This window comes from Moschus berezovskii, chromosome 6 (assembly GCF_049115385.1).
Source record: "Moschus berezovskii isolate FMDL1 chromosome 6, NW_MosBer_1.0, whole genome shotgun sequence".
Classification (NCBI taxonomy): Eukaryota; Metazoa; Chordata; class Mammalia; order Artiodactyla; family Moschidae; genus Moschus; species Moschus berezovskii.
Genome location: NC_142465.1, coordinates 48,064,038 through 48,125,037, shown reverse-complemented (window position 1 = coordinate 48,125,037; position 61,000 = coordinate 48,064,038). Strand labels below are relative to the sequence as shown.

General features: G+C 41.6%; 1 long non-coding RNA gene across 2 annotated transcripts; it reads right to left on the bottom strand.

Moving 5' to 3' along the window:
- Window positions 1-20,230: 20,230 nt before the first annotated feature.
- LOC129537039 (uncharacterized) lies at window positions 20,231-50,838 on the bottom strand. 2 transcript variants are annotated; one of them, XR_008681917.2, is made up of 4 exons: window positions 50,787-50,838; window positions 49,277-49,304; window positions 23,253-23,349; window positions 20,231-22,688 (listed from the first exon to the last, which is right to left on the bottom strand). It is a non-coding gene; the product is annotated as an uncharacterized LOC129537039 (long non-coding RNA). The 2 variants fall into 2 exon arrangements; XR_008681916.2 differs by having other exon boundaries at window positions 20,231-23,349.
- Between the last annotated feature and the right edge of the window lie 10,162 nt (window positions 50,839-61,000).

The following is a 61,000-nucleotide window of genomic DNA, read 5'->3' as shown; positions in this document are numbered from 1 at the left end:
TGTTCTGCCTACAAATGTATACATCTCTTAATCACTTGGTCTGACTTGTGACCTCCAGACTTCATTGACAGGAACTCTGGTTTCCCACTGGATAGCTCTGAATTTGTTTCTCTTGGGGGGCATGGAATTTTGGAATCATTCTGGGTAGGGAAACCATTTGTCAACTGATGCCCAGTCAAATAGGTTCAGTTCCCACCCAACCACACACCTATCTAGGCAAAAGTAGCTTGAGACTAGAGAATATTGAATACAGATATTCTAATATTGGACTCAAAATAATCACAATATTAGCTTAGACAATCTAAATAAAAACAAAAGAGCTCCAGAAAAACATCTACTTCTGTTTTAAAGACTACGCCAAAGCCTTTGACTGTGTGGATCACAACAAACTGAAAAATTCTTAAAGAGATGGGAATACCAGACCACTTTACCTGCCTCCTGAGAAATCTGTATGCAGGTCAAGAAGCAACAGTTAGAACTGGACATGGAACAACAGACAGGCTCCAAATCAGGAAAGGAGTATGTCAAGTCTGTATATTGTCACCCTGCTTATTTAACTTCTATGCAGAGTACATCATGTGAAATGTCAGGCTGGATGAAGCACAAGCTAGAATCAAGATTGCTGGGAGAAATATCAATAACCTCAGATATGCTGATGACACCACCCTTATGGCAGAAAGTGGAGAGGAACTAAAGAGTCTCTTGATGAAAGTGAAAGAGGAGAGTGAAAAAGTTGGCTTAAAGCTCATCATTCAGAAAACTAAGATCATGGCATCCAGCCCCATCACTTCATGGGAAATATATGGGGAAATAATGGAAACAGTGAGAGACTTTATTTTGGGGGGGGGCTCCAAAATCACTGCAGATGGTGACTGCAGCCATGAAATTAAAATACACTTGCTCCTTGGAAGAAAAGCTATGAGCAACCTAGAGAGCAGATTACAAAGCAGAGACATTTCTTTTCCAACAAAGGTCCATCTAGTCAAGGTTATGGTTTTTCCAGTAGTCATGTATAGATGTGAGAGTTGGACTATAATGAAAGCTGAGTGCTAAAGAATTTATGCTTTTGAACTGCGGTGTTGGAGAAGACTCTTTGAGAGTCCCTTGGACTGCAAGGAGATCCAACCAGTCCATCCTAAAGGAGATCAGTCCTGAATATTCATTGGAAAGACTGATTCTGAAGCTGAAGCTCCAATACCTTGGCCACCTAATATGAAGAACTGACTCACTAGAAAAGACCCTGATGCTGGGAAAGATTGAAGGCAGGAGGAGAAGGGGACAACAGAGGATGAGATGGTTGGATGGCATCACTGACTCAATGGACCTGAGTTTGAGCAAGCTTCGGGAGTTGGTGATTGACAGGGAAGCCTGGCGTGCGGCAGTCCATGGGGTGACAAAGAGTTGGACAAGACTGAGCAACTGAACTGAATATTGGGGTACAGAAACATATAGGCAATTAATTTATTATTTCCACACCAAACCTTCTCTCCTCAGGATAGTTTAGGCTTCTTTTTGTAAGAGAAAGTCTGGTGCAGTGATTAAGTATGCAGTCCTGGAGACAGTCTGCCCAGCAATTTGTCTGCTGCAGCCATCTCACTACTAGAAGAAGGTCCCCTGAGGGTGGGGGTCAAGATGGCCAAAAGCAAAGTTGAGACAGAGTGAGAAACCAGGTCCCGAAGATACAGTAGGGGAATCAAAATCTGCCGTTCTCAGATATGCCATTTCGGCATCAGGGTTATTTTGAGTTGGAGGAAAAGGAGAGTCAACACATGCAGAAAGAAACCTCTGACTAAAGGCAGATACTGCTGAGAAACAGACTGCCATAAATGTCCTTAGGGGAAGTTTTATGGCCATGAAGAAGATGGAAATTTGGCATCAAGATGGACCTGCACAAACAAACCTTCCTCCATTAGTTTTCCTATATTTACCTTCCAAGAGTTTGCTGCCCTTGGAAGCCTAAAACCTTTTCCATTTTCTTGTCATGTCTCCACAGATGCATTGTTCTTTGTTAAGATGCTATATAAGCCTCAAGTTCTAGTCACCCCTTTGAGTTATCTATCACTGAATTTCACCAACTATAAGCACACTGCACATATTAATAAACTCTGTTTTTCTCTTCTTAATCTTTGTGTGTGTGTGTGTTCACGTGTGTGCACCAGTCTAATTTGTTGGCTCCAGATGGAGACCCTAAGGAAGTAGAGGAAAAAGCTTTCTTTTCCTCCTCTACAATGCTCTTAGAAAGCTTGATCAAGCTAAGCTCAAAGCCAAAACTCTCTCTAGATTTTTCAGACATGCAAGCCAAAACACTTTTGTTTTGCCTAAACTATTTTAGGTGGGTTGTTTCCATTATTCACATTCTATTCTCTATCGATCAAAATTTTCTTCAGTATCCAAGCCCAGTTCAAACTCACTGTCTGTGAAGCCTTCCTTATTCCTTCTAGGCAGAATGGCCTAAGCCTGCCCCTCTCCCTCCTTCTGTTCCTGAGTAGTACTCAATTAGCACTTCTCTTAATGCCCTTGCCAATAATGCCATGGGCCATTAAGTGCCAGGGAACTCTGAAGCTAGATTGTTTATGTTGCAGTCCTGGCTGTAACACCTGCTTCCTGTGTCATATGTTCCTTAATAGGCTCTAAGGGGCTAAAGACAGAGATCTCGGCCTAAGCCATTGTTTTTTATGATGCACCCCATCTTGCTGTCCTATTTCCTTGAAAAGGTCCTGTTTGTAGACCTACCTATGAACCCTTGCATTGCCCTCCACCCGCCCTTTCCATCAAAATACATTTTCCCTTGGTCTTCCCACTATGCTCAGACTCCAGGTCTTTGTTAGGCCCTGAAAACTGGTTAGAATCCTGGACTTCCTGAGCTTTCTCTATCTTGTTGATGTGTGATCAAGGTTATGGCATAAACATACCATCTCAGTGACTGACTCTTTCTCCTTTCTGCTTTCTGAAGATGGCTGATGCTTAAAGATAGATGAAGTTTGCTCCAATGGTCTGTCTTGACTGCAATTGATTGGTTCGCAGAAATACAAAGTAATTTCTATTCCTTAGCTACTAAAAAATGTCAGTTCTAGATCTGTACCAACTTGTCTTTGCTTTCCTGAGAGGCAAACCAAAGGGCTGAAAAAGTTAAAAAAGAAAGGGGTTTCCCTGGTGGCTCAGGTGGTAAAGAATCTGCTTGCAGTGTGGGAGACCTGGGTTTGATCCCTGGGTTGGGAAGCTTCCTGGAGAAGAAAATGGTAGCCCATTCCAGTAGTCTTGCCTGGGAAATCCCACAGAGAAGCAATTCCACTGGCTTGCCTTTGCTTTCCTGAGAGGCAGTCTGAAGGGCTAACTGTTGACAAAAAACCTTTATTCTAATGAACAGACTCTGAAGAGTTTGTGGAAAGAATATTAAATGCAGGTGTTCTACTAAGATGTTGTCCTTAAGCTAACGGGAAAATAAAAAAATATAATTTAGTACAGTCAAAATGCATATAAACAGAGAACAATAAGGACTGAAAGCCAGGTTTTGGTCCCAAAAGCGGGAGACAGATTCTTTACCATCACCAAATAAATATATGATGTTGGACAAATTACGCAATTTCTTAGGGTTCCCTCCTACAAAATGGGACTAATAATAAGCTATTTTATCTTTTCCTTTTATAATTTTTTTGAAAAATTAATTAGTGTTTTGGTTGAGCTGGGTTTTGTTGCTGTGTGAGGACTTTCTCTAGTTGCAGCAAGTGGGAGCTACTCTTCACTGCAATGCACAGGCTCTAGGCACACAGACTTCAGCTGTTTCAACACATGAGCTCAGGAGTTGCAGGGTGTAGACTCTACAGCACGGGCTCAGTAGTTGTGGCCCCTGAGCTTAGTTGCTCTGTGGCTTGTAGAATCTTCCTGGACCAGGGATTGAACCCATGTCCCCTGCATTGGCAGGCAGATTCCCATCCACTGTTCCACCAGGGAAGCCCTATTTTATCCTTGTATTCCTCTGAGCTGTGATGATTACCACATTGGTGAGTGTATAGTTGCTTTGCTAGATGTATAGTATTGTTGTTCTTATTACTACTACCAAGTGATCCAGGGTGTGAAATCTAATTTTAGTGAGATTTTTACACAACAACATTTGGTAATGGTAGAAATCCAACACCCTTGTGAAAAGTAGTTTTGACTTTTTTTGAATTGGCCACATTTATTTTGTGGGTAGAGAAAGTAATGTCTGAGATTCTGAAGTCTGTGCCTACTACTTTTGTGTTTAGAGCTGACAACTATAATTTGATTAGGTAACAGTAATGTCATATATTGAGTGCAGCACTTTCACAGCATCATCTTTCAAGACTTGAAATAGCTCAACTGGAATTCCATCACCACCACTAGCTTTGTTCGTAGTGATGCTTTCTAAGGCCCACTTGACTTCACATTCCAAGATGTCTGGCTCTAGGTCAGTGATCACATTATCGTGATTATCTTGGTCGTGAAGATCTTTTTTGTACAGTTCTTCTGTGTATTCCTGCCACCTCTTCTTAATATCTTCTGCTTCTGTTAGGTCCATACCATTTCTGTCCTTTATCGAGCCCATCTTTGCATGAAAAGTTCCCTTGGAATCTCTAATTTTCTTGAAGAGGTCTCTTGTTTTTCCTATTCTGTTGTTTTCCTCTATTTCTTTGCATTGATCACTGAGGAAGGCTTTCTTATCTCTCCTTGCTATTCTTTGGAACTCTGCATTCAGATGCTTATATCTTTCCTTTTCTCCTTTGCTTTTCGCCTCTCTTCTTTTCACAGCTATTTGTAAGGCCTCCTCAGACAGCCATTTCGCTCTTTTGCATTTCTTTTCCATGGGGATGGTCTTGGTCCCTGTCTCCTGTACAATGTCACGAACCTCCGTCCAGAGTTCATCAGGCACTCTATCAATCAGATCTAGTCCCTTAAATCTATTTCTCACTTCCACTGCATAATCATAAGGGATTTGACTGAGGTCATATCTGAATGGTCTAGTGGTTTTCCCTACTTTCTTCAATTTAAGTCTGAACTTCGCAATAAGGAGTTCATGATCTGAGCCACAGTCAGCTCCTGGTCTTGTTTTCGCTAACTGTATACAGCTTCTCCATCTTTGGTTGCAAAGAATATAATCAATCTGATTTCGGTGTTGACCATCTGGTGATGTCCATGTGTAGAGTCTTCTCTTGTGTTGTTGGAAGAGGGTGTTTGCTATGACCAGTGCATTCTCTTGACAAAACTCTATTAGCCTTTGCCCTGCTTCATTCCGTGCTCCAAGGCCAAATTTGCCAGTTACTCCAGGTGTTTCTTGACTTCCTACTTTTGCATTCCAGTCCCCTATAATGAAAAGGACATCTTTTTTGGGTGTTAGTTCTAAAAGGTCTTGTAGGTCTTCATAGAACCGATTAACTTCGGCTTCTTCAGCATTACTGGTTGGGGCATAGGCCTGGATTACTGTAATATTGAATGGTTTGCCTTGGAAACGAACAGAAATCATCCTGTCATTTTTAAGATTGCATCCAAGTACTGCATTTCGGACTCTTTTGTTTAACTCAGCAGTGGCCACAGGACTGGAAGAGGTCAGTCTTCATTCCAATCCCAAAGAAAGGCAATGCCAAAGAATGCTCAAACTACCGCACAATTGCACTCATCTCACACGCTAGTAAAGTCATGCTCAAAATTCTCCAAGCCAAGCTTCAGCAGTATGTAAACCGTGAACTCCCAGATGTTCAAGCAGGTTTTAGAAAAGGCAGAGGCACCAGAGATCAAATTGCCAACATCCGCTGGATCATGGAGAAAGCAAGAGAGTTTCAGAAAAACATCTATTTCTGCTTCATTGACTATGCCAAAGCCTTTGACTGTGTGGATCACAATAAACTGTGGAACATTCTGAAAGAGATGGGAATCCCAGACCACCTGACCTGCCTCTTGAGAAACCTGTATGCAGGTCAGGAAGCAACAGTTAGAACCGGTCATGGAACAACAGACTGGTTCCAAATAGGAAAAGGAGTGCGTCAAGGTTGTATATTGTCACCTTGCTTATTTAACTTATATGCAGAGTACATCATGAGGAACGCTGGGCTGGAAGAAGCACAAGCTGGAATCAAGATTGCTGGGAGAAGTATCAATAACCTCAGATATGCAGATGACACTACCCTTATGGCAGAAAGTGAAGAGGAACTCAAAAACCTCTTGATGAAAGTGAAAGAGGAGAGTGAAAAGGTTGGCTTGAAGCTCAACATTCAGAAAACAAAGATCATGGCATCTGGTCCCATCACTTCATGGGAAATAGATGGAAAAACAGTGGAAACAGTGTCAGACTTTGTTTTTTTGGGCTCCAAAATCACTGCAGATGCTGATTGCAGCCATGAAATTAAAAGACGCTTGCTCCTTGGAAGGAAAGTTATGACCAACCTTGATAGTATATTAAAAAGCAGAGACATTACTTTGCCGACCAAGGTCCGTCTAGTCAAGGCAATGGTTTTTCCCGTGGTCATGTATGGATGTGAGAGTTGGACTGTGAAGAAAGCTGTTCGCCGAAGAATCGATGCTTTTGAACTGTGGTGTTGGAGAAGACTCTTGAGAGTCCCTTATACTGTAAGGAGATCCAACCAGTCCATTCTAAAGGAGATCAATCCTGGATGTTCATTGGAGGGACTGATGCTAAAGCTGAAACTCCAATACTTTGGCCACCTCATGAGACGAGTTGACTCACTGGAAAAGACTCTGATGCTGGGAAAGGTTGGGGGCGGGAGGAGAAGGGGACGACGGAGAATGAGATGGCTGGATGGCATCACCGACTCTGTGGACATGAGTTTGAGTGTACTCCGGGAGTTGGTGATGGACAGGGAGGCCTGGCGTGCTGTGATTCATGGGGTCGCGGAGAGTCGGACACGACTGAGCGACTGAACTGAACTGAACTGAACTGAATGTCATATAACTAGATGATTGTAATTCTCATGACAAATGAGTGAAATGAAGCAGAAAAGCAAGTGGGAGTATTGAATTCATGGAATCCAAGTTCAGGTGTTGGGTAAAAGGTTCTTATTTATTTCTTTATTCATTTGGTTGCATCGGGTCTTAGCTGCAGTACCTGACCCCTGCATTGCAAGTGGATTCTTAACTACTGGTGCATCAGGGAGGTTCCAGGTTAAAGGTTCTTTAGGTTCCTTGCTCATGCTGGGCTTGTGCTTACCCCATCCCAATGGGCATTGGTTTTCCCTGCTTTAACACTGTATTGTTTATACTAAGACTTCTTACCATGGTGTGAACTTAGATTCTTAGGAGCTATGGAATTTGTCTGAAGAACTCCTTGGCAAGATTAATTTAGCTGATGTCTGCCTGTACAGTTATCATGTTGAGATTGAAAAAACAATCTGGATAAAACTGATGGTACCTTAGAACTAATCAAGGCAGTGACACCAAACCTTACTAATAGTTATTGATTGTATTCCTTACCATCAGAAACTCCCAACCACAACTCCGTAAATGCCTCTGCATAGACAAAGCTCCATATGGGTTGACCACACAGGGTCTTTGGAAGGCTGGACCACTGAGGCATTGTGCACAGGCAAAGATGCCCTATGCACAGGCATGACAGTGAAGCCAACAGCATCTGGACCCTGGTTTGAGCAATAGGGAACTCAGGAGGAAACTGGGATAAACTAGATATTAGAGGACCTTCTCCCAGTTCTGAGTCCTAAGAATTCTCCTGCTTTCTGGACTAATCTCAGAAGCAGTTTCAGGTTTCAATAAAGTCTAAAATGAAACTTCACACCAGACAGTAGAATGAACACTTAGAGGAAAAAATAAAAATGATTTAAAGGAAATGAGAAAATGCAAAGGGAATAATTCTGGCACACTCGAGTCTGTATAGATGAAGGTAAATATCTGCCACTAGGATAAAGGGTACTGCTTTGTATTCTTCCTGTTTAGGGGACTGCTTATTTTATGAAAGATGTGTCACTGAAGTCTATATCTGTTTGACATTTGTTTTGTCCTAAATCCAAGCTGAAGTTTATTATGCTCTGCTGAGCCATTAATTTCTTGCAGAGTAGAAGTGTTTTTAAGACAACTGATGACACCACAAAAAGGGCAGGATCAAAATTTGGAAAACCTTTGGCATATTCTTTGGAGAATAGACAAACATAAACAGAAAGGAATCTAATACGGAGAAAAGCAATTCACTAAAAGAGGAAAAGTAAATGAGGTAGAGAAGATTGACTTTGTACACACATCTTCCACTTAGTCACTGGGTCAGAGAACAAACACAAATCAACAGTTCCAGTCAACTCCCTGAATTCTCATTTTCTGTAAACAACACCACCTCTCATTTTATTTTTTCTTATTGCAGTATAGTTGATGCACAGTATTATATGTTACAAGTGTACAATATAGGGTTCACAATTTTTAAAGGTTATACTCTGCTTATAGTTAAAAAACATGTTATGTTCTCCACTTGTACAATATATCCTTGTAGCTTATTTTATTTTTAACATGCCCTCTCAATTTAAATATATTCCAATCAGAACTTTTGTTTTGCTACAGGAATGCAATAAAGGCCACTTCATTTATTTTCTTCATTTGAAAAATATTTACAGAATACTTCCTAGGTGCCAGTCATCATGTATACAAAGAAAACATTACACAATCTTTACTGTAATAGCAAAGACTATCCCAATGCAGCAGCAAGACCCCCACTTTTTTTTTTCTAGGCATATGGGTAGATGGAAATTAGCTGAGGGAAGGTTAAATAAGTTGCCTAAAGTCATACAGCTCATAAAGTTGCATAGCAGGATTTAAACCTAGGGTAGAACAAATTTCAAACATAGATGATAGACTCAAAAACAGAGCATTCACTGATCGTTGCCTGTATTTAAATTTCATGCCCATCTGAATTTCAGAAAGGACCTTGCTTTAAGGAAAAGTTCATGTGAATTGCCAAATTCCTCTGCAGTTAAGTACCACCTTGTGACTGAGTCCAGACCAGTAGAATGTGGATAGAATTAAGAAAATACTCTATACCCCCAAATTTCTTGACAATCAGAGCTCGAACGGACCACTTGAGGGACATCTAGGTGATGTCTCCCACATGAGAACTGTGGTTTCAACTGACAAGTTTACTGTAGATAGTTATTATTCAGCTGGTAGAGTTTTTAAGAGTCAGTTTGATTGCTTCTAGGAATCAGCATGCCATTTTCTAGTTTTGACCTGTTTCTGATGACTCCCACTGGTTCACATGTGACTGCTTTCACATACCTACTCACACTCAGGCATGTGAAGCCTGGCCCTTTCTGGCCTGGCCTCTGAACACTTTTCACACAGTCTTTCAGGGCTGCCATGCCATATGAGCTGAGCTGAGACTCCAAGTGCCCCGCCCAAGTTTCATTGTCCCATCAGACGTCATCATCCATAAACCAAAAATTCAAAGGTTATATTATTAAGGATTTCAAGATGTGACTACAGAGCATTAACCCCAAGTGTGGAGCTCTTCTGAGAGGGTTTCAGTAACTACAGAGCATCTACTACCTGCTAAGTAGTTATGAACAGAATAAACCAAGTCTTTACCCTGATGGAGTGTATATTCTAAAAAAAAGTCCTTACTGAAGTACAGATAAGCCTGGAAGGGGTCAGACTTTGATGAACAGTTTAATTATAAGAAAGAGGTAGCAGATGGTCAGTTTGTGAGCCTATGAAAGAGATCTGAACTTTGCACAGCCTTGGGTGTGGACACTGCTCTTCCATATTTACTGGCCTGTGACATCACACAATTTACTCAACACTCTCAAGGCAATTCCTTATCTGTAAAATGGGAATGGTAGTAACACCCACTTCTATAGCAAATAACCTAGATGGGCAAGGAGGGAAAGAAGAAGAGTATTCAAGTGGAAGAAGCACTTTTTATCTCTTAACCGACCCAAATTTAGGTTATTTTTACTTATTTAATGCCAACTGAATGAGATTGTGTCTTTTTTCTTCACTGAATTGAGTGAATAACTTGGTGCTGTGTGCAAAAAGGAATCTAACAGTATCAGTTCAGTTTAGTTACTCAGCCGTGACCAACTATTTGTGGACCCATAGACTGCAGTACTCCAGGCTTCCCTGTCCATCACCAACTCCTGGAGCTTACTCAAACTCATGTCCATCGCATCCGTGATGCCATCCAACCATCACATCCTCTATCGTCCCCTTCTCCCATTTTCAATCTTCCCCAGAGTCAGGGTCTTTTCCAATGAGTCAACTCTTTGCATCAGGTGGCCAAAGTGTTGGAGTTTCAGCATCAGTCCTTCCAATGAATATTTAGGACTGATTTCCTTTAGGATGGACTGGTTGGATCTCCTTGCAGTCCAAGAGGCTTTCAAGAGTCTTTTCCAACACCACAGTTCAAAAGCATCAACTCTTCGGTGCTCAGTTTTCTTTATAGTCTAACTCTTACATCCGTACATGACCACTGGAAAAACCATAGCTTTGACTAGACAGACCTTTGTCTCTGCTTTTTAATATGCTGCCTAGGTTGGTCCTAACTTCTCTTTCAAGGACCAAGTGTCTTTTAAAATTTCATGGCTGCAGTCACCATCTGTAGTGATTTTGGAGCCTCCCAAAATAAAATTTCTGTTTCCATTGTTTCCCCAATTATTTGCCATGAAGTGATGGGACCAGATGCCATGACCTTAGTTTTCTGAATGTTGAGCTTTAAGCCAACTTTTTCACTCTCCTCTTTCACTTTCATGAGGAGGCTCTTTAGTTCTTCTTCACTTTCTGCCATAAGGGTGGTATCATCAGCATATCTGAGGTTATTGATATTTTTCCTGGCAATCTTGATTCCAGCTTGTGCTTCCTCCAGCCCAGCATTTCTCATGATGTACTTTGCATATATGTTAAATAAGCAGGGTGACAATATACAGACTTGACGTACTCCTTTCCTGATTTGGAAGCAGTCTGTGGTTCCATGTCCAGTTCTAACTGTTACTTCTTGACCTCCATACACATTTCTCAGGAGGCAGGTCAGGTGGCCTGGTATTCCCATCTCTTTCAGAATTTTCCACAGTTTGTTGTGATCCACACAGTCAAAGGCTTTGTCATAGTCAATAAAGCAGAAGTAGATGTTTTTCTGGAACTCTCTTGCTTTTTCAATTATCCGACGGATGTTGGCAATTTGATCTCTGATTCCTCTAACAGTATAGCTTCTTTTTATTTTTGCTAAAGAAAACTTAAGTTTTAAAGTTTAAATGAAGCACAGTTTATTTCTGAATTCTAGAGGCAAGAAAATGATCTTGTGTCATGGATTTCTCACTAAACTGTGAGTAACGATATCTGGTGTTTATGTTCACTTCCATCACTGGCCTGGTAAGTGCATTCTCTTTAATCTCTGGAGAATTGTAGTGGTAACACTTGCCACATTTCCTCCTGAGGTATTTTGAGGATTAGGCCAAATTTTTAAAATGCTAAGCTGCTAAGTCACTTCAGTAGTGTCCGACTCTGTGTGACCCCATAGACGGAAGCCCACCAGGCTCCCCCGTCCCTGGGATTCTCCAGGCAAGAACACTGGAGTGGGTTGCCATTTCCTTCTCCAATGTGTAAAAGTGAAAAGTGAAAATGAAGTCGCTCAGTCGTGTCTGACCCTTAGCGACCCCACGGACTGCAGCCCACCAGGCTCCTCCATCCATGGGATTTTCTAGGCAAGAGGACTGGAGTGGCTTGCCATTGCCTTCTCCGAATTTTTTTTTTTTTTTAAATACTAGCAGTTTAATGAATGGTACTTACCAGAAGAGGAGAAAAATGATACAGGGGTGCTGTTTCCTGATTTTAAAAAGAATCCAAGAATTGTTTGAAATATAGTTGGATTTCTACACACTTGATTGTGATCTTCCAGATTAGTGTTGAACTACCAGAAAATCAATATGACACACAGTACACATTTATCTAGATAACAATTCACACACACACACATACACACACACACTCACAAACACTTTTTACTATTTGTGGTGCTCCAGTTCAGGAGAAAAGGGAATGTCCTAATTGGAGAAGGATTTGTTGATAATTTTTTCTATAGAATCATTCCCAGCTGGAAATCCATCTCTATTTATGAGGAAACACGATCTCCTTAGTTTGTAAACCTTCCCTGAAAAAATACATTCTGTATCTTCTTTCAGATTTATTTTTAGATTTTATTTTCTCATCTTGTCATACAATTCCTTCAAATCCTGCCTAGCATGTCATTAATATAAACTGCACCTAATCTAAGTCATCTGGGGCTTCCCAGGTGGTACTAGTGATAAAGAACTTGCTTTCCAAGGCAGGAGACAGAAGAGAGACAGGTTCAATCATGTGGTCTGGAAGATACCCTGGAGAAGGAAATGGCAACCCACTCCAGTATTCTTGCCTGGAAAATCCCATGGACAGAGGGGCCTGGTGGGCTATAGTCCATAGAGTCCCAGAGTCTGAAGGCCACTTAGCATGCACACACCTCGTCTAAGTCATCTACATTTTCCCCTCCGTTTCCTTTCCTCCCATTTTGTTTGTGTGTGTGTGTGTTTTAGCAGTTTTCCTTTAGCATGGTTATGCTATGAATCTTTGTTAGAGACTCAGTCGTATCCCTCTTCCTGAGAACATGTTTGAGGTCTCCACAAATCTGTCAGGAATCGCTGCTCATTGGTCTGAGGATTTCTTCCCCTTCCCTGGGTCTGCACATTTCCACACTGCCAGAAGTCCTTTCTGTGCCTGGTGGAAACCCCAAGATATTTAGATTGCCTTGTAAAATAAATCCTTTTTGTCTCCGGTGAGTATGCTTCTTGAAAATCCATGAGCTCGGAGAGATCGTAGGGTTAAAAACGTGAGGAATTTTGGGAGGGGAGAGCAAGAGAAAGGAGCCTGGGAAAAGTCTATATAAAACTTTTGGCTCTTCATCTGGGCCGAGTTACTTAATCACTGTACCTTCTACCAGAGCCTCAAGAGATCCCAAGAGAATTCTTCAACTTTCTCAGAAAACAGATTACTCCATGTGAGCGAAATTTTCCTTGGAAAATAAATGCACAAAGAGAGAGAGAAAAGAATGTTTCAGGCTTCCATTTGTCTATTTCAAATGATTTATTCTCTCTCCAGAATACCTGAACTTCTTCATGCCTTGGGTTTATCTTGTTTAAAACAAAATACAGTGACTACCTGGAATTCACCAACCTAGATTCTGAATCTAGGATTCAGCCCAATTGTGGATTCCCAAAAAAATTAAATAGGTAGTAATTGTCAGGCACCATCATGAAAATTTCCTGTTTCTTCAAGGAAAAGTGAGGAAATGACTTCAGTTCAGTTCAGTTCAGTCGCTCAGTCGTGTCCGACTCTCCGTGACCCCATGAATCACAGCACGCCAGGCCTCCCTGTCCATCACCAACTCCCGGAGTTCACTCAAACTCATGTCCACAGAGTCGGTGATGCCATCCAGCCATCTCATTCTCTATCGTCCCCGTCTCCTCCCGCCCCCAACCTTTCCCAGCATCAGAGTCTTTTCCAGTGAGTCAACTCGTCACATGAGGTGGCCAAAGTATTGCAGTTTCAGCTTTAGCATCTAATTTAAATTACCTCCAATTTTAAACGAGGTTTATGAAATCTACCACTATTTGTCATATAGGTTTAGAGTGCCGCCAAATAAGTTGGACACATTTTATTGTGTCTGTCTCAGACCATTTACAATACTTATGGCCTGTCTTCCGCCTGTCATAAGTATCTGTAAGTTCTGTGTTTGTGTGTGTGTGTGTACAGAGGAATGCTTAGATGCTTCATGCTGTCACCAATAGTTCTCTTCACTCTTGAAGACCTTTCTGGAGCTCCTCATTGCTACCTACTACTTAAGAGAGGAAAGTGGGTGGGTGAGAGGGAGGTGGGAAGATCCATGGGGGGCGGGTGGTGAGAGAGGCTGGTAGGTATTTTGAGACCCATTGCGTGTCAGCACCACGCAGTGTTGGCGAAGCTGAGATTGTGTTTGATCCTGTCTGCTTGTTAGTGTGTTCTGCCACTTATTAGATACGGGAATTTGGGTAAGTTACTTAACCCCTCCAAATGCCAGTTTCCTCATCTATAAAGTGAGGATACTTGTGTGACAATATCTAACACTTTTTGAGTGTTTTCGTGTCAAGCACTGTTCTAAGTGCTTTTGTGTGAACAAAATCCTATGACATAAATACATGAAATAAAAAAAAGAACTTATGTAAAGAGCTCTGCAAATATGTTCAGCAGTAGTTAGCTGTTATCATCATCATAATACCTCTTATTATTAAATATCTTATAAATATAACATATCTCATTTAATTTTCTCAAAGCCCCTGTTAAGTTTTTGCCATCATCTTGTTTTTCACTCATGTGGAAACTATAAGAGGTTAGGTAACTTGCACATGTTTACTTAGCTGCTAAGAGATAGAGTGGCACAATTTAAATTCAGGTTGTTCTCGATTGCAAATTTTTTCTCTTTTCATTGCATTGCAAAAAAATTCGCCAGTTCATTCTATGGAAACGTGTCAGCTGACCCATGGTGGCAGGGTTTCATATTGCCTTTGACCCTGCTCACAGGTCTGAACTTGGTCCCAACAGCTTCATTGAGAAGAGGGATCAGCATTCCAGAACCCACTGTCTGAGGTGCCATGTAAGGGTATCTCCACAGGTTGGTTAGTTGTTCCCCAACTCCCCACCTGGAAGAACTCCTGGCACCACCACTACTGCCACCATCATCTTGCCCTTAGTAACCATGCTCACCTTCCAAGGCTTGGTTCAAACATCACGTTCTTGGGGAAATCTTACCTCAACCTTGACTTTCTATTCTTTTCGTCCTTTATTCAGCAAATATTTAATGAGGCCAACCAGTGTCAGGCACTCTTCTAGAAGCTAATATACAGTATTAAACACTCCCTTCATCGTGGTACTTTCACTCTTGCTTAGGTAAATTTCCCCACGGCATTCTCACTCATAACACTGCAAGCTTGTGGTTATTTGTAGGAACCTGAATTAATGTCATTCTTCCCCACTAATTCCTAAATCCAGAAAAAACCACAGACCCCATGAGATTTTCTACATTATCTTGGAGCTTTGCTTTTAGTAAGCATTCAAAAAATGACTGAACAGCATTGAGGCTCATTAATACACTTTTTATCCAGGGAACCTGAGAAATGATTATCTCAGTACCAACTCCCAGGAGTTCCTCAAGTGCTGTGCTCAGGCATTTAGTCCGGGAGCAAGACGCACAAGGTCCATTTTCTAAAAAGGAAGGGCTCCATAGTGTAACCTACCTCTTGTAAATGGTTCCTGCCCTGGGGATGTGGAGAGAGGAATTTTTACACAGTGTTAATGAGCTGTGGTGCTGGAGAAGACTCTTGAGAGTCCCTTGGACTGCAAGGAGATCCAACCAGTCCATTCTAAAGGAGATCAATCCTGGGTGTCATTGGAAGGACTGATGCTAAAGCTGAAACTGCAATACTTTGGCCACCTCATGCTATGAGTTGACTCACTGGAAAAGACTCTGATGCTGGGAGGGATTGAGGGTGGGAGGACACGGGGACGACAGAGAATGAGATGGCTGGATGGCATCACCGACTCGATGGACATGAGTTAGAGTGAACTCTGGGAGTTGGTGATGGACAGGGAGGCCTGGCGTGCTGTGATTCATGGGGTCGTGGAGAGTCGGACACGACTGAGCGACTGAACTGAACTGAAATGAACTGAATGCAAGTAGAGATTGGTGCAGCCATTCTGGTAAGCAGTCTTATAGAATTTAAGTCACACTAGGTATATACACATCCAGTGTTCCAACACTATAACTCCTGGGTACATATGCCAGGGATATTCTCACATAGGTTCATAAGAGAACGTATACAATAGTGTTAATTGCAATATAGATTGTGAGTGTCTGTCTATCACTGGGAAAGCAGATGGGTGAAATGCTGTGAATGCACATGATTGGGGAAGTTAAAAATGGATTACATGTGTGTACACGGCAATAGATCTACATACAACAATATGGAATACACCAACAAATAGCCTTGCTAATAGTTAGTGATTTAGCAGAAAACGTAGAAAAGAGAATGAGATGTTTAACATAACCACTTATGTAATTTAAAAATTGATGGGGGGTTCTCTGGTCATCCAGTGGTTAAGACCCTCAACTTTCAATGCTGAGGGCATGGGTTTGATACCTGGTCAGGGAACTAAAATCCAGAAAGCCACATACACAGCAAAAAAAAAAAAAAGCATGAACACAAAGCATTACATGTTTTGCAAAAAGACTGACAAATAAAAACATCTACACTAAACACATTAAAATGACTGGCTATGGTGAAAGCATGGTGGTGGTGGTGGGAATAAATGGAAATTAGTTTATGTAATAATTATTTAATAATATAATCTATTATATAAATTGATTTGTAAGTAAAATAAGGGAGAGGCCTTGTGTGGACTTTTGATGTCTCTGAACAGAATGTTCAAAACTTAACAACCAAAAAAAGTGTTTTCCAGAGCATTTGCTCTGTCCGCAGCACCACTTGCCAGACTTATCTGTCTGTTGTGTCCATTCCTGATGTTCACGTAGCTTACAGAGGAGCTTTGGAGTATCTTACATTTGTTTCTTCTTCCACCCTTTCTCAGCTGCCCATGGTAACTGCATGAGTACACTGAGTTCCCAGTGTCTGTCTACTCCTCTTCATCTCACAAGGGGATGTGACAAATCAAGGAATGTCATCGTTGTTGGCTCAGTTGCTTCCTTTCCAAAAAATCACTGTGAGTGATCCATCTCCGTCTTGTTGAGAATGCGGAAGCCTTGTCTATTCAATCATTCAAATGTGGCATCTGGGCAGGGCCTCGTCTCTTCGTCTCTTCGTTATGCAGAAAAGTTGAAAAAACTCCTGCTTTTAGTTTGGAGCTCGCTGCAACATTAAGGCAGCTGTGGTCTTGGTCTATATCTGTATCTATATGTTTCTTTAATCACAGTTCAATTCAGTTCAGTCCAGTCTCTCAGTCATGTTCGACTCTTTGTGACCCCATGGACTGCAGCACACCAGGCTTCCCCAACCATCACCAACGACTGGAGCTTATTCAAACTCATGTCCATCGAGTCGGTGATACCATCCAACCATCTGATCCTCTGTTGACCCCTTCTCCTCCCACCTTCAATCCTTCCCAGCATCAGAATCTCTTCAAATGAGTCAGTTATTTGTATCAGGTGGTTGAAATATTGGAGTTTCAGCTTCAACATCAGTCCTTCCAATGAATATTCAGAACTGATTTCCTTTAGAATGGACTGATTGGATATCCTGGCAGTCCATGGGACTCTCAAGAGTCTTCTCCAACACCACAGTTCAAAAGCATCAATTCCTCAGCACTCAGCTTTCTTTATAGTCCAACTCTCACATCCATACATAGCTACTGGAAACACCATAGCCTTGACTAGACAAATCTTTGTTGGCAAAGTAATGTCTCTGTTTTTTAATATGCTGTCTAGGTGGTCATAACTTTTCTTCCAAGGAGTAAGCGTCTTTTAATTTCATGGCTGCAATCACCATCTCCAGTGATTCTGGAGTCCAAAAAATAGTTTCTCACTGTTTCTATTATTTCCCCATCTATTTGCCATGAAGAGATGGGACCTGATGCCATGATCTTAGTTTTCTGAATGTTGAGCTTCAAGCCAACTTTTTCACTCTCCTCTTTCACTTTCATCAAGAGGCTCTTTAGTTCTTTTTCACATTCTGCCATTAAGGTGGTGTCATCTGCATATCTGAGGTTATTGATATTTCTCCTGGCAATCTTGATTCCACCTTGGGCCTCATCCAGCCCAGCCTTTCCTTTCTCATGATGTACTCTGCATATAAGTTAAATAAGCAGGATGACAATATACAGCCTTGAAGTACTCCTTTCCCGATTTGAAACCAGTCTGTGGTTCCATGTCCAGTTCTAACTGTTGCTTCCTGACCTGCATATAGGTTTCTCAGGAGGCAGGTCAGGTGGTCTGGTATTCCCATCTCTTTCAGAATTTTCCACAGTTTGTTGTGATCCACACAGTCAAAGGCTTTGTCATAGTCAATAAAGCAGAAATATATGTTTTTCTGGAACTCTCTTGCTTTTTCAATGATCCAATGGATGATGGCAGTGGGAGCTCTGGTTCCTCTGCCTTTTCTAAAACCAACTTGAACATCTGGAAGCAAAATGACTGAGGTCACGGTTAATGCATTCTTGAAACCTGGCTTGAAGAATTTGAGCATTGCTTTACTAGCCTGTGAGATGAGTGCAATTGTGCAGTAGTTTGAGCATTCTTTGGCATTGCCTTTCTTTGGGATTGGAATGAAAACTGACATTTTCCAGTCCTGTGGCCACTGCTGAGTTTTCCAAATTTGCTGGCATATTGAGTGCAACACTTTCACAACATCATCTTTCAGGATTTGAAAGAGCTCAACTGGAATTCCATCACCTCCACTAGCTTTGTTTTAGTGATGCTTCCTAAGGCCTGTCTGACTTCACATTCTAGGATGTCTGGCTCTAGGTGAGTGATCACACCATCGTGATTATGTGGGTCGTGAAGATCTTTTCTATATAGTTCTTCTGTGTATTCTTGCCACCTCTTCTTAATATCTCCTGCTTCTGTTAAGTCCATACCATTTCTGTCCTTTATTGAGCCCATCTTTGCATGAAATGTTCCCTTGGTATCTCTAATTTTCTTGAAGAGATCTCTAGTCTTTCCCATTCTATTGTTTTCCTCTATTTCTTTTCATTGATTACTGAGGAGGGCTTTCTTATCTCTCCTTGCTCTTCTTCGGAATTCTGCATTCAAATGGGTATATCTTTCCTTTTCTCCTTTACTTTTTGCTTCTGTTCATTTCACAGATATTTGTAAGGCCTCCTCAGTCATTTTGCTTATTTGAATTTCTTTTTCTTGGGGATGGTCTTGATCCCTGTCTCCTGTACAATGTCACGAACCTCCGTCCATAGCTTTTCAGGCACTCTATCAGATGTAGTCCCTTAAATCTATTTCTCACTTCTACTGTATAATCATAAGGGATTTGATTTAGATCATACCTGAATGGTCTAGTGGTTTTCCTTACTTTCTTCAATTTAAGTCTGAATTTGGCAATAAAGAGTTCATGATCTGAGCCACAGTCAGCTCCCAGTCTTGTTTTTGCTGACAATATAGAGCTTCTCCATCTTTGGCTGCAAAGAATATAATCAATCTGATTTCAGTGTTGACCATCTGGTGATGTCCATGTGTAGAGCATTCTCTTCCATGTGTTGTTGGAAGAGGGTCTTTTCTTGCAAAACTCTGTTAGATTTTGCCCTGCTTTATTCTGTACTCCAAGGCCAAATTTGCCTGTTACTCCAGGTATTTCTTGACTTCCTACTTTTGCATTCCATTCCCTTATAATGAAAAGGACATCTTTTTGGGTGTTAGTTCTAGAAGGTGTTGTAGGTCTTCACAGAACTGTTCAACTTCAGGTTCCTCAGCATTACTGGTCAGGGCATAGATTTGGATTACCATGCTATTGAATGGTTGCCTTGGAAACAAACAGAGATCATTCTGTCATTTTTGAGATTACATCCAAGTATTGCATTTAAGACTCTTTTGTTGATGATGATGGCTACTCAATTTCTTCGAAAGGATTCTTGACCACAATAGTAGATATAATGGTCATCTGAGTTAAATTCACCCATCCCAGTCCATTAGTTCACCGATTCCTAAAATTTTGATGTTCACTCTTGCCATCTCCCAAGTTTGAGCACTTCCAATTTGCCTTGATTCATGGACCTAACATTCCAGGTTCCTATGCAATATTGCTCTTTACAGCATCAGACCTTGCTTCCATCACCAGTCACGTCCACTTCTGGGTATTGTTTTTGCTTTGACTCTGATTCTTCATTCTTTTTGAGTTATTTCTCCAATGATCTTCAGTAGCATATTGGATACCTACCAACCTCAGGAGTTCATCTTTTAGTGTCCTATCTTTAGGTGATGGAATTCCAGTTGAGCTATTTCAAATCCTGAAAGATGAGGCTGTGAAAGTGCTGCACTCAATATGCCAGCAAATTTGGAAAACTCAGCTGTGGCCACAGGACTGGAAAAAGTCAGTTTTCATTCCAATCCCAAAGAAAGGCAATGCCAAAGAATGCTCAAACTACTGCACAATTGCACTCATCTTACATGCTAGTAAAGTAATGCTCAAAATTCTCCAAGCCAGGCTTTCGCAATATGTGAACTGTGAACTTCCAGATGTTCAAGCTGGTTTTAGAAAAGGTAGAGGAACCAGAGATCAAATTGCCAACATCTGCTGGATCATAGTAAAAGCAAGAGAGTTCCAGAAAAACATATATTTCTGCTTTATTGACTATGACAAAACTTTTGACCGTGTGGATCAGAAAAAACTGTGGATGTTCTGAAAGAGATGGGAATACCAGACCACTTGACCTGCCTCCTGAGAAACCTATATGCAGGTCAGGAAGCAACAGTTAGAACTGGACATGGAACCACAGACTGGTTTCAAATCGGGAAAGGAGTACTTCAAGGCTGTATATTGTCATCCTGCTTATTTAACTTATATGCAGAGTACATCATGAGAAAGGAAAGGCTGGGCTGGATGAGGCCCAAGGTGGAATCAAGATTGCCAGGAGAAATATCAATAACCTCAGATATGCAGATGACACCACCTTTATGGCAGAAAGGAAGAAGAACTAAAGAGCCTCTTGATGAAAGTGAAGGAGGAGAGTGAAAAAGTTGGCTTAAAGCTCAACATTCAGAAAACTAAGATCATGGCATCAGGTCCCATCTCTTCATGGCAAATAGATGGGGAAATAATAGAAACAGTGAGAAACTATTTTTTGGGCTCCAAAATCACTGGAGATGGTGATTGCAGCCATGAAATTAAAAGACGCTTACTCCTTGGGAGAAAAGTTATGACCAATCTAGACAGCATATTAAAAAGCAGAGACATTACTTTGCCAACAAAGTTCCATCTAGTCAAGGCTATGGTTTTTCCAGTGGTCATGTATGGATGTGAGAGTTGGACTGTGAAGAAAACTGATCACCAAAGAATTGATGCTTTTGAACTGTAGTATTGAAGAAGAGTCTTGCAAGTCCCTTGGACTGCAAGGAGACCCAACCAGTCCATCCTAAAGGAGACCAGTCATGGGTGTTCATTGGAAGGAATGATACTGAGGCTGAAACTCCAATACTTTGGCCACCTCATGCAAAGAGTTGACTCATTGGAAAAGACCCTGATGCTGGGAGGGATTGGGGGCGGGAGGAGAAGGGGATGACAGAGGATGAGATGGCTGGATGGCATCACCAACTTGATGGACATGAGTTTGGGTGAACTCCGGGAGCTGGTGATAGACAGGGAGGCCTGGCGTGCTGAGATTCATGGGGTCGCAAAGAGTCGGACACGACTGAGTGACAGAACTGAACTGAACTGTTCAGAACAGTTTTGTCAGAATTCTCCACCATGACCCATCCATCTTGGGTAATCCTACACAGAATAGCTCATAGTTTCATTGAGTTAGACACGGCTGTGGTCCATGTGATTAGATTGGTTAGTTTTCTGTGATTGTGGTTTTCAGTCTGTCTGCCCTCTGATGGAGAAAGATAAGAGGCTTATGGAAGCTTCCTGATGGGAGAGACTGCCTGAAGGGGAAACCATTCTTGTTCTGATGGGCGGGGCCATGTTCAGTAAATCTTTAACTCAATTTTCTGTTGATTGGTGGAGCTGTGTTCCCTCCCTGTTATTTACTTGGGGCCAAACTCTGGTAGAGGTAATGAAGATAATGGCGACTCCTTCAAAAGATCCCATTCATATACTGCTACACTCAGTACCCCAGACCCAGCAGCAGGCCACCACCGACCCACCCCTCCGCTGGAGACTCCTGGACACTCACAGGAAAGTCTGGGTCAGTCTCTTGTGGGGTCACTGCTCCTTTCTCCTGGGTCCTGGTGCACACAGAGTTCTGTTTGTGCCCTCCAAGGGTCTAATTCCCAGTCCTGTGTAAGTTCTGGCAGCTCTACGGTGGGGTTAATGGTGACCTCCTCTAAGAGGGCTTATGCCATACTCAAGTATGCTGCACCCAGAGCCCCTGTCCCTGTGGCAGGCCACTGCTGACCCACACCTCCTCAGGAGACACTCAAACACAGTTCTGTCTCAGTCTCTGTGGGGTCCCTGGGTTCTGGTGCGCACAGGATTTGTTTGAGCCCTCAGAGCGTCTCTGGAGGGAATGGGGTTTGATTCTAAATGCAAATCTGCCCCTCCTGCCATCTTTCTTTGGTTTCTCCTTTGCCTTTGGGCAGGACATGGGGTATCTCCTCACAGCCGCTCCAGTGCCTACCATCTTACTGGGGTTCCTCTGACCTTGGACATGGGGTATCTCCTCATAGCCACTCCAGCGTTGCGTAGCTGCCCTCTGAACACAGGCAGGTGTCTAATGCTTCTTGGTCTACTGCTAGCACTGTGGTTCCCCCATCAGTGACTTCGTCATCTTGCCAAGCTCCCAAATCACTCTTTCTAGAACTTTGCGTTCTTCAGGCAACAGAGAAACCATGATGTGGTGTTGGGCCCTTACTATGCTGCTGCTGGCAGCTACACTTCTCACAGTGGGGTTGAAAGAGGCCAGATTCTCCAATGTAAAAGCCACTGCATTGAGGTACTCTGAGGAGAATATATTTTGAGAGCTGTGGGCCAAGAGACTCAGGTTACAGCCTAGAAAAACCAGAATGAGGAAAAATTAGGGGCTGGATAGAATGGAGTATGCTGTTGTACTGAAGTAGTCCAGCTTGGGACAGAGGGAGAGCCTCTTATAAGAGTGTCAGAAGGCCCATATGACTCAAGGCATATGTGCCAAAAAGCCTCAAATTTTGACTTTGGATATTTTGATTTTTGATATCCCCAAAGGAGCATACAGTCAGGCCTAGAGACAGTCTGAAAGGGCTGGGACAAAGAATTTCATCATACCACTTTAAACTTGTAGCCTATTATAGGACTATAGTCTGTGGTACTCTACAAATTAAATTTGTGTGAATATATATACACATATATACTAAAAGGTTCCCTCTTAACTCCTTTGGTAAAGAATCTGCCTGCTATGAAGGAGACCCTGGTTTGATTCCTGGGTCAGGAAGATCTGCTGAAGAAGGGAGAGGCTACCCACTCCAGTGTTCTTGGGTTTCCCTCATGGCCCAGCTGGTAAAGAATCCACCTGCAATGCAGGAGACCTAGGTTCAGTCCCTGGATTTGGAAGAGCCTCTGGAGAAGGGAATAGCTTACCCACTCCAGTATTCTGGCCTGGAGAATTCCATGGACCACGGGGTCTCAAAGAGTCGGACACGTCTGAGCAACTTTCACTTCACTTCATGCTAAGACCCTAGAAGAATGGAAATCGCTTGAATATCTCAACCTCTGAGAAGCCTGTGTTAGAGGACCAACTAGCAGATGTCAGGATCAGAATTAACTTTCGTTTTATCTTTAGTTGTCATGGAAGTATAGTTGATTTACAGTGTTGTGTTAGTCTTAGGTGTATAGCAAAGTGTATAGAATCAGAGGACACTTTTTCCCACGTAGCAACATATAAACATCTATATTTTCATGCCTATAAACATATAGCCAAATCATTCTAGTTAGTGGCTTCATGGTTTTCATTGTATAGATATGCCATAATTATTTAACTAAATTTCTATTGATTACATTTGGGTCATTTCAAATTTATCAGTACCATAATCTCTCCAGCAATTAACATCCTGTTTGTTCATCCTAACACATTTATTCAACTATTGGCTTAGGGTAAATTTCTAGGGGTGGAACTTCTAAGTCAAAGACTTTTGAAAAAAAAGCTTTTCTACATGCTGTCAAGTTTTCCCCTAGGAAGGCTTACCAGTTTACACTGCCATCAAAAGTACATACTTGTGCCTGTTTCCCACAATCCTCAGCAGCACTAGATACCATCTGTCACCTTGACCATTTCCATTCTGACATCTGGTTCTTTTTTTTTGAAGCCTGGATTTCATCACCAGTAGCTTGACCTTTTTCAAGGTTAAGCAGGCCAGGCATTTTACTATCTAAAGAGTTGGCTTCCTAAGGAGACAAAGCAACTTTCTCCATAAACCAGTGAATGTTTATCCTGCTCTTCAGGGTTGAACCAAAGGTTCCCTTTAACTGTGTGCCTGGATTTCTGAGTTTTATTAGCAAAGATAGATTGGGCTTATTTCGAAGCTGAGTAAAATTAATGTCCAAGTGAAGGATCATCTGTGGTTAGAGTTGACCTAAACTGGAAAATCATTGTCAGGACACCACTCAATTGCACTCAGGTCACCATCCCTCTGATTTACCTTAGAACTCCAGTTAAACAGTTGTGTATGTTCTACATAAAAATCTATCTTTTATTCAGTCATACTATTTGTTTTATGCATTTAAAAAATTGTGTTAATAGTGAAACATTTCATTTAGATCTAAAAATATTAACATTTTAAATTAATTTCATCGATTTTTTTACTAAAATAGTGGTAAGATAATTACAGAAATTATGATATTTAATCTACTAGAAATAATTTAACCTTGCAATTTACATTTTTTCCTTTTTCTGAATATTATTTCCATAAATACACACACACAAAGACACATACAACTCCCAAATAATTTTTTTTTCCTGCCAGGAGTCACTGTCCTCTCAAGAATTCGTTTTCTTTGTCTTATTCTTTGAAATGGTGTGAAGCATTGTCTTCCTAGCCCCTTAGACATGAGCTGGTCTTTTTGTCAGTCAAGGATGAGGTCCAACCAGGGACTCTGCTTAATCCTCGTGTGACCCAAAGTCCTCTTTTTAGTCTAATGCTTTAGAAACACATTGCAAATGCTATTCAATCTACTTTCATATTTTATGTAGTTCTTGAAAAAAGTCACTTGCAAGTGACTTTGCCCATCTTTTTAGTCTTCTGAAGTAAGTTTGCTGGATGGCTTCTAGGTCCTGTGAATGGAGACAAAAGAAGGAAAGTGGGAGTAGCTGCAAATGACCGGCTGAAGGAGGGAAGATCTGTGAGCTAGTGGTAAGACCCCGGATTCCAAACAGGGGTGGTATAGGCTAAAATTACAAGTTTCAAATGAGGGAAAAAGTTGAGTCTAAACTTCAGCCAGCTCTGCCATATTCCCACTGTGGGACTTTGGTCATGGTATTTTTCTTCCCTAAGCCTCAATAATAGTATTTATTTTTTGATCATATTAAGGATTAAGTGAGTGAAAGTATATAGATTTCCTAGGACAGCACTTGGTACATACACTAGTCAATAATGAGAGTTGTCAGGACTTCCCTGGTGTTCCAGTGGTTAAGAATTTGTCTACCAATGCAGAGGACATGGGTTCAACCCACAATCAGGCAACTAGATCCCACAGCTAAACCCAGGCACCACAATTAGTCAGCCCACACTCTGGAGCCCATGAGCTACAACTATTGAAGCCCGAACACCTAGAGCCTGTGCTCCGCAACAAGAGAAGCCACCACAATAAACCCACACACCTCAACTAGAGTGTAGCCCCTGCTCAAGAAAGAGAACTAGAGAAAACCTGTGTGCAGCAATGAAGAGCCCCTGAGCTGCAATGAAGACCTGGCACAGCCAAAAAATAAAAAATAAATAAAAGTGGTTATTTCTATTCATTGAGACACGTTGATGTCTTTTCCATCTTCAATACAATTCAGTATCTTACAACATTATACTTCAAGGCAGAATATAGCCCCCAACACTACACTTTGTATAATTGGGCACTCTACAGCCCATGGGCCAGATCCAGTCTGATTTTGGGTAGATGGTGACCTGAGAGTAGATTTTATATTTATAAGTGACTGAAAGAGATTGAAAGAAGAATATTTTGAGACACATGAAAATGATATGAAATTCAAATTTCAGTGTCCATAAACAAAATTCTGTTGGAAGACTGATACACCCAACATTTACATATTGTCCTTGGTTGTTTTTGTGCTATAAAGGCAGAATTGAATAGTAGCAACAGTGACAGGATGACCTGCAAAGCTGAAAATATTAACTATTTGGCTCTTTACAAAGTTTGCCATTCCTGCTTCAAGGAGTTGTTGAGCACGGAGCATGTGAGGAGGCTCAGGATCAAGGAGGATACCGTTCTCTGTCGCCTTTCACAAGCTGCGTCTTGTTTTTGTTAAAGGAACTATTTGGTCAAATCTGTTCCCTGTAATCCAGAAGGATCATCCTTAGCAATGGTGTGCTAGTAAATAGATAACAACCAGCTTCACAGAAGGAAAAGACTGGTGTGTACTGCTGGCTAATCTCTATGGTTTCAATACTCACATATGGCTGATTTCAAGCTATAAACATGTGATTAACCAGTTTGCAAAATTCTTAAGACTCTAGTCTTTTATTCTTGTGAGCCATGCCAGCCAGCATCAGCATGCCTTTGACTTCCAATTAGAGCCTCACTACTGCCATGCAACCTGGAGCTCCAGGACCCATGACTGCTATTGAGCCACCAAGGAGTGGGCACGACTTATCTTTCTGTTAGGGACTTATCCCAGAATATATTATCAGAAATACTGATCACCTCTGAGAAATTTAGCACAGAGGAAAGTTGGCACACATGTGGGGAAAGAAAGTGCTATGAGCAAAATGTTGTTGAATAATATGGTAAGAGATTTGGTCTTTGATAAGAGGATCTCAGGGGTGTCACAGACCCTACAGATTCACCCATCGTACCATTGTCTCCTTGATGCTAGCTCTTTTCTGAGCATGGCTGACTGGGTGAGCCACAAAGGTATCGCAGGAGAGAACTTCCAGCCAGAGAGAACAGCAACTACAAAGATTCTGGGGGTGATTGCCTCTTAACTCACTTCCTCTTCTGTCATTTTTGTGGGCCCTGAATCAACAATCTGCTTTTAACTTTTGGAAAGTATTGGGTTGATTGATTACACTGTGGGTTCCTGGACACTGGAATTCTCTTATTTGTCTTTGCATCCCCGGGGCCCTGCACAATGCTAGTTATGTAGTAAATGTGCAATAAACAGGACACCTAGTACATCACCTGATTAATCTACCTCCCTCTCTGTGTCTTCTCTTGGTGCTCTTCCAGCAATTTGTTTAGGCTTCTGAGGATCTTACAACACGAGCCCAGTAGGTTCATTTCCTCCCCCTTTTGCAGCCCACACTTCCTCCTTTCCAATATTCTTACCTGGTGGTGCTGAATTTTCTTCTTTACACAGCCCCAGGAAAAAAATTGCAAGCTGAGACAGAGAAGCATGGAAAAGATTTTTAAACAAGTGTGCCAGCAGGGTGGACAGAGCTTTAGAAGAGGCTGAGGATCTACTGACTTCATATCAAGTCAGAGGATGAAGGCAGGGAAAGAGATGGATTACAGTTCCCCTGTTTGACCAGTGTGTGAAAATTAAAGAAAATAAGCCTCCGTCAACAGACACTGTCTGAAGAGCTTGCACTTAGTTTGTTTCCTTCTTCAAATCAACTGCCAATTAGTTTCACGCTCACCCATCTCTCTTGCTTCCTCTCTCCTTCCTTAAGTTCCATCAGTTCTGCACTTTTCTGTAGTTCATGACTTTACAGGGGGATAGGTGGTCTTGATGTGGAGTCAGTTCCAGGCTATTCCCCAGTGTGATCGGGGCTGTGGGGGCCAGCAATAGTAACAACTCATTGGGGCCAGGAAATCCATTGACACATAAGGAGCTATTTTCTCATTCCTCGTTTTTCTGATTGTAACCCTACTCCAGAAACACATTTGGACTGAAGCTTAAGTATGACGCATAAAAGCCCACAGAGTGATCTGAACACAGGATAAATTTAGTTCGTACCACTAGTCACGCTAGTAAGCAAGGACATTTTCCACTTTAGGTTCTCATTCCTTCTCAGTTTGAACAGAAAACAAACTTCTGATTAGTCTGTGACTTGTGTACTAGGTTATTTTGCTCAGAAAACTGGAAGGCTTTGTTGGGTGAGAGAGGTAAGACCTTAGTTAGAATAGGCAGACTAAACCAAACAAAAGATCTCGTTTGTTGGGGCCAATTGCCAACTGTTGGCATCCTCGGGGACCCTCAAATAATGATACATGAAAGTCCAGGAAATTCTTTTCTTCTTCTTCACCTTTCCTAATTGTGTGTATGCATGTATGTGTTTTTAATGGTGGTCTAGAGTAAGGGTTAAGGAATGACTGTAGATCTATTCAAGGGTTACCTAAACGTCACCAAAGTTTAATGTGAATACAGTTGTCCCTTGTTACCCACAGAGGATTGGTTCTGGGACCCTCCATGGATACCAGGATCCATGGATTCTCAAGTCCTTTATATACAATGGTGTAGTATTTGCATATAACCTATGCACATCCTGGAAATCATCTCTAAATTACTTATAATATTTAATACAATGTAAACGTTATGTAAATAGCTACCTGCACACAGAAAATTAAGGTTTTGCTTTTTGGATCTTTCTCAAATTAAAAATATTTTTTTGATTCACAGATGATTGAATCCATGGATGTGGGCCCAGAGATACAGAGGGCTGACTACTGTTTCATCAATTCTAAGGCACACATTTTTTTCACATTTTAATATTTCTACATCAGAATGAGCTTCACAATCTATAATACACCGCAGCTTAATGGGTTTGTCTGCTCAGTCACTCAGTCGTGTTCTGACTCTTTGCGGCCCAATGGACTGTAGCCTGCCAGACTCCTCTGCCCATGAAATTTCCTTGGCAAGAATACTGGAGTGGGTGCCATTCCCTTCTCCCGGGAATCTTCCTGACCCAGGGATGGAATCCACATCTCTTATATCTCCTACCACCTTGGTAGGTGGATTCTTTACCACTAGCACCACCTGAAAAATCCTAGTTTAATTGGTAGTAATTTTTCAATTTTCTTAGTCATACATATAATTAACGAATGGTATATTTAACAATCAGGCTTCCTTCGTGGCTCAGATGATAAAGAATCTACCTGCAATACAGGAGACTGGGTTTGACTCAGACACAAGTGAGCAACCAACACTTTGACTTTTCACTTGACAATCAATGGTGTGTTAGATTCAATGACCTGACTTGGATACTCTGTCTGCCCCAGAGCTGTAAGGGCAGAGCACACCTGTCAGTGTCTCCAAAGGTCATAAAGTCGATGTATTGCTCCGTGAAAGCCCACCTGTTTCACCTCCAGTATTACGGTCTAAATGTGCTGTCTGTGTCTCCATGTACTACACTGCTCATAGTTACTGGGTTCTTACTATAGCCAGGCTATATTCTAAGCACTGTACACAGCTATCCTCACAATTCAATGATACCAGTGTTACCGTGTTTCAGTCAGGATTCAGGCAGGAGGCAGAAACAGTACTAGTCATTTAAACAGAGAAAATGATTTAGAAATAATTGCTAACAAGGTATAAAATTGATAACTAGTACCTAAAAGGGTGGGGCCTTCCAGGTTAGCTCATCTGGTAAAGAATCCACCTGCAATGCAGGAGACCCCAGTTTGATTCCTGGGTCGGGAAGTTCCCCTGGAAAAGGGAATGGCAACCCACTCTGGTATTCTTGGGTTTTCCTGGTGGCTCAGACAGTAAAGAATCCACCTACAATGCAGGAGACCTGAGTTTGATCCCTGGGTTGGGAAGATTCGCTGGGGGAGTGCATGGCAACCCACTCCAATACTCTTGTCTGGAGAATCCCCATGGACAGAGGAGCCTGGTGGGCTATAGTTCATGGGGTCAAAAAGAGTCAGACACAACTGAGCGACTAAGCAGAGCATAGCAACTAAAAGGGCAGAAAGAGGACTCTAAATACCAAGGAGGCAGCAGGAAGCAGCTACCACCCTGGGGCTGGGGGAACCAAAAGAAGAGGCTGAACTTATTAAACTTTAGAAATATAGAGGAGGGGAGCTTCAGACCTGAACCTCAGGCCTCTGCTGGGCCAGGGGTCTCTGAAGGGTGCCAGGGAAGCTGACTCTGCAGGTGTTAGGAAAACGGCAAAGTGAGTTTAGTTGCTGCTATAGGAAAGAACTGCCACTGCTGTTATGAAGAAGTTCTGGGGGAAAGGATGCTCAGGAACAGGAAGCAGACGGGAGGAGCAAATCTCTTCTTCCTTCTCAGCCAGTTGGCAAAGCCAGAGTGTGATCTGCAAAGTTGCAGCCCCAAAGACACAAAGTAGAACATGGAAGGGTAGTTTGGAGATAGGAAAAAAAATAGTGAAATACCTGGAACAGAATTTTGTTTGACATATTAAGACACTGAGACACAAAAATATTTAAAAAGTAATGAGTGCATTACCCTAAATTACACAAATCTGAAGATACGAAGCCAAGATCAGAACCTACGTCCACCTGTGCTTAGTGACTACACAGGCTTCTTTCTTATCTGCTGCTTTCCATGCGTTTGTCTCATTTGTTCGTTTATACAGTCAACAACTATTTCTTGGGTGCCTGCTCTATGTCAGACACTGTGTTTGGTTCTGGGGAAAGTAGAAACAGAGAGAGAGACACAGTGCTTGTCCTCAGGGAACTGCTCTATTTCTGTGAATAGTATTTTGGTTTTCTGTGGCTTTCTCTCTCTCTCTGACTTTCTCTTTCTGTAGGCACGTCTGGTCTGCAGGTGTACAGTCCTTTCTTTTTCAATTATTTAATGTCTGCTCTTCACTTTCACTTTTCACTTTCATGCATTGGAGAAGGAAATGGCGGCCCACTCCAGTGTTCTTGCCTGGAGAATCCCAGGGACGGGGGAGCCTGGTAGGCTGCCGTCTGTGGGGTCGCACAGAGTCGGACACGACTGAAGCGACTTAGCAGCAGCAGCAGCAGCTTCTCTTCCTTGCTGTCTAAATCTCTTTATATCTTTTTAACCTGTCCTGGCCCCTTTCTCTTCTGTTACCTTCTTTTTTTCTTCCTCATATTTCCCTTCATGTCAATGGCCAAAATGTAGACCCAAAGGTAGGCTCTGTTTTTGTCTTCTTTTTCTACAAGTCTCACAAGCTTTGTCCTTAAAATTTTTTAAGTGAATGAGTGGAACAGTTTATGGTTCTCTATCTGAAAACACAGACAAATAAATCTAATTCAGTAGGCGTCTGCCGTGCTCTGCAGAGCACAGATCCCTGGCGAAAGAGGGAGTGTGGATGTGCTGAGAAGAGTAAGCCAGATTCCTCAGAGCGGGCCAAGCACTGAGGAACTGGGCAGAACCCAAAGACTTTGTCAGCCTCCAGTTTCCCCCTCCCCGGTGGGGCTCTGAGATCTGAGGAGAAGGCGGTGAGCCAGCTAGAAGGAGTGGCTGGGATGGAGGCAGCACTGCCCCATCCTTGAAAGCTGGAAGCTTGATCTCCAGAGGCAGCGAGTTCTGTACAAGGCCTCTGGCCAAAGGAATTGGGTGGCCAGGACAGCTGTTTCTGAGCTCTGAAAACAAGGACCTCACCGTGTGCAGCGCTGAAATGCAGGCAGCGGCTCCCGAGGAGCCCCTGTGAAACTGTCTGGATGAACTGCTCCCTGGTCATGCCTTGATGCTTCTGGGTCTGTCACCCCAGCGGCTCCCAGGAGTTTGCTTCCTGTGCTGATGGAGACTGACAAAGGCTGCTTGTACTCAGAATGTCACCCTTCAGAAAGGTGGGAGGCTGGGAACCTGGCTGAAGGAAGAGGACCGAGGGCTGGGAAAGCCCTGTTTTCTGACCTGCCTCTGCCATGCAGGCGGCTGCAGTGTTGACAAGACTGGAAGTGTGTGGGAGGAAGGGAAGGGGCTGGCCCATATCTTGTCCCTCCTCCGGGAGATTGCAAAGGTGCCTGAGGGAAGTCATGTTTCATTTCTGACAAAATTTGGTCAAGAGCCACAAAAGTAATTCATTTTTGGTGGGGTCTTTTTGGAAGGGGGAAATACAAAATATTCTAACTCATCTGCTGTAAAATTAAAAGCAGGAGCCCTGTGAGCATTCAGTAAAGACAACAAGTAATTAAAGATGCACGTATAGCCGTTCCCCATCTGTTAAACTCTGGACAGGAGTGACGTGTCCAAAAAAAAAAAAAAAAAATCCACAATTTAAATGTTTCATAACATTTTTAACTTTTAAAAACATTATATATTTTGCTGTCTGTTGAGCCAGAGTATATGGAGTACAATCTAATCATCATTTGGTGAATCAGCATTGTCCTTATAGACATCAATTATAGTAAATGTCTCCAGACTTATACTTTCCCTAATTTTCTGTTTCTCATCTCTCTTGGGGTATTACTTGTTGCTGCTATGAATGTTCTCTTCTAGAAGCAGACTACAAAACCCTTTTTTTCTGGTCCATTTTTTGGTTCTTACTGCAGGCATGAAACTAGATTAGCTTATTAGAACTCTATACAAAACAAGAGTGAGCAAGGTGACCACTGGAGTCATCAGACCCTGACTTTTAGATATAGACGCAGAGACACACATAAATGCACTTGGACATGCTTTAAAAACACACACACACACACAGAAATTTAGATTAATTCACTAACTATTTACAGACCTTTATCTGAATGCCAGGAACTGGGTTAGATAACTGAGGTCAAAGGCAGTAAGTCTGTCTTTCCTTGGGACACACATAGATCATAGGGAAGACAGACACCCATGATGGGCCCTGACAATAACCAAACGTTTTAAGTAAGTGCCAGAGAAATGCTGCTGGACTACCAACAAGCGGCCTTTGCCCAGTCTGACCTCCTGGAGAAGTCCTCCTCAGGGTGAGTCTCAAAAGATTATATTTATAGGACCTGACTGAAACTTCTCTCCCTTACCACAGCCATTTAATTGGCAGTTTTGTAATGGAATTTTCTCTCTTTCACCCCTATACTTGTCGAAGGCTGTAGGTTTTAAATTAAAAGCATACTAATGCAGTTTTAGTATAATGACAGTTGGAATTCAGGCACAAGTATCATATTTGAAGTCTAAGAGTGTAATTGGCACTTAATGAGGTAGAATGTAGTCACAGCCCCACTAGAGAACAGTTCATGATTAAAGAGCCAGGGGCCTCATACCAAAGAAACTCACCAAATCCTTAAAAATGGCATTATCAAATGCTAGTTTGTTTTTCCTCCAGCCTTGTTCCAATTCATTCCTTGATTCTGTGATCCACTCAATATGCAGACAGTAAATTTCATTAAAAAATTAGATAAAAACAAAACTGAAATTAATCTAGTCATATCATATCCTCATTTTTAATTTGCCCAAAGATAACAATAGTATATTGATAAAAGAATTACAAGTAACATAGTAGAGACCCCATGGACTGCAGCCCACCAGGCTCCTCTGTCCATGCGACTTTCTAGGCAAGAGTATCAGAGTGACTTGCCATTGCCTTCTCCGATAGGTATGTTAGAAGTAAGTGATCAGTCTTAGGAATAATGAAAGAAATGTTTCCCCTAAGAACAGAGATGTTTTCCTTCAAAGTTGTAATGACTAAGATCAAATTCAGAAAATTTAATGTTCATTTAATAGTCAGTTCAATTCAGTCGCTCAGTCATGTCTGACTGTTTGCGACCCCATGAACCGCAGCACGCCAGGCCTCCCTGTCCATCACCAACTCCCGGAGTTCACTCAAACTCATGTCCGTTGAGTTGGTGATGCCATCCAGCCATCTCATCCTCTGTTGTCCCCTTCTCCTCCTGCCCTCAATCTTTCCCAGCATCAGGGTCTTTTCCAATGAGTCAGCTCTTCTCATCAGGTGGCCAAAGTACTGGAGTTTTATCTTCAACATTAGACCTTTCAATGAACACCTAGGACTGATCTCCTTTAGGATGATGGATCTTTAGGTTGGATCTCCTTGCAGTCCAAGGGACTCTCAAGAGTCTTCTCCAGCACCACAGTTCAAAACCATTAATTCTTTGGCGCTCAGCTTTCTTTATAGTCTAACTCTCACATCCATACATGACCACTGGAAAAACCATAGCCTTGACTAGACGGACCTTTGTTGACAAAGTAATGTCTCTGCTTTTTAATATGCTGTCTAGGTTGGTCATACGTTTCCTTCCAAGGAGTAAGCGGCTTTTAATTTCATGTCTGCAATCACCATCTGCAGTGATTTTGGAGCCCAGAAAAATAAAGTCAGCCACTGTTTCCACATCTGTTTAATAGTCAAAGCTATGGTTTTTCCTGTAGTTATGTACAGATGTGGGAGTTGGACCATAAAGAAGGCTTAGCACTGAAGAATTGATACTTTCAAATTGTGGTGATGGAGAACACTCTTGAGAGTCCCTTGGACAGCAAAGATATAAAACCAATTAACCTTAGAGTAAATCAACCCTGAATATTCACTGTAAGGACTGATTCTCAAGCTGAAGCTCCAATTCTTCGGCCACCTGACATGAAGAGCCGACTCATTGGAAAAGACCATGATGTTGGGAAAGATTGAGGGCAGGAAGCAAAAGGGGTGGCAGAGAATGAGATGGTTCGATGCCATCACCATCTCAGTGAATGTGAATTTGAGCAAACTCCAGGAGATAGTGAAGGAAAAGGAAGCCTGGCGTGCTACAGTTCATGGGGTTGCAAAAAGTTGGACACAACTTAGTAATTGAACAACAACAACACTATCATCTGAAATGCAATCTGCTTAATTTTGCCAATAGCCCCAGTAATATTTTGTAAAACATTCTCCCCTGCTAGTGTAACACATTGCATTAAGCTGTCATGTCTCTTTAGTGCTCTTTATCTGGAATGTTTCCTTAGTTTTTGTCTTTCATGACATCGATATTTTTGAAGAGTATATTTCAATTGTTCTGAAGGATGTCCCTCAATTTGGTTTGTCTTTTCTAGATGAGATTCAAGTTATAATTTTTGGCAGAAATTAGTTTTGTGTGTTTTCTTGAGGGTGTCATCTCTCTTTGTGTAACACCGTGGGCTCTGGAGGCCCCTAGGATTTTTTCTGAAGTCCTGCCTCTGCCATGTCTTGGCTCTGTCATCTTGGCTAGGGTACTTACTTCATCCCAGCATTCATAACCTCAAAATATAAACCTGAGTTGGCCAAAAAGCTGGGTTGGCCAAATAGTTTGCTTGGGGTAAGATGGTACAGAAAAGCCAGAACAACCTTTTGGCCAACTCAATACTATGTCCCTCGAAAGGCTGTAGTAAAGATTAAGAGATTTAATGAATTAAAGGAACCTAAAACAACTCCTGGGCTTCCCAGGTGGCTTGGTAGTAAAGATATTTTCTATATTGTTATCTTTATTATTCAAAATGCTTCATAATAAAATAGAAAATTAAGGGGGAAAACCCACCATTCTATTTGAATGTAAGACTGTTCTTCTAGTATCAGAGACCTGTCCATATATTTCACTCAGCTTAACTGCTGCTGTGATATGAGAAACACTGTTACTTGTATGTGTTTGGCTTTGCAGTGGGTTTATTTATGCCTGGACCATCTCTTCTCTCCCATTATATATAAACCCTCATGAATCAGGAAAAAGAACTGTTCTACACACAGTGGACTCCTTTAGAGCATTTCTTTTTTTTTTTGTCCCCAGAACTAGCAGCTTCTTGCCCACAGTTGGAGTTCAAAACTTCTTGGGATGAGTGAGCTCAAGCTGACTTTCATTGAGCTCTACGACAGGAGGTTCATGTTGAGGGCTGCCCTCAGGGAGCTCACAGACTAGAGTGGGGATAGTCACAGGCACCTAACTGGGCTGGACAAGAGGATGACCTAGAACAGCAGGTACACAGCCCAGGTGACTAATTCTGACCAGAATGGTGGGGCGGCGGGGGTGGAGCAATCCCATGGTTAAATTCCCCATGTATTGGTTTTCCTCTTTGGGCTTAAGAGATTGCTTGCCCTAGAGACTTGATTAAAATATGCATCTCTTACCTGGAGGGAGTTACTCATCAAGCCATCATCTTCCATCATCACACTGGAAAGCTGACTTTACCAGACTGGCTCCAAGACTCAGCTAGACCGAAACAAGTCATACTGGGAGTGTCAAAACTTGGCTGCTGAGACTGAGGAAAAGTCTGGATGTTCAAACAGAAGCTGAAAGGTAGGGTTACCGAGAAGAGTTTGGGAGGTCCTGACTACTGAAAGGCATGGGGGTGGCCACTAGTAGGCGCCATGAGGGAAAGGAATATGGAATGAGGTAGAAAGCAAGAAAGTGGGACAAGGTCACAGGTTTAGGGTGTAGGACGAGGAGGAAAAGCATTAGCTATTTATCCGCCAGAGCTTATGCAACCTGATCCTGTGATCTTTGTATAAAGGACTCAATAGTTTATAACACTGTGAACACTCAGTGAATGCCCCCACACTGCCTGGAAAACATGCCGGTGATAGTTATGACAAAGTTGCCCCAAGGAAGCCTCTTGGTTTCTGCATTACTCCTGGAGATGGAGACAGCTGTCTCCAAGTTCGCCTTGGAAACTGCCTGTGCCGCCTGTGGCTATTTGGGCTTAGATTGAATGCTCTGATGTGCTGCTGCTTGTTAACAGTTCTCTCTGATGTGGTCTGCTTTGGCTGTCTTGTTCACGTGGTGGGGAAAACCAGCTTTGCTGAGGATGAGCTAGAGGGGAGTTATAATGCTGCTTGTACTTCATAGCACACCAAACCCACTCTGAACCCTTCCTTCTCTTCTTTTCTCTTACTCTTCAAGACTTGGAGAGTTGTGTCACCTTCTCAAGGAAGTTTTTGCTCTACCTCTTTCATTCTTCCTGGGGTGGGTGAGCAGGGGCTCCGCACAAACCTTCTTCATATTGTTATCCTCCCATTTACAACACTGTATAATATTTATCTGTTTGTCTGGTTCACTGATCGTCTTCCTGGTGGCTCAGTGGTCAAGAATCTGCTTGCCAATGCAGGAGATGCGGGTTCGGTCACAGGGTCGGGAAGGTAGCCTGGAGAAGGAAATGGCAACCCACTCCAGTATTCTAAACACACACATCAGTATTCTTGCCTGGAGAATTCCATGGACAGAGGAACCTGAGGGGCTACAGTCCATGGTGTGGCAAAAGAGTCGGACACGAGTCGGTGACTAAACAACAACAGCTCATAGCACAGTGCTCATAGTATTTGTTCAGTGGAATCAAGCTGATAATGAGCTGGAGGCTCCTGTTCTCTATTTGCTGTACTCAGGCCCACTGATTTTATCTTTTCTGTTTGTTTTGCTTTGCTGTGTTGAATACATAAGCAATACTTGAAAGCATTCCTTTTGTAAAAAATTCAAGAGAAAGTATACAGAGTGAAAGACACAAGTCTACACTTATTTCCCCCACTGCCTTCCCCAGAGGTGGCCACTATTATCATTTGCTTTTGTTATCTCTTAGAAGTTTTTTGCTAAGTCAGGTCAGTCGTGTCCGACTCTGTGTGACCCCATAGATGGAAGCCCACCAGGCTCCCCCGTCCCTGGGATTCTCCAGGCAAGAACACTGGAGTGGGTTGCCATTTCCTTCTCCAAGAAGTTTTTTACACAGTTACAAATATACACATACATGAAGAAATATGTCACCCTGTTCGGTGATACTGCATTTTGCTTTTATCACATAATAATGTTTCGGGAATTCCTTGTCAATGTGTGTTAGTCACTCAGTCATGTCTGACTCTTTGCAACCCTACGGGTTTTCTAGTAGTCATGTATGGATGTGAGAGTTCGACCATAAAGAAGGCTGGGTACTGAAGAATAGATGTATTTGAACTGTAGTGTTGGAGAAGACTCTTGAGATTCCCTTGGACTGAAAGGAGATCCAACCAGTCAATCCTAAAGGAAATCAGTCCTGAATATTCATTGGAAGGACTGATGCTGAAGCTGAAGCTCCAGTACTTGGGCCACCTGATTCAAGAGCTGACTCATTAGAAAAGACCCTGATGCCGGGAAAGATTGAAGGAAAGAGGAGAAGGGAACGACAGAGGACAAGATGATTGGATGGCATTACTGTGTCAATGGATATGAGTTTGAGCAAGTTCCAGGTGATGGTGAAGGACAGAGAAGCCTGGTGTGCTGCAGTCCATGGGGTCACAAAGAGTTGGACACAACTGAGCAACTGAACAACATGGACTGTAGCCCACCAGGCTCCTCTGTTCATGGGATTCTCCAAGCAAGAATTCTGGAGTGGGTTGCCATTTCCTCCTCTAGCGGATCTTCCCAACCCAGGGATCGAACCCATGTCTCTTATGTCTCCTGCGTGGGTAGGCAAGTTCTTTACCACTAACACCACCTGGGAAACCATGTCAGTGTGTATAACCTATCAAATTCTTTTTACCTGCTACAAAGCAATCCACAGATTGTGGGCAAGGGACTAGGCTTGGCTTAAATAAGAAAGGAGCATGTGAAAGGATATTGGCCAGTTCACAAAATTTGTGGGAAGGCAGTGGGGTAGAGTCTGAAGCCACGCAACCAGGAATGCCCACTCACACTATATATGTGAAACTGTGGAGGGGGAGGTCCTATAGTGGAGACCCTACTGCCACAATTCCCAGGCAAATGGTGCTCAGGGCTGCACTCTCAGAGCTCCTCCAATGCCATGCTGAAGGACCCAGATACCTCCACCCCACACTTGATGCAAAATTGCTTTCCCCACAACGTTCTCCTCCTCTGTCACCATCACAGTCAACTTTCCATCCTCAAGGGGACAGAGCAATAGAGTGATCTTTAAGAGACAATCAAATTTGGGGTTGCCAAAATGAGCCATGAAAATGTAATGGTATATGTTAACATTCATCATTAAATAGAAAAATAGATCTCATGCACAGTAGCAACAAAAGCTGTGAAATACATAGGAGCAAACCACGAGATTTAATTAGATCTTGGCTCTGATATTCAGGTCCCCTATGGAGGCAGCAGGGATACAGTCATTGACTACAGATTTCATCCTCCTTCGTTATCGTGCCAGGAAAGGTGAAATGTAATTTCACTTTAGCACCTCTCATAGGCACTAAAATTTATTGACAGAATCATAATTAAAGTGACAGGTGTGTTCTTGAATTAATTAAGTGCTCGCTTTTATGAAGGGTAGCTTATTTGACTGTCTATTCATGCTAAGCTACCCTCCACTAACCTCTACCCCATTTAAACATACATACTGAAGGTAAGGAGGAGAGAGAACTCGCCTGTGGCGCTTCTGGTGTGACAGCATGAATAAAATCTGTTTTGAGAAGCATTTTTGATGATTTCCTATTATCCTGTTACATTTACATTGGTCATGTTTTCTGAGTCACAACTCAGATGCATGCTTTAAATAGAAAAACTTGCAGAATTTTCTCTTGGTTTCATGGGTCCTCCCCTCCCATGGTCCTGAGCTCAGTAATATGGTAAGGATTATTTGCAATAAATGTATTTTGCTGTGATATACATAGCTTTGAGTCATGTTCACTTAAAAAAAAAGTCTGCTCCAGATTGGGTGTGGAACTCGGGCAAGTCATTTGGAATCTTCCAGTCTCTTGGAAACCAAGAAAATTACACATACCTGGCAAAAAATGAGAGTGAAGTGAGGTAACATGTATGAGAACATTTTAGGGAAGAATGAACCAGGCTGTCAAAATGCTAATGGTCTCTCCTTGGGTTGAGCTCCTAGGGGTCTGGAGAATGATCTTGTTATTATTGTATTTGGTGGTCTCCCCACTGCCTGGCCCAGTGCCCAGTACAGAGACATAGCTGAATAGTTGCCACCACAGAAGCAGCAGCAGACATTTATTAAACACTTATTTTTGTATGTGACACGAGACTTGATATAGGCACTCTCACTTTAAACCTCAAAAATTCTGTTATATATTATTATAATTTGCATTTTATAGACAGAAAAATGGTGATTTAGTTATTAAGTCAAAATTCTAAACTCCCATAGGATCTCTCCCTTCAGTCTTCTCCAAAGAGCGTTCTTCTTTCTACTGATGCCTAAAGCAATATAATTAGAGATTGCTTTGTTTGACATGAAGTTTGTTGCCTCTTAGGGGCTGCCCTGGTGGCTCAAATGGTAAAGAGTCTGCCTGTAATGCAGGAGACCCTGGTTCGATTCTCAGGCTGGGAAGATTTCCTGGAAAAGGGAATGGCTACCCACTCTAGTATTCTTGTCTGAAGAATCCCATGGACAGAGGACCCTGGTGGGCCACAGTCCATGGGGTCGTCACAAAGAGTCTGACAGGACTGAGCAACTAACACTTTCACTTGGTTGCCTCTAAAAATGCAAACACTTTGGGACGGTGCCTCCTCAAGAGAAGTCAGCTTCTCAGGTCTTCTGGGACCAGGTTTGATAAGCAGGATGGAGATAATGAGAGGAATTGGTGGGGGGTTGATTGGTAAAGAAATGGATTGTCCTCAGAACTCCTTAATCAAATATCCAGGCCCACTAACAGAAACAAGATGGGGGAGTGGGAAGATGGCTAGAAAGCAGACTGAGCGACTTCCCTGGGGGTCCAGTGGCTAAGAGTCCATGGTCTCAATGAAGGGGCCTGGGTTCCATCCCGGGTGAGGGAATTGGATCACCCATGCAGCAACACACAGTTCACATGCCAAGACTAAAGATCCCACCTGTAGTAACTAAGACCCAGTGCAGTCAAATAAAGAAATCAAAATATTTTTTTTAAATTGTAAATGGCTGCTTTTTTAAAAAAGAAAAAAAAAAAAAACCCCACAGACTGAGCTGGGCAGAGGCCAGATATTGAGATGCCATGTGGAACACAGATAAGAAGCTGAAGGCACAAGGCTAGAGAAACACAGACAGCTGCAGTGCTAGCACATAAACATAATGCATGCACACAACTGCACACCTGTCTGGGAGGCACAGGCTCAGCAGAGCAGCCCATCCATCAGTCTCCAGGGACCTCATTTTTTCAATGTGTTAGGGACCTATACCCTTTTTTTCCTCCTCCCAGCAAAGTACTTTCCTCTCCTCCCATTCCTACTGCCCCTCTATCACCCGTCATGAAGTCAGCCTGAAAATAGGTTTGAGGTGCTAGGCCAAGTCCTCCATATTATTATAGTTTTATTTACTCATGCACTCAGCCACCTACAGGCCACTGATCTGCCTAATGAGGGAAGCACAGTTAAAACAAGTTCCTGCATGAATAGCAGTGAAGAGCAGGCTCGCCTTGCTCAACACATTATTCACCAGCCCAGTTAGATAGGAGGAGGCCCTCTCTGGCACAGTGTTCCCATGTAAAAGGCCTCCATTTCCTATCAAGTTTACACATTCAAATCCCAAGACACCACTATCTGGTCTGCAAGAAAGAAACACTTATCACACACTTTAAAATGAGAAGACTATATCCTGGATATGAATAAAATAAGAAAAATTAAATTAGGAGAGCAGGGAGATTGTCCATTTGCTCACTCTTTCTCTATTTGGCTGCGCCGGGTCTTCATTGCTGCATGCAGGCTTTCTCAGGTTGTGGTGAGTGGGGGTTACTCTTCAGTTGTAGTGTGTGAGTTTCTCATTGTGGTAGCTTCTCTTGTTGTGTAGCACAGGCTCTAGAGGACTCGGGCTTCGGTAGCAGTGGCACACAGGCTTAGTTGCTCTACAGCATGTGGGATCTTCCCGGACTGGGTATTGAACCCATGTCCCCTGCATTGTCAGGGAGGTTCTTAAGCACTGGACCACTAGGGAAGACCTGCTTACTATTTCTATCACTGAATATTTAGCATCTCTTCTATTTTGCAAGTTCTGCAATTGTTTTACTATTTTTCTTTTCCTACCTATGCTGTCAGGTCATTTTCACATCCCACCTGGTCCAGCTAGATCCAATTGTTGATTAGAATATACATATTTTACTAACTTTTTAATACTCCCTGAATCTTTCTGAGATGTGAAAGGGGCCTTTGGGCTCTCACTTCAGGGACCATCTGGAATCTCTCTGAGTCTCTCTTCCCACCCTCTCTTCCTTCCTACTGGCCTTCCTCCTCCAGAGTCTAGAGCCTAAGTGTAGGTGAGAAAGTGGTTTAACTTTGATTTTAGTGCTTACTTTGCCAGTTGAATAATTTCACAATGCTCAAAAGCAGTTCTGTCCATATTTAGAAGCTATTACATCACTCTTCTAGGGCTTCCCTTGTGGCTCAGCTGATAAAGAATCCACCTGCAACTCAGGAGACCTGGGTTCAATCCCTGGGTTGGGAAGATCCCCTGGAGAAGGGAACAGCTACCCACTGCAGTATTCTGGCCTGGAGAATTCCACAGACTATACAGTCCATGGGATCGCAAAAATCAGACACGACTGAGCAACTTCCACTTTCACATCACTCTTCTAGAAGAAGTAATCTGAATAAGTTAATTAGCAACAGTTGTTGCTAAACTGAGTGTGGGTACAAATATGCTCTCTCGAAGGCAGTTCAGGTGCCCTAGAGAAGGAAGGATGGTGGGGCTACGGGAAAGAAATGACTGGGAAAGAAAGTCAGAATCCCAGGCTGTCTATGAGAGTTGAGTGTGAGAGAGCCTGACGACCCTGCAAAATTTCATATCTCAGGAAGATTTGAAGAGTATTAAATACTTAGCACCAAAGAATTTATCCTTTCGAACCACGGTGGTGGAGAAGACTATGCACAGTCCCTTGGACAGCAAGGAGATCAAACTCAATCCTAAAGGAAATCAACCCTGAATACTCATTGGAAGGATTGAGGCTGAAGCTGAAGCTCCAATACTTCTGTCACCTGATACAAAGCGCAGACACGTTGGAAAAGACCCTGATGAAAAGACCCGGAAGATTAAGGGCAAGAGGAAAAGGGGGCGGCAGAAGACAAAGTGGTCAGATAGCATCACCAACTCAATGGACATGAATTTGAGCAAACTCCAGGAGATAGAGGAGCACAGGGAAGCCTGGTGTGCTGTGGTCCATGGGGTCGCAAAGAGTCAGACACAACTTAATGAATAAATAACCAAAACAGCAAGCTAAATATCTGTACTCTAATTAGCTGCTGAGAACAGGGCTGGAAACGGTGGGACAGATGGAAATGGCCTGGCAACCCTCTGTGGGAGAAGATAAATAATAAAATAGTCTTTAAAAAAAATAAATATCTATGGACTTTAAAAGTAAGAGATGTTAAAAGTCAGATAACAGCAGTAAGAAAAGAATTGTAATTATAAATTGGACAGTGAATTTAGCCAAAGTATGTGGGGTTTCTCAGAGAGGCTCTTTGTACGAAAAAGTGAAATGCCAAGACAGCACTCAACAAGTGTAGTGTAATGTGATTGTTCACATTTAACAAATGCAAATCTACACAGGATGAATATCTGCACAAAAGAAGGTAAAGAGGAAACAGAGTAATCTCCAGGATACAAATGACATCACTATCCTGCAGAGAACCAGGATAATCTCAACTTGAATTAGAAAAGGCCGTCAACAAATGTCAACAGTGAGATGACACAGACTTTGGTGTTACCTCACAGGATTTGTAAACAGCTATCACAAAAATACTTCAACAAGCAATTGTGAATATACCCGAAACAATTTTTTTAAATCTTTTGGCCTCACCACATAGTATGTGGGGAGTCCTATATCCTAGACCAGGAATAAAACTCACTGCCTCTATTATTAAAATTGTTCAGTCATGTCTGACTCTTTGCAACCCAAAGGACTATAGAGTCCATGGAATTCTCCAGGCCAGAATACTGGAGTGGGTAGCCATTTCCTTCTCCAGGGGATCTTCCCAACCCAGGGGTTGAATCCAGGTCTCCTGCATTTCAGGCAGATTCTTCACCAGCTGAGCCACCAGGGAAGCCCAAGAATACTGGAGTGGGTAATCTATCCCTTCTCCAGTGGATATTCCCAACCCAGGAATTGAACCTGGGTCTCCTGCATTGTAGGTGGATTCTTTACCAGCTGAACTACCAGGGAAGCCCAAGCTATTAAAGAATTCCTATTAAGGCTGGAGCAACCAAAGGGTGGCCACAATCAAATTTATGTATCATTATTGTTCCGAAAGTCCCAGCCAAGGCAAAAAGACCAAAAAAAAAAAAAGGGAGATACAAATTTTCCAGTACAAATACAGAAAAAGAAGAAAAGGAAATTGGCAAAATAGTCCATATTTTATACAAATAAACAACAATATTTACTTGTATAACCAAAAAAACCCAAATTCATTCAATTGAAATTATTACAGAAAAATTTATTATACTTTCAATATATACAAATGATAATGGAATATATATTAAAAGAAAGTAAACTGCAGCCAGTAACAATGAAAATATTGAGGAAAAAACCTGAAGAATACTTAAGAAAGTATTGGAGTTTCAGCTTTAGCATCAGTCCCTCCAATGAACACTCTACTGCTTGGGGCATAGGCTTGGATTACTGTAATATTGAATGGTTTGCCTTGGAAACGAACAGAAATCATTCTGTCATTTATAAGATTGCATCCAAGTACTGCATTTCGGACTCTTTTGTTGACCATGATGGCTACTCCATTTCTTCTAAGGGATTCCTGCCCATTGCTGGGAGGGATTGGGGTCAGGAGGAGAAGGGGACGACAGAGAATGAGATGACTGTATGGCATCACCTACTCGATGGACATGAGTTTGAGTGAACTCCGGGAGTTGGTGGCCTGGGCAGGGTGGCCTGGTGTGCTGTGATTTATGGGGTCGCAAGGAGTCGGACACAACTAAGCGACTGAACTGAACTGAATTGATACTTAAGAAATGGATTTTCTGATGGCTCAGCCAGTAAAGAATTTGCCTGCAATGCAGGAGACACAGGAGACATGGATTCAATCCCTGGGTTGCAAAGATCCTCTGGAGGAGGAAATGAATACCCACTCCAGTATCCTTGCCTGGAAAATTCCATGGACAGAGGAGACTGGCGGGCTACATTCCATGGGGTCTCAGAGTCAGACACTAATGAGCACAAGGCACAATGTAACAAATGTATACTTAAGAAGGGGATCATTGCCCTTTGGTCAAAATTAATTGATATGAAAATTTAATTGTGAAATTGCTAAGCTCAGGAAGATATAGCAATTTGTCCTTTTTGAAACCATTTTAGGTTCCTTCATGGGAAATAGATGGAAAAACAGTGGAAACAGTGTCAGACTTTATTTTTCTGGGCTCCAAAATCACTGCGGATGCTGACTGCAGCCATGAAATTAAAAGACGCTTACTCTTTGGAAGGAAAGTTATGACCAACCTTGATAGTATATTAAAAAGCAGAGACATTACTTTGCCAACAAAGGTCCGTCTAGTGAAGGCTATGGTTTTTCCCGTGGTCATGTATGGATGTGAGAGTTGGACCGTGAAGAAAGCTGATCGCCAAAGAATTGATGCTTTTGAACTGTGGTGCTGGAGAAGACTCTTGAGAGTCCCTTGGACTGCAAGGAGATCCAACCAGTCCATTCTAAAGGAGATCAATCCTGGGTGTTCATTGGAAGGACTGATGCTAAAGCTGAAACTCCAATACTTTGGCCACCTCATGTGACGAGTTGACCCACTGGAAAAGACTCTGATGGGGGCAGGAGGAAAAGAGGACGACTGAGAATGAGATGGCTGGATGGCATCACCGACTCTGTGGACATGAGTTTGAGTGAACTCCGGGAGTTGGTGATGGACAGGGAGGCCTGGTGTGCTATGATTCATGGCGTCGCGGAGAGTCGGACACGACTGAGGGACTGAACTGAACTGAACTGAACTGGTCAAAGAAAATCTACAAGGGTACTGTAGAAGACATTCTCAAATCCCTCAGTTAAGGGGTGGAAAGAAATTGGTTGATGGTAAGTTACAGTAAAACACACCTTTCCACCTTTTGGTTGACATGTAGTTCAGATTCTGGATTTTGTGTCTCCAAATACCAACCTTCTTGGTATGTTTATAAATATTAACAAGTAAAAAGTAAAGAAGAAAAATGGCAGTAAACACATAATATTTAGAAGTGTAGAGGTAAAGCATCAAGTTAAGCAGCTGAAAGAGTTCATTGTGATTTCTTTGAAAATAAAGCAGCTCGGGAAAAAAATACAGTTAATAAGAACAGTATAGAGGTCAAACAAAACCCATTAACAGAAGCATTCCTCTTAAGGTCTATTATTTGTGACTTTGCCATCTTGAGACCTTCACACGAGAACTTCTACCTAGACCTGTTCTACATAAGCGAATAGGAGATGCGGAACTCTGAGCTCACAGGACTCCAGGCCCTATCCCTACATCAACCAGAGCAACAACTTTTTCATCTAGTTTACCTTGTGGACTACCATGTAAGATGATATTTGAAGAGTCTTATACTACCATAACAAATTAATGTTTGAAAATTACTAGCCCAGAAATGTGGTACTGGAGAACAGTTGCAAAGCAAATACACAATCCCATAAACCACCCAGCTTTTATTGCTGCTTTCTGGAGGGTAGCTTCAGGTTAACTGGGGATATCAGTGAGGAGAAAACACAGTCAGCTTCAGCAGATGGGCAGTAATAGTCAGAGAATGTGGGGCTCTGGTGAAACAATATACTGGCCCTCAAAATGATCACCCAACATGTTTGGAACTCTGGCTTCAGCAATACAGGAGTGCAATCATCTCAGGTCCTGGAATGAACATTTGAAAAATGAAGGATGTATACACAAGAAAAGATAAAGTATCCACTGCACCCAGGTGGAAAAACTCATAAAAGGCCAATATACACATGGAAATTAAACCAGGAATGAATTGACAGAGCACATTTCAAACTTTAGTGAGGGGACTGGAAGTTTCCTGAAATAGTCCCAATTTCATGTAGTTTGCTCTTTTTAAATATGATTTGATTTTTATGAAACTTTTTAATATAAATAAACTCACAAGTTTAGGGGAAAATACTTTTATCAGGCTAACAGGTTGGGATTTGGAGAAAATGTGGTTCTTTGATTTGCTTCTTCTAAGGACCATAGTAGCCAGAACCCAAATCAACAGGAAGGCATTTTAATGGCCTCTGTATATTATAAATGTTGATCCTTTTACTACTAATGAGATGGGTAGGCTGACACTAGCAGTTTGAGTTGAAAGTGAAATGAAACAGCAAGCAAAACTGCTAAGAAGGAAGGGTCTATACAAAAGAAGGGTTAATGTGAAGGTGGTAAAAATGTACAAACTTCCAGTTTTATAAGATATATATGTATATGCATATATATAAGTTCTGGGGGTGTAATATACAGCATGGTGACTATAGTTAACAATACTCAGTAGTATATTTGAAAGTTGCTAAGAGAGTAGATCTTAAAAGTTCTCATCACAAGAAAACATTATAATTAGGTAAGGTGAATTATGTTAACCAAACTCATTGTGGTAATCATTTTGTAATAAATATAAATATCAAATCATTATGTTATACACTTGAAACATATGATGTTATACATCAATTATATCTCAATAGAGCTGAATTTTTTCAAAAGATGAAATACATACTCATCATTCACTAAATATACGCTGCTATACAATTTTTGAAAGGATTTTCAAAAATTATTTTAGTTTAAATTATTTTCAGAATAAAATATTGGGAGAAAGATATATGAAATACCTGGGACAAAGAATAAACTCTATAGTCAGTTCTATTGTGGAAATGCAGAAAGTCCAAGCTCTTGCCTCTAAAAATCTCCTCTTTGAGATAAATGTGGTAACCTCAGATTCTTTACATGAACTATGAATCTGTACCAGAACTCTGAAATCTCAAGAAGCATCACAGATTAGGCCAGTTCAAAGATCTTGTTATTGTGAGAACTGATTATTACTTTTTAAGGAAGTACATAGAATCATGTTTCTGTGATAAGTGTAATTTTTTAAAATCTTTGTCCTGAAAGATTATTTGGATTCCTAACGCCTAAAGAACATAATTTTTCAATAGTAAAAACTATAGTGCTATAAACTCTATTAAAATTTTTAAACTCTATTAAACGGTTAAGGAAGAAATAATATGATTATTTCAATAAATAATTTTACCAAATCTTACAAATATTCTAAATCAAAACCTTAATAATAGGATTTTGTATATCTAATCTTCCTTAACATATTTAAGAAATCTCTGTGTCAAACCAACAACTGACATTATGATTAATGGTGAAACTCTATAAGCATTTCTAATTGTGCAAAAGTGATTTACTATAATTACTATTACTTTATTGTATTCTATAACTAAGAACAGTTAGACAGGAGAAATAATGGGAAAGATCAAAATATATCAAGAACCTACTATGTGCCAAGTATTCCATTAAGATGTTTTTATGATTATTCATTTCATCTTCACAGTTTTATAAGATAGATGCTATTCCAACACCAAACTGCTGTTGAAAAAGGAAACTGAGGCTAAGAAAATTTAACTCAGAGATGCAGTAACATATCCAAGAATGGCAAATTGAAATTATAATGAAGTAATCACAGTTCAGGCACACAAAAATGGAGTAGGGTGGCTACTGAGGATCTGGTCTGAGGCGTGTCCCTGCACCACTGAGAACTTGAACTTTCTTTGAACTGTACCAGACCCAAGGACACCACCAGGCATATTCAGAACAACACCTGCCAGCTGCAGCTTTATGGTCTCAAGGTCTCCCCTTGTAACTATGCAACCATTGCAAACCCCAACCAGTCCTTGTTTACCAGGCACCGTCACTGCTTGCCAGCTCCAATTGTAATTCTTGACAAACAACTTATGTAACTGACTGGCCTTGCAGCTTTTTTGCCTTTATAAGTTTCCTCCATTTTGGAGGCTGGAGGAACACAATTCAAGTGCTTATTGAATCTGTGTCTCCCAAGCTGCAGTCCTAACAAACCCCAAAAAAACACTTTTCTATTTTAATCAGGTCTCCATTTATGAAATTTCGATTAACACCAGTAATAGTAGAGCCGGGATTCAAAACCAGGCACTCTGACTCCAGCTCGAAATTATTGCACTCTTAATTTTAACTGACAAACATGTATTGGATGTCTACCATATATCAGACTTACGGGCACTATAGATAAAGCAGCACATAAAAGACAAAAACCCCTGCCCTCGTGGAGCCTATAATACAGAAATAAAACCAGTAAAGGTTGATCGTGGAGAGAAAGGCAAAATTATGATCCGATGTAAATAACTGTATACATAGAAAACCACAAATTTCAAATGCAAATTATGAGAAACAAGAACTCAGCCATTGAATAATTTCTAATTAATACACAAATCAATTTTTTCTATATTCAAGGAATAATAAACTGGAAAATTATAGAATACTAATTTTTATTTAGGATAGCAAAAATGATCAAATATTCGTGTAAAAATTTCCAAGAAGATGCAGAGGGCTTACATACTTAAAAAACTTTAAACCAATGAGGTTCATAAAAGAAAGTAAATAAATGAAAATTTTCTCTAAATTTCATGTTAACTTTTTCTAAATATAGATTGAAGTATAATTTAGTACCAGTAAAAATACTAATAGTGACGTTTTTGTTACATGTTAAGAGTACATAAAACCTCACCTGAAAATGCACAAACTGCAGAGGCATTCTGAAAAATAAGAGAGATGAGAGAGTGTTAACTCTACCACATTTTACATGTATCATAAAGCTATATAGTAAACCACTGCAGAACTGGTAAAGGAATAATAAAGAGATCATTGAAGCATAATCAAAAGTTGAGAAAAAACCTACAAAAGAAAATTTAATGTTTGATAAAGGTGACAGTTCACATGAATAGAAAAAAATAGATTAATCAAAAATATTGTTGGGAAAACTAAAAATTTGTTACATAATGGATTACCCTAAAACTCATGGCTAAAACAAGACCACTGATTATATCTTGTGATTTTGGGGGCAGGAATTTGGGTAGGATCTGCCTAGGTGATTATTTTGCTCCACATGGTGGTGACTGTCTTAGTGGTATTCAGCTATAGCTGAGTTAGTCTAGAATATCCAAGAGAGCATCACTCATATGCCTGGAACTTTGGCAGAAACAACTAGAAGACTGGGTTCTTCTTGGTCCCCCTCTTTCTCTCCAGCTAGCCCCAGAGCCCCTCCATACAACTTCTCCCACAGGTTTGGCAATATCCTCTGACATGGTAACTTAGAGCTCCAAGAAACTAAGGTGGAAGTTATCACTGCTGTCAAAGATTAAGCCCAGAACTGGCAAGCATTACCTCTGCTGTTCTCAAGTGGCCATGGCAATCACTAAGACAGATCAGATTCACGGAGAGGGGAAGTAGAATCCACCTCTCGTTGGGAATGCGGTCCACAAATTTATGAATTTATCAATGTCTTTACTCTTCTACTCTAGGTAGCTGAAAGTAACAACAACAAAAGTCTGCATAGGTGATGACAGAAGATGAGGTGGTTGGATGGCATCACCGACTCGATGGTTATGAGTTTGAGCAAGCTCCAGGAGTTGGTGATGGACAAGGAAGCCTGGCATGCTGCAGTCCATAGGGTCACAAAGAGTCAGACACGACGGAGTGACTGAACTGAACTGACTGAACCTTCACTCCTTACATCAAAATAAATTCAGAGAAATCAAAGATTTAGCTGTAAAAAAGTAAACCAATTATTAAAAGAAAATGGATGAAAATTTAATAGTAATTTATTGGAAAGGGTCTTTTATAGCACTAAATGATACCAAAACGTTTGCTAAATTTGACTTTTTATACAATTCTTAAATTTCTGGACAAGAAAGAAAGAAAACCACCAGAAAACTCAAAAGACAGAAGATGGATTTTTGCTTCTGTCTGTGAAGGAGCAGATGGTACTTCACTATCACTACTAAAATAAACAATTGTCTTCAGACACTGGACAATAGGCAGTTTAGAACTGGAATTCCTGGGAGAAGGAAAGCAAATTAAATGAGCCCTACAATTCTCCCAGCTTCCTACTTTGGCACCCTTTCAGGACTGTGGAAAAGAGTGCGGTCACCCAGATAGAGCTGGGTCTTTATTGTTGAAGAGACAGAGATTGGAATTTAAGGAATTTGTAGGACAGAGTACTATAGATGAAAAATTACCTATAAAACAAGATCTCCATAAATCTTCAGCAATGTCCCTTGAGTCTTTGACTGAACTCTAAGTTATGCATATGCAAAGTAAGATTTCACAGGAAGGGAAAAACCAAATACTGCTAGAGCTGCCAGATTTAACAAATATAAACATAGGATGCACAGTTATATTTAACTTTAGGTGAACAACAAATAAGTGTTGAATATCAACATGTACTTATTATATTTTATCTGGCAACTCTAATTACTGGAGAATAAACTGCTTCCCAGATGGTATAGTGGTAAGGAACCCACCTGCCAATGCAGGAGATACAAGAGACTCAGGCTCGATCTCTGGATCAGGAAGATCCCCTGGAGCAGGAAGTGGCAACCTGCTCCAGTATTCGTGCCTGGAAAACTCCATGGACAGAGGAGGCTGGCGGGCTCTAGTCCATGGGGCTGCAAAGAGTCAGACACAACTGAGCAACTCTATCCACACACACACACACAAACTGAACAATCAGCAGAGCCTGCACTTGGCTGGGAAATGTTCAAGTTCCAATTAACTAAGATGGAGAGGCAGAGCGGACACTGGGAGAATTCAGTCAAGACTTCAAAATATCTACTTTTTAAGGGCTAAACTAGACTGAGCATATAGGTCAACCCAGATCCATGCTGACAAAGCTTACGGAGACTAGATGAGATTAACAGGGTAGTAAATGTCGAGAGAAAAGAGAAGCACTCTAAAGACTGAACCCTGTCAATAGCGAATGTTGAGAAGTCTTGGAGACTTCCCTGGTGGTTCAGTGGCTAAGACCCCATGCTACCAGTGCAGGGGGTCTGGGATTCATCATTGGTCAGGGAACTAGTTCCCACATACCAGAACTAAGACCTGATGCAGCCAAATAAGTAAGTAAATAAATATATTTTTTTAAAGTCTGGGGGAAGAAAAAGAATCGGTGGGGGGAAATAAGAAGTCACCAGTGAGGTGTGAAGAAAGCAAGAGTATGTAGTGTCCTGGAGGTTAAGTGAAGAATGTATGTTAGGGAAAAAAAAAATGAGAGGATGGCAAATGCCCCTGGCATTGACCACTGAATTTAATCAAGTACAAGTTGTTGGAGAAATTGATAAGAGCAGTTAGAATGGAATCACCGGGGTAAGAGCCTGAGTGCAGTGGGTTATTCAGGACAGAAGGTGAGGAGAAGAATTAGAGAGAGCAGGTAGAGACAATTCTTTTGAAGAATTTTGCTGTTAAAAGTAACAGAGAAATGGAACAGTAGCTGTAGGAGGGACTGGATTCAAGAGACTTGTTCTCAATGAGAGAAACAATATAATGTTCAGCAGCTTATGGCAATAACCCTGAGAGGAAGAAAAATATAATGCTGCAGAAGGAGAAGGAATTTACCGGAAAAAATTTATCAGAGTAAAATCTTTGCATACATATGAAAGGGATTGGAGGTGCTGGCCTTAGCTAGGTGCATGAATAGCTCATCTCTGGGAAGAGGCAGAAAGGCAGTGTACATGGTACAGACGCTACTACAGAGTGAATGTATAGCAAAGGTCTAAAGAAAGACTCTTCTGAGAACCTCAGTTTTCCTAAGGCAGTAGGCTGGGAGGCTATCATCTGAGGGCAAAGATGGAGGAGGGAGTTTGTGAAGAGTTTGGGGGGACTTCCCTGGCAGTCCAGTGGCTAAGGCTCCACACTCAAAATTAGGGGGCCCAGTTTTGACCCCCTGGTCAGGGAACTAGATCCTGCAGGCTGCAACTTAAGATTCTGCGTACCACAATGAAGATCAAAGATCCTGGGTGCCACAGCTATGACCCAGCATAGCCAAATAAACAGATAAATATTAAACAAAACAAAGACAACGTCCTTGCGCTCAAGTAGCTCACCAGCTACCTGAAGACGGAGGACAGACAACAAACACATAAACTAAATAATGTCTCTCATATGGTTTTTAGTGCTCCCGGAGCAGGCAGCAGTGCAAAGAGACAGAGTGAAAGCGATTACTATTTATGACAGCAGGCTTCTCTGATGAGATGACATTTGAGCAGAAACCTGAAACAAAGGAAGCAGAAAGCCACGCATTAAAAAAAAAAAAGAGTTTGAGAAGAAGGTGGAAAACATTTGTTTGGGAAAACTGAATGGTAAATGGACCAGGTAATACAATGATATTACCAGGCAGCATCAGACCCATTTGATGTTTGCAGTTATGAATTTAAAATGGGGCTAATCAAAGGGTAGTATGGCTTCCTTCAGCTGCATATTATACAGAGTAGGCGGAGAGTTAGATTTAGTCAGGGTTGTGTTTCTCCAAGAGAGGCATTTCTCTACATGCACAGAAATGATGATGGGGTCATCACAGACTTTAAGATAGAAATGAAGGATGTGAAAGCAGGGTGAGGGACAGGAAAATGACACGGGGATCAATGCACTAGAAGTCCTGATCAGGTCAGAAGATGGTTAAAGTTGAACTTTAAAAGGCATGAACTGGAAAGATAAAAGGTGGGGATGTGAAACTGAGATAACAAAGGAGTGGCTGCTGCTACTGCTAAGTCACTTCAGTCGTGTCCGACTCTGTGTGACCCCATAGACGGCAGCCCACCAGGCTGTCCCGTCCCTGGGATTCTCCAGGCAAGAACACTGGAGTGGGTTGCCATTTCCTTCTCCAATTGAGATAACAAAGGAGTGGCAGTTGCTGGTAATGACAAGATTTACAATAGGACTGTGGGAGTGTCAGGGAGATAGCATAGAGGAAAAAAATCACTAGAGAATAAGAATTCAAAGAAACAAATGTATCAGGCTATTGGAAAAATCATATTTGCTATTAGTGAAATGACCAAGAATTTGGACAGGAGAAGTGTTGGAGGGAATGACTCTGACCCATAAAATGAAGACTTTTGGTTTAATCGATTTCTTTTGATCAATTAAGATGATAATACAGGCCGAGACACTTGGTGCATTGGTAAGGACTCAACAAAGCATGCTAACAAAATGGTCTCAATTCTACCTGGTCCTCAGAGAGCTTCAGGTTTATGCTTCAGGGAGAAGTAAGAGTTAATTTATCTGGCCTCCCCCTGGCAGGCCTCCCAGAGCAAGAGTTGTCTTCCTGCAGGGCGGGACCATTTGGCAAATATCCTGAGAGAATACTGAGGTGGTGGAATAGGAGAGGAGGCCAAGATTCCACACACAGATATCTGAAACTGCAAGGCTTGTACCTGAGTTGCTGTTCATGCTAAAAGCTGCTCCAGACACAAATTCTGAGACCGGAGAACACAAGGCTTGGACCTAAGGCCCTCATCATATCGAAGCTGATGCAGGCACTTCCTTAAGCATGCAGCTTATCAGCCCAAAGTGTGGATGGCTGTCCTGTTGATGGCTTTACTTTGTCCCAGACAGCAATGGCAAGTGAGGAACTGTACATCTGCTCTCTTCCTGGTTCTGTGAATTTCTCTGAATAAATGCTGGCCCAGGTCTATGTGTGATATCAGGTCATTCAACCCATGTGTGCTCTATCAGCAAACATTACCAAATTCCTTTTCTTCTTCTTAGCCTCATATTTTGAGGACAAAAAGGGAAAAGAAAAAAAGAAAATGCCTTTTCCCCTAACCATACATCCAGTATCATGTCTTACAATGACTTGTTTTGAAAGGATTTGAGGAACTGGCCTGGGAAGTCCAGTAGTAGAAGGAAACCCAAAGCATTAAGGCATTTTTTGACACCAGCAATAGGTTGCTAAGGCAGAAATTGCAAGTATAAATTTCCCTATGCATCCATCGTACCCCAGAGTACTCCAGAGGTGTCAAGGCCCTCTTTTCTGCTGATTCACTCCTAGAGGTTTTTTGCACAGCACTCTGGAAAACCCCTGCAGTTAGTTAGAGTTAGCACCAAACATCCTCATACATGCCTGCTGTGATAAAGAAGGCATTGATCATCATACTCAAAGGGGAGGAGTCCTGGGCATCCAAGACTGGCTGGAAGCTAGTGCAACACATCACAAATTTTTATTTAAAACAACAACTACAGCAAAACGGTTTTGAAAGTCTATTCACTTCCTCAATAAAAGCATAGCCCAATAGGATCTAACTTACCTCATTGCCACCATTTACATATTTGCAGTCCTGGCTCAGTTACTTATGATATTTAAAGCTGAATACAATTCAAGCCATATTTTTTTAATACTTAATTCTACCATGAAACTGAGCTATTGTGAAATTACTGAAAAAAAGGAGATACTATTGTAGTACAGCATTGTGGATTTTAAAGTCAAACAGATGTGAATTTGTTCAGATTACCATCTCTTGACCTTAAATAAATTTCCTAATATTATCAACATTCAGTTTCTCTTCTACAGAATGGAGGTAATACTACTAACAATCTTAAGGGTAATTTTGATCTATCATGAAAACGTCTCATTATATGTAAAGAATCTAGATGCCAGAGCAGAATTAATGTCCAATTACTGGTAACTACTACTATAAATGTATAAGTAACACACTCAACTCACTCTGGGTCACATGCAATTTTCCTGTGGAAGGGTAGACTTTTCTACTTACTACTGTTAGCCAAAAGAGAAAAAAAAAAAATTCAGACAGCTGCTTCCATGTGGATTACTGATCATGTGAGTCATGGTTCTAAACCTTGGCTGCCCTGACCAAAATTCGGATAACTTTGCAAGATGTTCCAGAAATGGGTCACAGTATTTTTTTTTTTCTCTCTTTTAGTGGGAAAATAGAAAGATGGGGTTTTAATGTGCGAGTGTTGCAATGTTTTAGCCTTTTTGTTTTTTATAAACTTGTTGCTTTCTAAATAGAAGCAACTGGGTGATTGTAACCACAGCTACACTTTGTGCACAAGGAGGTACCATTAAAGTATAAGAATTGTGTCCCCAGCCAACTTTTCTAGTCCTAAAACAAAGGAAAGGAGTCATCATCATGTTTTCCCCAAAGCCAAAACCCTCTAAAACCACAGAGAAGATATCATCATTGCTGGAGAGGGTTTCCTGAGACAGGGAAAGGAGAAGTATCCTGGTTTCTCCCTTTTGCTCACCTCAATCTCCTACCAGCCCCTTATGTCAGCTCTGTTCAGCAGAGTCATCTGACAAGACAGCCTAAAACAACCTGCAGAGGCAGGTCTTTGTGATGCCAGCATTCCTGGGGCAGGGGAAGGAACTGATCTGGGCACTAACAGGAAATCAACAGCCTTCTTTCAGTTCCTTGGAAAGGCCAAGCTCTTCCCAGTGTTAAGATATTCACATATTCTTTGACCTCTGCCTACAATTACTTCCCCACAATTCTACCTGGCTGACTGATTCTTCATGTCTCAGCTTAAACATTGTCTCCTTGAAGTGGTCTCCCCTGATTATCAATATAGAGTAGGTCTTCCTCTATTATTCTTTTTTAAAAAATCTCTTTTTACTAACGTTCAGAGTTATATATGTATATGTGTAATGATCTTGTCCCTACTTATCCAGGGACAAGACATCTCTCTTTTGCTTCCTATTGCATTGCTATAATTTGGCACTGTGCCTGGCATATAGTCAGGGCTTCTCGGGTGGCAGTAGTGGTAAAGAACCTGCCTGCCAATGCAGAAGCTGCAGGTTCAATCCCTGGCTATAGAAGGGCCCCCCTGGAAGAGGAAATAGCATCCATTTCAGTATTCTTACCTGGAAAATCCCACGGACAGAGGATCCTGATGGGCTACAGTCCATGGGGTCCCAAAGAGTTGGACATGATTGAGTGACTGAACACCTGAGCACTCAAGCTACTCACACACACACATACACACGCACTGGCCTATAGTCAGTACGCAGTACAAGGTAGCCATAATTATTTTTAAGGATAGTTGAATAATCAAACGAAGATGTCAATACTTTCTGAAGTGTAAGTCAGTTTCTTTCTGGTGCCACGTTCTATTTTTCCTTCCTAATATTTAGTTGATTCACTGGAAAAGACTCTGATGCTGGGAGGGATTGGGGGCAGGAGGAGAAGGGGACGACAGAGAATGAGATGGCTGGATGGCATCACCGACTCGATGTACATGAGTTTGAGTGAACTCTGGGAGTTGGTGATGGACAGGGAGACCTGGAGTGCTGTGATTCACAGGGTCGCAAAAAGTCGGACATGACTGAGCCACTGAACTGAACTGAACTGAATATTTAGTTAACCCAAGTTGTAAGTTCCAGTTCCATGAATACTTTTTAAACATTGTCTAGAACACAAAATTTCTGCATCTCGAGGGCTCAAAGACAGTTTGAGAAAGTGGATACATTCCTTGGAACTGTCAAAACAAAAACTCTGTCGACAAACTTGGACTAAACAAATTCTTTTCATCAAATGATCTGTAACTGAAAAGAGAAAAATGTGCGCAAGAGACCAATTTATCATCTGCAAAATCTGTTTATGTTTCACATATTCTGGTTTAGATTTTTTGATGCTTGTTCTTTAAAACTATTGAACGATATATTTTCCATGACATTTCCCAGAGGATCTTCATTATTTTTCCTCTACAATTTATTTTTTCTTCAGTAGAATTCAGCTCTCTTTTCTTTTTTCATGTAGAGCAATGCAACATCTTTTGTAGATAAATCTGGACTTCACATAAGGAAGGGCTGCTTTGTCTTTACCAACTTTTTCTCTCAGATTCCAAAGCTTTCTTAAGCCCAGTCCTCCTGACCCCAAATATTCCCTTGTTATCATATGCAGAAAAAAAATCTTGAAAGCTCAGGAAGGTCAACAGTCTGGCATTGGGGAGAATAAGGTGCTATCTTGGGGCCATTAGCACAAGTGGTGCTAAAAAGTCCACTTCCAGGTTCACTTTTGTCATCACTATGACATTTAGTTTTCAAAAATTTGTTGAATGCCTATTGTGTATTATGTGACTCAGTGGTAAAGAACCTACCTGCCAATGCAGGAGACATAAGAGATGTGGGTTAGATCCCTGGGAAGATACCCTGGAGAAGGAAATGGCAATGCCTTCCAATATTCTTGCCTGGGAAAGCCCATGAACATAGGAGACTGGCGGGCTACAATCCATGGGGTGGCAAGAGTTGGACATGACTTAGCAACTTAAATAACTGTGTAATATACACTGTGCTAGAGTTAGAGATTTAATTATGAATAAGCTTTGGTATCTGTTCTCAATGCTTCCCAGGTAGCACTAGAGGTAAACAATCCGCCTGCCAATGCACAGGAGTTCACTGTGTAATATAGGGAGACAGGCAGGTAATGAATATGTATAACTGAAATTATGTCAAATACTCTATGAAAAGTAAACACAAAGCATGGGTCCTAGAAACCTAGGAACCGAAAGAAAAGGTCTTAACCTAATCTTGGGGATGCTACAAGGAAAGTTTCCTGGGGGAAGTGATGTTTGAGCTGAAAGATAAGTAGGAGTTGCCTGGACAAAAAGTAGAAATGTTCCAAGAAAAGAAAAATAATATGTGTAAAAGTTCATAGTAATGTGTTCAGGGAGACTCTAAGTAATTTAGGGCCAGGGCAGGGAAGAGAGTGGGAGATGAGCTGAGAAGGTAAGCACAGGACCGGGTGTTGACAGCTGTTACACCAGGTGAGAATCTATTCTTTTCTCTTTTTGAGAACCCATTTTTTAGGAGCAGGTCTTTCTAAACTGACTCTAGAGAGAAGGAATTGATGATAGACAGTGGAAAGAAGGCAGACTTCTGGAGTCAGGGAATTTAGGCTGGAAAATTTGTCCTGTCACTTGTTGGTGACTTTGGGCAAAATTCCTTAGCTTTTCTACACCTCAAGGGTTTCATCAATAAAACAAAGACAATTATATCTTCTCTAAACGTCAACAAAAGAGTCCGAAATGCAGGACTTGGATGCAATCTTAAAAACGAAAGAATGATTTCTGTTTGTTTTCAAGGGAAACCATTCAATATTAGTAATCTAAGCCTATGCCCCAAACAGTAACGCTGAAGAAGCCAAAGTTGAACGGTTCTATGAAGACCTTCAAGAGTTTTTAGAACTAACGCCCAAAAAAGATGTCCTTTTCATTATAGGGGACTGGAATGCAAAAGTAGGAAGTCAAGAAATACCTGGAGTAACAGGCAAATTTGGCCTTGGAGCATGGAATGAAGCAGGGCAAAGGCTGATAGAGTTTTGCCAAGAGAATGCACTGGTCATAGCAGACACCCATTCCAACAAAACAAGAGAAGACTCTACACATGGACATCACCAGAGGGTCAACACCGAAATCAGATTGATTATATTCTTTGCCAAAGATGGAGAAGCTGTATACAGTTAGCAAAAACAAGACCGGGAGCTGACTGTGGCTCAGATCATGAACTCCTTATTGCCAAATTCAGACTTACATTGAAGAAAGTAGGGAAAACCACTAGACCATTCAGATATGACCTAAATCAAATCCCTTATGATTATACAGTGGAAGTGAGAAATAGATTTAAGGGACTAGATCTGATAGATAGAGTGCCTGATGAACTCTGGACAGAGGTTAGTGACGTTGTACAGGAGACAGGGACCAAGACCATCCCCATGGAAAAGAAATGCAAAAAAGCAAAATGGCTGTCTGAGGAGGCCTTACAAATAGCTGTGAAAAGAAGAGAAGCGAAAAGCAAAGAAGAAAAGGAAAGATATAAGCATCTGAATACAGAGTTCCAAAGAATAGCGAGGAGAGATAAGAAAGACTTCCTCAACGATCAATGCAAAGAAATAGAGGAAAACAACAGAATAGCAAAGACAAGAGATCTCTTCAAAAAAATTAGAGATACCAAGGGAACATTTCATGCAAAGATGGGCTCGATAAAGGACAGAAATGGTATGGACCTAACAGAAGCAGAAGATATTAAGAAGAGGTGGCAAGAATACACAGAAGAACTGTACAAAAAAGATCTTCACAACCAAGATAATCATGATAACATGATCACTGACCTAGAGCCAGACATCTTGGAATGTGAAGTCAAGTGGGCCTTAGAAAGCATCACTACAAACAAAGCTAGTGGAGGTGATGGAATTCCAATTGAGCTATATCAAATCCTGAAAGATGATGCTGTGAAAGTGCTGCACTCAATATGCCAGCAAATTTGGAAAACTCAGCAGTGGCCACAGGACTGGAAAAGGTCAGTCTTCATTCCAATCCCAAAGAAAGGCAATGCCAAAGATTGCTCAAACTACTGCACAATTGCACTCATCTCACACGCTAGTAAAGTCATGCTCAAAATTCTCCAAGCCAGGCTTCAGCAATATGTGAACCGTGAACTTCCAGATGTTCAAGCAGGTTTTAGAAAAGGCAGAGGCACCAGAGATCAAATTGCCAACATCTGTTGGATCATGGAGAAAGCAAGAGAGTTCCAGAAAAACTCCTATTTCTGCTTCATTGACTATGCCAAAGCTTTTGACTGTGTGGATCAGAAAAAACTGTGGAAAATTCTGAAAGAGATGGGAATCCAAGACCACCTGACCTGCCTCTTGAGAAACCTGTATGCAGGTCAGGAAGCAACAGTCAGAACTATACATGGAACAACAGACTGGTTCCAAATAGGAAAAGGAGTACATCAAGGTTGTATTTTGTCACCCTGCTTATTTAACTTATATGCAGAGTACATCATGAGGAACGCTGGGCTGGAAGAAGCCCAAGCTGGAATCAAGATTGCTGGGAGAAATATCAATAACCTCAGATATGCAGATGACACCACCCTTATGGCAGAAAATGAAGAGGAAGTAAAAAATCTCTTGATGAAAGTAACAGAGGAGAGTGAAAAGGTTGGCTTGAAGCTCAACATTCAGAAAATGAAGATCATGGCATTTGGTCCCATCACTTCATGGGAAATAGATGAAGAAACAGTGGAAACAGTGTCAGACTTTATTTTCTGAGGCTTCAAAATCACGCGGATGCTGATTGCAGCCATGAAATTAAAAGATGCTTACTCTTTGGAAGGAAAATTATGACCAACCTAGACAGTATATTAAAAAGCAGAGACATTACTTTGCCAACAAAGGTCCATCTAGTCAAGGCTATGATTTTTCCCGTGGTCATGTATGGATGTGAGAGTTGGACTGTGAAGAAAGCTGATCGCCGAAGAATTGATGCTTTTGAACTGTGGTGCTGGAGAAGACTCTTGAGAGTCCCTTGTACTGCAAGGAGATCCAGCCAGTCCATTCTAAAGGAGATCAATCCTGGGTGTTCATTGGAAGGACTGATGCTAAAGCTGAAACTCCAATACTTTGGCCACCTCATGCGAAGAGTTGACTCACTGGCAAAGACT